The sequence below is a fragment of the Heteronotia binoei genome, chromosome 1, assembly GCF_032191835.1.
Source record: "Heteronotia binoei isolate CCM8104 ecotype False Entrance Well chromosome 1, APGP_CSIRO_Hbin_v1, whole genome shotgun sequence".
NCBI classification, from domain to species: domain Eukaryota; kingdom Metazoa; phylum Chordata; class Lepidosauria; order Squamata; family Gekkonidae; genus Heteronotia; species Heteronotia binoei.
In genome coordinates this window covers 246,840,008-246,911,832 of record NC_083223.1, presented here as the reverse complement: position 1 = coordinate 246,911,832, position 71,825 = coordinate 246,840,008, and the positions used below count along the sequence as shown (strand labels likewise).

General features: G+C 45.4%; 1 protein-coding gene across 1 annotated transcript; it reads right to left on the bottom strand.

Annotated features, from left to right (window-relative positions):
- Window positions 1–11,222: 11,222 nt before the first annotated feature.
- On the bottom strand, window positions 11,223–62,552 carry KIF3C (kinesin family member 3C). The gene is made up of 8 exons (XM_060250734.1): window positions 60,569–62,552; window positions 20,356–20,457; window positions 19,965–20,087; window positions 18,549–18,667; window positions 15,188–15,307; window positions 14,351–14,480; window positions 13,161–13,336; window positions 11,223–12,105 (listed from the first exon to the last, which is right to left on the bottom strand). The coding sequence occupies exons 1-8, from the start codon at window positions 61,979–61,981 to the stop codon at window positions 12,012–12,014; spliced, it is 2,277 nt and encodes a 758-aa protein (XP_060106717.1). The 5' UTR covers window positions 61,982–62,552; the 3' UTR covers window positions 11,223–12,011.
- Window positions 62,553–71,825: the final 9,273 nt, after the last annotated feature.

Here is a 71,825-nt window from a genome sequence, read left to right as displayed (position 1 = left end):
GGAAAATATTCTCCAACCTTCAAGCGCTGGCAAGGGAATATGCATTTTAAATAGTTTTGAGTTAATTTTTGGAGATTGTGTATTTTGTGGGAAGAGGGAATCATTCAGTGCTTTAATTCTTCACACACTCTGCAATAGATTTAATTTGGTAATATGTCCTGCATTGATGCATAATTAGCCCCTCCACAACCACTGCCTAGCCAATTCTTTATTTGAATTACTAGCTAGTTGTCAGCCACAACTTGCATCCTACCTAGCACCCAAAATTCTGGTACAGCAGTAAGGTTGCCAGCTGTGGGTTGGAAAATACCTGGAGATTTCAGAGGTGGAGCCTGAGGAGAGTGGGGTTTGGGGAGGGACTTAAATGGGATATCATGTCATAGAATCCAAAAGGCAGCCATTTTCTCCAAGTTAACTGATTTCTGTCGCCTAGAGATCAGTGGTAATAGCAGGAGATCTCCAACCACCACTGAGATGCTGGCAATCCTATAATAACAAAGACATTATTTGTTTTTCCCCCTTTCTGTGAGACCTCTTGCCCTCTGCCTGGGAGCAGGAGCCCAAGGTAGGTATACTAAAACAATCCCCAAGAAAGCAACCTGATGCTCACCTTGGCACCATCTAGTACTGTGGACAGATCTATCTGGCTGTTCTGCATTATCTGGAAAAACTATGAGTTTGTTCATTTCTGACCCAGTAAAGACACTGGAATGGATTATCAGGGAGAATCTCATTTCCCTACCAGAAAACTTCCCACACTATTCCAGACAGGGTTGCCTTTCAAATTACCATATAAGACACTTAGCAAACTGCCAGCCTGGTAGCAACTGGAACATGAAAGCAATTCTGCCAGTGGTACAAAACAAACACAGAGAGTTAAGTGACAACTGGTCATTGGTTAACTGACTGGATGCACCTAGGCAACATCATAGGTCCTGAACAGATTGGTTTCTCCAAAGGCAAATCTGCTATGGATCACTGCTGCACTCTGGCCTTCCTTGCTGAAAAATATATGCATACCGGGTCAAAAAAATTATACGCTGCCTTCATCGATTTGAAGGGTGCTTTTGATTCAATAGATAGAGCCCAACTATGGATCAAGCTAGGTCACCTGGGAATGGACCCTCGTCTGCTGTTTCTCTTGAGGAAACTTCATTCTAATACCTTTTGCCAAGTGAAATTTTCTTCTAGCGGTGACTTGACTAGTAAAATCCCAGTGTTAAAGGGGGTTAAACAAGGTTGCGTGCTGGCCCCACATCTTTTTAATCTATTTTTAACTGACCTGGCACAATTTTTGAACCCTGTCAACGGTCATCCGCCTAAACTTGCAGGCCGAGCGGTCCCCTTATTACTTTATGCCGATGACACTACCATCCTCTCTTGTACAAGAGTGGGCCTGCAAAGGTATTTGAATGCCTTTTATGACTACTGTAATTGTAATTCACTTACTATCAATTACACCAAATCTAAAGTAGTTGTCTTTTCAAACTGCTGGCGCCCACAGAGATGGTTTATTGGCAATTCAACAATGGAGCAAACAATTTTTTTTAAATACTTGGGGATCACTTTTAACCACAAGTTAAGCTGGGTTTCACATCATAACAACACCGTCAACTTGGCTAAATGTTCAGCTGCTCAAATTAAACAGTTTTTCTTTGCAAGGGGCAACCAATTAGTTCCAGCAGCTATTAAAGTGTTCAAAGCCAAAACGCTTGCCCAAATCCTCTATGGTATCCCTATTTGGATCTCAGCTTTTACCAGGAAAGTGGAGGGCATTCAAGCCTCATTCTTTAGACAAATTCTTGGTTTGCCAAAATGTGTGTCCTACTTTGCTCTCTGCTCTGAAGTGGGTCAGTCTTTGGTGGAGACAAAAGCCTGGATTGCAGTGTTTAAATTCTGGCTCAAAATTCATTTTAGAACAGATCCCAACAGCCTTCTTGATTGTATGAAAAGAGACCCATATATTTCATCCTGGACAGCAGTGCTTCTGTCTAAACTCAATCAATTGGGGTTAGAGGTAGATGATTTTTTCTACCGCTGATGAGTCATATATCTTCAGATGTATTAAACTGAGACTATGGGAATCGGAGGAAACGAAATTACGGCTAACTGACCCTTATATTTGCTCTCCAGCTTCCTTAGGTCTTTATGCTTTTTGTGGCAAAATGCCCAATTATTTATCAGACCTAACCACTCCAAGTCATCGCAGGGCATTTATGTTGGCTAGACTAAACGCGTTTCCCTCCAAAGTTTTACAAGGGAGATATCAGCGAGTCCCTTTAGCCGACAGACTTTGCTCCTGTGGAGCAAATACCCCTGACTCAATCCAGCATATATTGCTTGATTGTTCTTTATACCATAACCTCCGTAAAGATTTATTTGGCAAGCTTTCTTTTTCTCCAGATTTGTCTATTCTGCCACCCTGTTATTATTTATTGAGTGATACTGAGGGGGTGGTTAGTGAGGCTGTGGCAAAATTTCTGGCTGACATCTTTAAATTTAATTCTGACCATGTTTGAATGCATCTGTAAGCTCGGTTTTATTTTGATTTTATCTCCAATGTTTAAATTTTTATATTCTCTGTATTTTTATCTGATTCTATTATGCCATTAAAGGTTTGGTATGGTAACTGGTCATTGGGGATTTATTTAGGTTGAGAAGAGAGGCAAATGAGGAATAGTGCTTACCAAGTGAGAGACCCACAAGGACTTGTGAGGAGCATCTCGTTTTCTCCCCCATGGTTTCTTCTTTTCTTTTCCTGAAAGCATTCATAGCCTCTCCCCTTATCCTGCTTCCTTATCTCCTTCCCACCCATCGGCCAGCTCACCCTGATCTGCCCCCATCTTCAGTTCTCCTTCCTTCCCTGCCAGCCTGCTTCCTGGGAAAGCTTTGGTTGAGTTGTGTAATGCCAGCAGGGCTGGGGAACCCACAAGGACTTATGGGCAGCACCATACTTTTCCCTATATATCCTTGCCTCCCTTCACAATATTCTTTTCTTCCTCCTGGCAGCCCCATATCCTCAAATATTCCTGCTACCTTCTCACCCAGTAACCAATCTACCTGTTATCTTCCCAATTATATTTATTATTTATTTACTCTATTTCTCCACAATGGGGACCCAAAGCAGCTTACATCATTCTCCTCTTCTCCATTTTATCCTCACAACAATCTTACAAGCTAGGTTAGGCTTAGAGTTTGTAGTTGGCCCAAGATCACCCAGCAAGCTTCCATGGCAGGGGGAATCTTCCATATCCTGGAATAGAATATCTAACCCAGGGGTGGCCAAACTATGGCTCTTTTACACATATTGTGTGGCTTTCAAAACCCCCACTACTTTGTGGGCCAGCTTGTAAAAGGCATTTATCTTTTTAAATCACTTCTCCAAGCCAAGCCAGCCAGCAGACTGGAGAATGCATTTAAAGTTAAAATTGCTTTCTTTCTACCTCTCCCTTCCCCATCTATGTCCGTCCTTCCTTCCTTCCTTCCTTCCTTGGCAGCTCTCAAACATCTGATGTTTGTTCTATGTGTTTCTTAAGTTAAGCAAGTTTGGCCACCCCTGATCTAACCACTACACCATGTTGGCTTTCATGAAGTATCTGCTGTTCTGGGTGAATCATGAAGGTCAAGTGGTAGGAAGTCACCTGGTGCTTGCTGCCAGGCCTAGCCACAAGAGTCTTCTTTCAAAGGCCAACACGGCCCTGGAAAGAGCCCTGCCCCCACTCCTTTATTGGCAGAAACCAGGGCTTGAAGGCTGGCAATACTGCAGCAGTTGCTGAGCAATGGCCACTAAGGGCATTTGTTACTTATAGTGACATGTGCTGTTTCTGTCATTTTGTGAGAGCCAGTTTGGTGTAGTGGTTGAGTGCATGGACTTTAATATGGGAGGACCAGGTTTGATTCCCCACTTCTCCACATGCAGCTGCTGGTGTGACCTTGGGTCAGCTACAGTTCTCTCTGAGTTGTTCTCTCAAGAGCAGGTCTCTGAGAGTTCTCTCAGCCTTACTTACCTCACAGGGTGTCTGTTGGGGGGAGAGGAAGAGAAAGGAGATTGTCAGTCGCTCTGAGACTCCAAGTGAAGGGTGGGGTATAAATCCAATATCCTCCCCACCACCACCATGTGTGTGTATTCAGATCCCTGATTTTTTGCAACCCTGGGGCTTGTTTGAGTTTGTAAAGATCTGTTATATCTGTTCATGGGTCCAAACTCCATATTTAAGTATCTGCAGATAGGGCCATGTTGAAAACAATTTATATTGATAGAATAAAGAGAGTCCAGTGGCACCTTTAAGACCAACAATGTTTTATTCATGGCACGAGCTTTTGTGTGCATGCACACTTGATATTGGAAGAAGTGTGTGTACACACAAAAGCTCACACCTTGAATAAAATTTAGTTGGTCTTAAAGGTGCCACTGGTTTAAAGTAGGGTAACTATGCACAAGATGGCACTGTGAATATTTTTTCATTTCCTTTATAAGCCAAGCAAAACCAGACAGGCATCAGGCTTGATGGCAAAGGTTTCATATTTTCCCTAATCTACAACCTGTCAGTCTCTTCTTGCTTTGAATGCTCGTGGGTGACCCCCCCCCCCCACATAAACTCTTTCTTAGGACCTTCCACCGAGACTACCAATCTTTCCTGTTTCTCCTGCTAGAATGTGGAACTCCTGCTTTTTGCCCATTCTCATGAGAATTCCAAGAAACACATTAAAATTTTTGTGTAAAATTTTAGTGAAGGAATGATGGACATTGGCTAGAATGATGCTCTTTTTGGAACTTTGGTCAAGTACTAGTCCTGGGTTCAGTATGAACAGTTTTTATTCCTAGCTAAAACCAATATAAATAAACAGACTGGAGGCTGGTACAAAGAATGCTTGCCCCTTTTTGTGTCTGTAATTTGGAACTGTTTGTTTTATCTGAGAGACTACAGAGAGCTGGAGGTGAGCAGAATGGTTGATGCAGAGCAGGAGAACAACCACAAGGTGTCCTCATAGCACTAACAAAAAGAGAGGAGCCTCTGGCCACATAGTTGCAAGGCACCCCTGAACAGCAGTAGGAGGAAAGAAGCAGCAGGCCTAATGTAGTAGGTTCACACAGGGTGCTTTGGACATTGGCTAGAATGATGCTCTTTTTGGAACTTTGGTCAAGTACTAGTCCTGGGTTCAGTATGAACAGTTTTTATTCCTAGCTAAAACCAATATAAATAAACAGACTGGAGGCTGGTACAAAGAATGCTTGCCCCTTTTTGTGTCTGTAATTTGGAACTGTTTGTTTTATCTGAGAGACTACAGAGAGCTGGAGGTGAGCAGAATGGTTGATGCAGAGCAGGAGAACAACCACAAGGTGTCCTCATAGCACTAACAAAAAGAGAGGAGCCTCTGGCCACATAGTTGCAAGGCACCCCTGAACAGCAGTAGGAGGAAAGAAGCAGCAGGCCTAATGTAGTAGGTTCACACAGGGTGCTTGTTTTGAAAGCCTGCAGGAATGTGGAATAATAACAGAAAAGTTCCCTTGAACACGTGCAAGATGTCTTTTCCTTGCAGCTGAGAAACTGCAGGTCTAAGGTAAGGAATTCCATGTACAAAGGCCTCAGTAACCTCAAGAGATGAAACCACAGACATATTTCCTTATTTGTTTTAGCACTAAATAATCAGATTGGCAGTTCTAGGTAGGCATACCTTGAATGCTGTACAAGTGCTACCTGCAAATTTTCAAACTCTTGTCAAAACCATGACAAGTGAGGCTTTTTTCTTCAAAATGGATGACACACTCCTCACAGTCAGTGGTACCTTCAAGAACAGAATTCAGAACAGAAATCCAGAGTTCCATTTTGTGTTTGAAGTCTGGATTACCACCAATGTTTCCTCTGAACTGCAGAGTCTTGTGAGCAAAAATTCTACTTTGTGAGCTACTCCATAAATTATTGTACTCTGGGGCCATCCTTCCTGAGCTAAGACAAAAATCTGTGAGCTGGAGGCTAAAAATCTGTGAGCTAGCTCACGCTAACTCAGTTTAGAGGGAACTCTGATTACCACCTAAAGTGAGGGGGAGGGAAGCATTAACAATAGAATTACCCAACTGTACCACTGCTCACAGTATCCAAATGATGACTCAGTCTGCAGATTTTTAGACATGACAGATTCATCAGACCGACAGCTCCTCAGCTGAAACCCCTCCACTAGATGTTAAACTGCCATTAGTCCAGGCCCTCCCCCTAAAATGCTGGAATAGAAAGGGATTGAAAAAGCATGAAGGACCAGTCAATAGGTCATGGCAGCAGATTCCTGGCGAGTAGTCACAAGAGCAACTTGTCACCATGCCAAAACCCCAGTTAACTCACAGGCTTCAGCAGGTGAAAAGAATATCAGGAAGCAGCTAGTTCTTTGCTTGATTGTAATGGAACACATTTTAACAAGAGATACCAGGGACTAGGATTGTCAATCCCCAGGTGGGGGCAGGTGATCCCCCGGTTTGGAGGTCCTCCTCCTGCTTCAGGGCTATCAAAAAGTGTATGGGGGGGAAATGTCTGCTGGGCACTCCATTATTCCCTATGGAGACCAATTCCCATAGGGTATAATGGAGAATTGATCCATGGATATCTGGGGATTTTTTTGGGGGGGGGGTTGAGGTAGAGGCAGCAAATTTTCAGCATAGCATCCAGTGCCTCTCCTCAAAACAGCTTCAAAGTTTCAAAAAGATTGGACAAGGGGGTCCAATTCTATGAGCCCCAAAAGAAGGTGCCCCTATTTCCAATGTAGGGAAGGCATTTAAAAGGTGTGTGGCCCCTTTAAATGTGATGGCCAGAACTCCCTTTGGAGTTCAATTATGCTTGTCACCCCATTGCTCCTGGCTCCATCCCCAAAGTCCCCAGATATTTCTTGAATTGGACCTGGCAACCCTACCAGGGATCCATGGCCTACATGACGCTACAACCTGGAGTCCATAGCTTATAATGTGGGAACCCATTGGAGAAGTGTATTTTGGTCACTATGGAGTGATGGAAAGTGCCATCGTGTTGCAGCCAACTTATGGTTGTTTTTGCAGGGTTTCCAAGGCAAAAGGCAAATGGAGCTGGCTTGCCATTGCCCGGCTTTGTGTGGCCACCCTGGATTTCCTTGGTGGTTTACCCATCCAAGTACTAGCCAGGGCCAACCCCGCTTAGCTTCTGAGATTTGACAAGATTGGGCTAGGCTGGGCTACCCAGATCAGGTCACTGTGGGGTATAGTAGAGCAAATACTCTTCCCCTCCAAAAGATGAGAGACTCAAATAAATGACACAGCACTCTTTTCTTGCAACAATGCTCATTCCTTTATTGTCATGATCGAGATTTTTCAAATGGTGCTGCCAGAGCACTGTTTGGGTCAGCACTAAATCAAAGCAACATTACAGAGTACTGAAGAGCTTAACCATCCAGAACCAGAGGGGGTGCGAGACAACGACCTCTGCCAGTAAATTATGTATAATATATCTATGCATAACATGTCCTGTATATTCATATGTATAGAGCGACAAGCATGGGCCACTGTACACCAACTTTTGACTTCCTAAATAAACCACCACAGCAACAGGCACGAAGATTTTGGTCCCAGTTGAGGCCCTCATCTTGCCAACCAATCCCACCCACTTTGTGACCCCCCCCTCTGGAATTTGTCCCCTCTCCAGTCACCCACTTAAACAGTAATTTCATAGTTTTTCCCAAGGTGGACACCCACATTCACCCGCACAACATACGCATCCACCACACACATTCATATGTAAATACAGACTCGCCAACATACAAAGAACAAAGAACATCAGAAATTTACATCTGAGGTTGTCGCAGCAATGCAGTGAGGCCCTGGGAGCACCCTGGCCTGTTTGACAGAGGCAGGAGGGATGCCCCAGCTAAATTAGCCGTTCTTGTCTTAAATAACAGAATTTATTTATCACTGTCCTTGGGTTTTGTGCTAGGCAGTTATCTGAGGTTATTGGCAGCACAGCAGTGGACAGAGAAACAAAATGCGAGAGATCTTCAGACACTATACGTGGCGGGAGTATCAAAGCGGCACTTTGGCGTCAGAAGTAGCTTGTTGTGCCCCTGGCTTGCACGCACAAGGGCATCACCACGGGGGAGAGGCTAGCTGTGGAGAGACTCTGCCAAATTCCTTAAGTCAAAATCCATAGGGCAGGGGATACCATCTGGCCCCAACCCATTTACAGCCACAGTTCAAATCCAGGTTGGATGTAAACAATTCTGTTCCAGTGCATCTTTTATGGCAACAGCCTCTGTTGCAATGGTATAGAAAATGAATCAAGCAAAACAGATGCCTCCAGCTTTTGCTGGGAAGGATGGATGTCTTTTGTCCTGGCTGATCTGCTCAGCTATGTGTCTCCAGATATATCTTTTTATATCCCATGGCAAACAAAGTCCAAAGAGCAGAAAAAGCCCAGTTATTGGCATGTCCGAGAACACAGTAGGGTTGGCAAGACCTTAAAGGTCATGAGCAGTTGGTCTGACGATATGACATTGGCTAGGCCTGAAAAATTTCAAGTCCCCTTGCTGTGCATCACTGTTGTGCTGTATGGTAAACCCAGAAGATCCATCTGGAAGTACTTGTTCCCAGCTCCAGGGCAATGCCCATGTTTAAGAGACTCTGGAAATCAAAGGCAAGGAAGTATTGACTGAGTCAATTCAAATGCCACTGACAGACAGGTGAATAATAATAACAATTTTTAATTTATATCCCGCCCTCCCCGCCGAAGCAGGCTCAGGTGAAGGAGGATGGGAAAGGGACTTTTTCTAACAGCTGTACTATTCTTCAGTAAGTGACCTGAAAGATACATTGGACCCAGTCAAACTGATCCGCCAAGCCTCTTCCCCTTTCCCTTCCACCATCATTGCCTCCCCCTCCCCCCCGCCACAACATTCTCTGCTTCTTGTGGTGTCTGATGGTGCTCCTGTCCTGGCTACCACAATTTCTACATCATGTGCAGTAGTACCAAGAGAAACCAAGGCAAGCATGATTAGAGTGCCAGCAGCTATCACAAGCAGCAAAGTGCACGAGATGAATGAAAACCCCTAGGGAAGCTGTTCAAGGACAAACTGGTACACTGTACAGTGAAACTGCGTAACACTGTATAGTAGGGGGACCAGCACGTTTCTCTTGTCTGCATCATGACCAGAATATTCTAGGAAATGGGCTGTTGTCACTTCCTTGCTGCCAAGCAGGACAACCTCCTCTTCCCTTCCCATCCTCTGAGCCGCTTTGCAGTGGCTTATGGCTTTCAGAACCAGGACCCCTGGTCCACACTAATACATCAGGAATAACGACTACTCCCAGTTCAGTTCCCATTGTCACAAAACAAGGACTCCAATCCTGATTCATCCACAAGCATGCTTTGTAAAAAAATGACAAGGGTGCATTGTTCTACCACCATCTTGGAGTAGAAAGGTAATCAAAGAAAGGCTAATACAGTAATCCATGTCAAACAATCTTGAGCACAATACACAGAGTGTGAACACAAGCTGAGATGTCCACAGAATCTGTGGGAAGGAATATACCAGCAATGCTAGGCAACAGGAAGATGCAAACTGAGGCTTGCTCAGAGTGACTGATTGATAGAACTGGAGGACCTGCCCTCCCTCTAGTATTACATGCCATAGATCTGTGTTCAGACAAACTGGCATCAGCTGTCACTCTGGGGTATGCTTAGCTCAATGTCAGAAGTCCCATTTTCACTAGACATCTCTTTTCCTTCATGGCCTCAGAAAGTGGACAAGCCCCTTCTACAACACAAGCTGCTGTAAGCACTGAACATATCATTTTAGGCCATGAAGGTCTTTGTGCTTTCTCTCTTCTAAACAAGTCCAGCCACATCAGGTCCATCTCTCCTCATGCCAACCATTGCTTCTGTATTATTCTCTGCTGGTCGTGATGGCTGCTAATTGCAAATCTTGGATGTCATGGAGTTCAGGTATGTACAGCATCCCACAGAAACATGGTAGCTGCCTGGGACTGAAGAGTTAGCAGCCACTATGAGAAGCCACGTTCATGGCAAAAGTGGTAGCCACACCTTGCAGCCTGAATAAAAGTAGTTGCAGTTGTCCCCAGCTGGATTCTAGAAATGGGTGATCATGGACTCATAATTAACTTGCAGCCTAAACTAGTGAGAGTTAGATGGAAAATGGAATACAACTATGATTATTCCCTCTAGAGGGCCCATGTTCAGCAGTAACCCGTGGCAACTTACAGGCTCAGCGAATCTACAGCAGCTTTCAGGCTTAAGTGCAAAGGGAATGCACACATGGGTACAGAGCAGTTTAGGATGCTTTCGAGTAGAGTATTTGACCTCACTCTCCCTGATTTCTCCACTTTCCCCTGCTGACCTCAGCTTGACCCAAAAAACTCTTTTAGAGTACTGAACGCAATTGGCTTATCTTGGGAAAATTACACGGGGCTCTGGGAATTCCATGTATGAAGTTTGCAATGGGTTCCCCTTCCCTTTTAAATAGCTGGCATGTAGGACCCCAATTTAGACTGGGACTGGATGAGGTGTTAAGCCTTGACTTGGGAGGAGCTGTGGCACAGTGCCAGAGTATCTGCTGGGCATGCACAAGGTCCCAGGTTCAGTCCCTGGCTAAATCTCCAGTTGAAAGGACCAGAGGCTACAGCAGGCAATGCCTGAGATCATTGCCTGAGATCCTGGAGAGCTGCTGCCTTGCTGAGTAGACAAGAATGATCTTGATGGAGTAGTGGTCTGATTCAGAATAAGGCAGCTTCATTTGTTTATGTGTCCCCTTTATTTGTTCATGTGTCCCCTTCACCATTTTCCTTCCCAAAACAGCTCTGTGGGCTTGCTATTTGGTGCAAACAGACTTGTATATGAAATTGCATTATGTATGTCCAGCAGGACAATTTGCAGACCTGTGATCCTGTTTCAGAGAGGGGAAATGGTGGAAGGGAAAAGGCTTAATACTTTCCTGCTGTATTGAGGTCTCACATACAAGTTGGGGGCCTGCATGCCAGATATTTAAAGGGGGGGGGGGGTTGCTAAGAGCTTCCTTCATTGAATTCCCACTATCTCATCTGGTCTGATCCTCAGCTGCAGGTCATCCATGAGCTTTGGGTTTCCTTCCATTCTGCCAGGGAATTCAATACATTCCTGGTTGGATTTTTATCTAAATTGTCTCTTCCCCAATAAGAATATAGAGGATTTCTGTTTCAAGATGCATTAAGACCTTGATTGAGTTGTTTTTCAAGTCACTGGGTGGATGAGAAAGGCTGCTGTCTGAAGCTGGGGCAAGTGAGAAGGTGTCGTAGAATCATAAAGATGTTTTGGTTTACACCCCTCAAAATGCTGCTTGCATAATCTGTGCCCATTCCCTTTCTGTTCAACAGTGGAGCCAGCTCTGTGAATGACAGCAGTGAGCAGAAAGTTAAGAAGCAACTAGTGCTCTTCTTGCAAGAGCAAAAGCAGGTGCTATGGTTGATGCGATCATATTCCTGCCACCAAGTCCTGCCCAACTGCATAGTGGATACAACAAAGCAGATCACGATTCTGGAATCCTGAAGAACGCGGAAGGAGCTCTACGCTGCTCCCAGTGCAGATTGTTCGGCTTCCTCTCCACTAATAAATGATTTGCCACAGGAGGCTCAGGGGAATATCTATGGAGTGATGGGCAAGTTACAGTCTTCTTCTAGGAACATTGTGCGTTGTGCAGCCACTCCACTGGCAGGGGAGCAATCAGTGCTGTGCTCCCCACGAACCAGAGATGCTGCTCAGTCTGGAACCCCACATTGTCACAAAGACACACCATAAATAAATATGTTAAATAAATAGAATGACAGATCCAGGGAGGATGGAGACATGGACCCCAGGGAAGCCATCATCTCTGAACAGACACGCAAACACACAAGAAGTAGCTAAAGACAAAGAAGAGTTAGTGCAGGGAATGCCCGTCCCTGGGCCACATGTTCTTGGAGGCAGCCAGTGGCAGGAGAAGGAGCACAGTCCTCCATGTGCGAAGGGGTGTTACTTGTGAGCCAGTGTTGTGGAGGGTTTCTGTGAGCTGGAGGCAAGGGATACGTGTGTTGCTGAGGATGGCAGAGAACGAGGACTCTGGCACCTAAGAAGAGCATAAAGAAGAATGAAAATAATGGTCTCAGATTTTCCTTTCCCCTTCCCCACCCTTGCATAAAGCCCTACTTTGTTGAAACTATTTGTGCCCAAATGAGAATTGCCACAGGAAAATCCAATGATCCCATTCAGGATTGACTCAGCCTTTCTCCCCACATGCCACATGGAACTGCAGAGGCAGAAAGTGGTGAAAATGTCTATTCATTCTTGTTATTTCCCCAAATGTATTAGCCAACCTGAATGGCCTAATAATGGCTAAAATCAGACCATTGTTGGCTGCTATTTTTGTAGAACATCTTGGGACCCAAAGGGCTCTTGGCCTGTTCTTCAGACTAGCTAAATCGTTATTTCATTCTTATTTGTTCATGACTATATCAAGTAGTAAAGTCGACAATGCATATCATTTACTAAGGAAACACTTCTTAACAGTTCTACTCAAAAGTAGGTCCCATGTTATTTGGTGGGGCCTACTCCCAGCAAGGGTCTTATTGCAAGATTCCTATTGCAATCTTAAGCAAAGTTGCACCTGTTTAAGTCCAATGAACCCAACAGTGTGTTAACTCTGTGTAGATTGCATGGTAAAGCAGTTAATCCAGGCTGCCCATGTACTGGATAGAGCTGAGCATGCATTAAGAAGGGGAAAACAGAGGGAGACAAGGAGATCAGCCTCTTCAATACTATGACAGCATAAGAGGAGAAATGGGGTTTGGGGGCATTATTATTGTTATTCCCCTGTTATTTCTCATGGGCACCAACTTGTAAATCCGATGCCACCCTTCTGGACCAGACAAAACCAAAGTCTTGAACCTTTTGTTGGTAACTGCAACCACCAGATCTACTCCACTGCATCTCTGTTAGCAGCACTGCTTGGTTTTGGATCCATTACCCACCCTTCACCCTGCTGTCTGCCCTACAAAACTTGTCATATTCTCGAAATATCACCGCCAGAGCTAGGACTTGGGGCCTGAATGAAGAAATATCCACCCATCTGCTTGATTTTCTGTATGCTCTTTCACATCCCCAAACATATATTTGCCCACTCACCAAGACCGTGACTTCCGCACTCGGGATGCAGCAGGTCTCTCCAAAAGACTATCCAGGCGCATGAGCCTCTCCAGGTGAAGTGCTCTTGGATCGTGTTCGCTTTGGTCCTGTGTGATCTCAAACTCAAATACAGCTGGTGGGGAGACATCTAGTTCCAGGAACATGATGTTCTCAGCCTGCAGAAAGGTTGCAAAAAGAAGGTAGGATGGAAAGATATGGTCAAGAATAAAAAATTAGTTTGGCCTGGAGTTGGATCAGGTAATTCAGTACATACGCAAACATGTATTAAGAACCTGGAAATATCTTCTGAATTAGGGGGATGTGGACTGAGCTTGCCTTCTATTAATTCTCCATGAATTGGATTGTGAACCCCTTGGGTTCATAAAAATCTTTGTGTATATTATTTATAAATATTTAATTTGCTTGTTGCCTTGGGATAGGGTGAGCCTAGACATGGGCATGAATTAATAATAATAATAATAATAATACTTTTTATTTATATCCCGCCCTCCCCGCAAAGCAGGCTCAGGGCGGCTCACAACACGTAAATACAATGTACAATAAAACCATATACAATAATTACAATTTCAATTATAAAATCATCCTTAAAATCATTAAAACTTACATTAAGATTAACATTATGGTGCTATAGTTAAGATCTTCCATAAAATCCAGTGACTAAAACATAAAACATATCCAGCAGGACTTTCTTGGCTCGGTATTAAGTGAAGGCTATTTTAAAGAGGTGGGTCTTGCAGGCCCTGCGGAATTGGTCTAAACATCGCAGGGCCCATACCTCCTCCGGGAGTTGGTTCCACAGTAGGGGAGCTGCTATGGAGAAGGCCCGATCCCGGGTGGTCTTCAATCTGGCCTCCCTTGGCCCAGGGATATTCAGCTGGTTCTTTCCAGCTGACCTCAGCGCTCTCTGGGGTTCATACGGGGAAAGACAGTCCCTCAAGTAGACAGGTCCTCAGCCATATAGGGCTTTAAAGGTAATAACCAGCACCTTGTAACGAACTTTCTGCAAATGTGAGACTTTCTGTACCGCCTGACTTGTATCTTTGTGTCCTTCAAAATGGGACACATGGAAAGGGTTTGCCGGGGACTGTGCAAAACTGATTCAGTTGAAAGTGCCTTCTCTCAATCAGATCCTTTTTCTCCGCTTTCTCCCACAAGGCTCTTTGACTCACCCGGTACCGAGGATGGGAGCCCACTGACATGGCTAGGCGAGCGTATTGGCTGATGGGCCTCTTGTAGCCCACTGCAGAGGTTGGCCGCTTCTTCATCTGAGTGTTCCCGCTGCCACTGCTGCTGCTGCCACTGTTGGGAAGTTCAGATTAGTTTTCTCATAAATGAAATACTTTATTTAGTAGAAATCAGCAACAATAAAAGCAGGATCTATAGCTCTGTGTCAAACATCTCTGCCTGTCATTCTGCTTCTGAGCTGGAGGCAATTTCCCTCTGGCTTGTTCCCCAGACACTACAAATTCAGGCTTTCTTTTGTCTGTTCTCATCTTCTTTTGTTGCTCTGAGGTTTTATATTACCTGCCTCATCATCAGGTAATTTGCAGTCAATTTCTTTGCACACATGTTTTTTTACCCAAACCATAGAGTGCTGAGGATTTGTTTCCCACCCACCCTAGCTATCCTTAGATCTGTCTTCTTTTAGAGGGTTTCTACAGTGTCATTTTTAAAGCATTTTGAAGCTTGCTTAGCTATTGTAATTCTTTCTTATAGGCTCAGAGTTACGCCAATCACCACTTTGGGGTCAGGAAGGAATTTTCCTCCAGGCCATATTAACCCAGGGATCCTGGAGGTTTTTTGCTTTCCTCTGGGCATAGAGCAGGGGTCACAGAGACAATGTATATATGTGGGGGGTGTAGGTGTGAACTTCCTGCACTATGCAGGGCACTGGACTAGGTGACCTTGGGGTCCCTTCCAACTCTATGTTTCTGTGTCTTTCAAGTGAAGAACTGGAAGAACTGTAGGTTCTTTAAAGGGGGGTGGGAATTAAGTCAAAGACTCACCCTCCTCCAGTCAGCACTAGGGGTTGGAATTTCCACTGGTCTTCTTCGCAGTCAAAGTAGAGACGGTTCATGATTTTGTTCTTCTCCTCAGGGGGGATGAAGTTTTCAATGATTAGGTACCTGAACATGGAAGGGGAAGAGTCAGGTGCAGGAAGGCTACCATGGCAAAGTCTGCCATCTGGGACCCTAAACAGACGTGAGCCACATGTGACTGGGTAGGAAAAGTGGATGGAAGGCACAGCTTGGGGGGGGGGGGGCAGAATAAAGACAAAGAAATGGCATTGTGTTTATTTTATTTTTTATTTTGAAATGCCCATGTAGGAGTCCATAACAAAGTCAGTGATCAGTTTTAATGTGAAACGTCTCTCCCAAGGAGCTCAGTTCAAATGGGTTGATCATGTCTTGTCTATATCATGGCGGATGCTTGGTCTACTGTGCTTGCCTCATTATCCAGTGTCCCCTCTTCTTTTCTATTTATCAAGATGCCTCCCATACCTCCTCCACTTTCTTCTCACATTCTCTGGCACCAGTTCCTGCTCTTATTTTCTCCCTTCTTTGCCACCTCACTCTCCACTGCCCCTTCACCTCTTGTCACAGTGACACTCTGACATCAGCCTCTCCCATCCAGAAGCAGACCTGCCATGAGGCAAAGCGAGGTGATTCTTCTCAAGCAGCAGATTTGGGTTTTTGTTAAAGATGGCGAAAACAAATATCTGAAGGGCCTAAGGAACAAAATCCCCTGGAAATTCACCTGCACAACCCCTCTTGTACTGGAGCTGTAGAACATCATACTCCTTTCAGCATTTGGATTTCCTGCTTCAGGTACCAAAATAGCTTGGTCCACTCCTGCCTATATCCGTGCCGTAACCATCTGATGTACATTAATTAGTTCAAGGCAGGAAATCTACCAGTTTTGGATTCTGTGCAGCACATGCTTTGAGCACTACACCACTGATGTAAAACAGCAGTGTTAGAAGTAGGGAGCACAGGGAAAACTTGGGGATAAACTACAGATTGGGAGGGAGGAGGGGCTCACTTCTTAAGGCAGAAGGAAATAAACCATGGGTTGATTTCCATAATTCCACATAACAGCATGGCAGCATCAGGGTCGACACGTGAGAGTTGGCGAAGTAGGCGGCCACCAAGCCGCAGGGGCAGGGGTCGGGCGCCCCCTCCCCGCTTACGCCAACCCAAATGTCCTTTGCCTGGCCCTCTCCGACTTCAGAGGGAGCTGGGAGCTGGGAAGAGGCAAGAAAGAAGGAGGCGGCCTCTTTCCAGGTCCCTCTGAAGCAGGAGAGGGCCAGGCAAGGGGCAGGCGCAGGCTGCATGTTCTTTCTTTGAGAACACGTGGCTCAGCCCACCCTGCCCCTTGCCCGTCCCTCTCCTGCTTCAAAAGAAGTGGCCTAGTTTCCGGGTCCCTCTGAAGCTGGAGAGGCTCAAAGAAAGAACGTGCGGCCTGCACCCGCCCCTTGCTTGGCCCTCTCCCATTTCAGAGGGACCTGGAAAGAGGCTACCTTGAGAAGAAAGAAGGATGCGGCCTCTTCCTGCCTCCCTTTGAAGCTGGGGAGGGTCAGGCTGAGCATTTGCGCAAAATGACACAGGGGGGCATGGGGTTCGGCCTGGGGTGCTAGAACCCTAGCATAATCAGACACAGTTTTTTATCTCACCAATTCTGTGTGGCAAGTTATTTCTTGCAGTATCAGGAAGAACAATTGAATACTAACAGGATTCTTGACTTGTCAAGAATCAGCTGTCAGGGTGAAACTGAAGAGATAAAAATAACCTCTGAGGGAATGCTGTTCCTCATAGTCACTATGCTTCAGGTCAACAAAGGAGGTCCTAGTCCAAATTCTCCTGTTTGAGTCAGGTATCATCTATCACAGTTAAGACATTTTTCAGTCATTACCTCAGTACTAAGGAATGATCTCCTCATAGATGCCCAAAGCTGTTAGAAATCAGGGGGATACAGAATTTCCTTCCTTCTGGGAAATCTGTGTGATATGGTGGTTAGAGTGTTGAGTGGGAGACCCAGGTTCAAATCCCCATTCTGTCATGGGAACTTGCTGGGTGACCTTGGGTCACCCAGGATGACTTGGGAGATAGACTAACCTACCTCACGGGGTTGTTGTGAGAATAAAACGAAGGAGAGGAAAACCATGTAAGCCACTTTGGGTCCCCTCTGAAGAGAAAGGTGTAGTAGAAACTTATATCTATCTGCTTATCTGTCTGTCTCTGACCTGTTTTAAATGGGTTTTGTATATATTTTTATATTAATTTCCAGTAGTGTGGTTATTTATAGTTGTTTATTTTTATTGTAGTTTAAATAACTTCATAATAAGCTGCCTTTAGGATCAAACACTGGTTGAGAGTACTGACCCGGATAGGCCAGGCAAGCCTGATCTCATCAGATCTTGGAAGCTAAGTAGGATTGATCTGGTAAGTACTTGGTTAGGAGACTTCTTTAGAATACTAGAAGTCAGGAGGCAGGGGCAGGCTTTATTCAGCCACCTCTCTGAATATCCTCCATGCCCCCAGTAGAGGTCAGTCACCAGAGGTCACCATGACTTCCGGGGGTGTGCACACACACACACACACACACACACAAATACAAAATTATCAAACAAACCAAAACAAAACACCCCACTCGCAGAGAGCGCAGGATTTAAATAATTTAAAAAGATATTACTGGTTTTATTTGCTTGAATGGACTAAAAGCAGCTTACCAGGTTGGATCCTACCAGATTTCCATTGGCCAAAGTAATTATTCCATGTCTTTCCTTTCTCTCAGCAGCCCCCCCTACCACCAAAAAGGCTATGCCAGGAATTAGGGGACCCACACTGATAAAAAGCCAAATAGGATAGGATGGCAGTGAAGGTGGGAATTGGGCAAGATCAACCCTCCTGCCTCTTGTGGCAGTGGAAAGGTGGTAGAACTCAACCCAGTAATCTTGAGAAAAGGCAAACATGTGAATCGGTCTCATCTGGATGTTTAGTGCTATGGGGGAAGGTGTCTCAGATCAGAGATTTTAATAGCAGGACTCTGAAGCCTTATTCTCTGTACTGTTGCAGATATTTGCTACAGGGAGCTGCTGGCCTACTCTCTGCTGCACTTTACAGATGGCCAGAAGGTGATACTGCAGTTACTAGCTCAACAGAGGTGAGGTGACACAAAAGACCAATAGATTTCCATCAGTTCCTATAGTTTTGAACTTTGGGCATTTTGTCACTCAGATATTGGCAGAGCAGCTCATCCCTGCTCCCTAGTGACAAGAAGAACCAGGAACTTCAGCCTTTGCATGGACTTTCCCCAGACTGGGCAGCCATTTCACTGTGTCACACCCCATCACCATAAGGTACCTACTTGAGCTTCAGCTCCCGTGTCTGCTCATTCTGTGCCTCTTCCAGATCTTGTCGCACTCGGATGTATTCATCGTGTTGGTCCTGGATTTCTGCCTTCACAGCCTGGAGCTTGGCGTAGAGCTATCATGGCAAGAAAAAATTGCTTGAATCAGGGAAATGGCCAGTGAAGGGAGGAAAACCAAACGCCAGGGCAAGGTCAGTGGGGGGAGTGGTCAGGCAAGGCATTTCTGGTATACAATTATAAATGCACTAGCAACTTGCCAATCCTTTTCCCTTTCCAATCCTTTTTTCTCTTTTCCCCATGTTTCCAAAGTGTCTGTATGCTCAAGAATAGGTGGGAGAGCTGGATTCTCTGAGGCACTTGCCTACTATAAAAGGCCCTTGTGCATCAATCGTAGTATCTCCAGATGGCAACTCATCCTCTTCATGCTAAACAGCCAAGCAGGTGATTTGTTTTTCTATGATACTGCATAGGTTTGATCTTGGTGGCATAAGAGGGGCCTAAAGAGAATCCTTGTCTGGGGCTCACAGTGACTCTCAATAAACCAACTTATGTCTGGACCCTGATTGATTCCACCCAAAAAGCATAGTGAAACATTTGCTGAGGGTACACACTGAGGATGGAAGAGTCATAGGCTGTTACCACAGGGCTGTGAACAGCCTGTCATCCTGTGCCATTCAGTGGCATAGAGACACTGGGAAGGTAGAAAATAAGATGCCACAAATTCTTTACTTCCTTTTCAGAGCAATCCTAAGCAGACTCACACCCTGCTAAATCCACTGAAGTCAACAGGTTTAAGAGCCCCCTGGTGCAGAGTGGTAAGCTTCAGTATTGCAGTCCAAGCTCTGCTCATGACCGGAGTTTGATCCCAGTGAAAGCTAGGTTCAGGTAGTCGGCTCAAGGTTGACTCAGCCTTCCATCCTTCCAAGGTCGGTAAAATGAGTACCCAGCTTGCTGGGGGTAAAGCGAAGATGACTGGGGAAGGCAATGGCAAACCACCCTGTAAAAAGTCTGCCAAGAAAATGTCATGATGTGACATCACCCCATGGGTAGATAATGATTCGGTGCTTGCACAGGGAACTACAACAGGTTTAGCTGTAACTGCATATATACTTGTTGGGTTTGGCATAACTCTCCATTCCCAGTATCTTAATCTTATAAATTGTCCTGATGGATAGATCTTTCTCTGGTTACTACAAATAGGACTGGTGACACCAGGTGCAGTTCTCTCACGCTGCATGTGTGTTAAGTGCCATCAAGTTGCTTCCAATTTATGGCTATGAATTAACATTCTCCAAAATGTCCTGTCATTAACAGCTTCACTCAGCTCTTGCAAACTGAGGGGCCGTGGCTTCATGCTGGAACCACCCAAAGTCTTCCTGCTCTGCCCTCCCTGTACTCCTGCAGTTCTCTCACCTTTTTCAGCTTCTTGGTTTTGATCTCCACTTCTTGCTGCAAGGAGGTAAATGTCTCTCGGAGCTCCATGGTCTCCTCATCCCGCAACAGCATCTCCTGCTGCATCTCCCGCTCTCGCCGTTTCTGCATCACAGGAGCAAAGCATGCTTAAGCAGTGGAGAGCAACGTGCATAATCTAACTGTTGGTAGCCAAGGAGTGAAGATTGCCTGATCTAGCTTGCCATTCATAGTCTGCTTCTCTGTCCCAAAAGCAGACTGGGGAAAATCGTTAACTGCATTTTCAGGGGGATACCAGCTATAGCTGAGTTAGCAAGGGGAGTATTTCCCTTGGGCTGGCTGGGTAGGGAGCAGCAAGAAGAAGGTGCTGGCCCTGCTCCTGTCCAGGCTTTACCTGCTCTGCAATCTCCTGCCTCTTCAGCTCCAGCATCTTCTGTTGCTCATTCGTGTGGTCCATGATGTTCCTCCCACCAATCAGCAACTTGCTTTCCATTGCCTGCACAAAGGAAGGAGAATGTAGCCAGTTACAGCTGAAAGTCCCATCACTTTTCAAAGGCTGTGTTTGCCCTAACAGTTAGGCAATTTTTAACATGCTAAGAATGAATAAGATTTTTCCCCAGTGGCATACGACGGGGCCAATGCATGATGCATGCCCCATAACCCATATTCGGGGCTGAACTGCAAAAATCTAGCTAGTATAATAAACATTGGCTGTGTTGACCAGTGGCTGTGGAATCCTGTGAACTGCTGAACCTCCTCCCACAACCCTTGCAGCGGCTACTCTTTGTGTTGATTTCTAGGCCTGATGGCTACATACTGAGGAAGGCAGCTCAAATACCAGTACAGTGTGCAGAATTCAATGCAGATTGCTGCTATATGCTCACTTGTGAGAACTTGAAAACATGCAGTGGTACACAGTCTATACTATGGGAACTGCTTTTACAGCATTTTGACATCATGGAAGTCAGTACATGCAGAATCAGCCCTATCAAAGAGGGCTGAGAGGAAAAGCTCATGATTCAACTTGGTCCCCAATAGCTAGTGGCTGGAAAAATACACTGGGGAAACTTGCTAATGTCTGAATCCATGCTGAGAAAAGAGTTGAAGAGAGGAGGGGAAAAGACTCCAAATTCACTACAAAGGAAGGGTAATCTTGTGGATAGGGATTATGAGAGATACCAAGAGGCAGGACATGGTTATTTCAGGCTGCAGATTTGGATGCATCCCAGTATAGACTTACTTTCCACCTCAATGGCCTATCTGGAAAAATAAAGCAATTTGTCTCATGGGCATTTTAGAAGTGGGGAGGCAAAGCAACTAAGGCTTAGAAAATGACATGCAAAGTGTGATCAAAATGAACTGGGACAGAATTGTAGCTCCACCATTTCAACTACCAGTGCAACAAACCCAGCTAGGAACTACATGAACAGATAAAGGCACAGACAGTTGTAAATTGAAAGGAAGCATACTCAAGGCAGGAGTGCACATCACATGTAATTCTGTGGTTATGTTTCAGGGGAGGGGTGATAACTGATTGCAGCTGCTCAGGACAACATACAAGTCCCTTTCAGTGGGACATGGCAATTTTCAGTGGGAAAGAGGCATGGGGGGGGGGGGGGGAATAGTCATTTCTCCCCACCACACCATGTCTTTCCCTCTAAATCACAGCACTTGCAGCTGCCATCTGTAAAAAAAGAGAAACATCTGGGAAAACAATAACAAAACTACACATACAATTCAGCCCTTTGGTTAGACCTCATGAAAATAAGAATCACAGAAAAAACTGTCTAGGGAGGTATTTTTTGGGGAGCTTTTCAAGGAGACCTTTGACCAGCATCTGTCAGAAATGCTAGGATATCCTGCTTAAGGGCAGGGGACCGATTAGAGTGCCTCACGGTGTTTGATTCTTGTGGATGCCAAGTTCCACCTGGCAGCAGTACTGTGAAAAAGAATCAGTAAAACAGGAGAATCCCCTGCTTTGCTTTGGGCATGCCCAGCTGGTTTGCAGACCCTTTGATGCTGAAGGTGTTGCAGACAATGACCTCTTGTGTCTATGTTCCCATGCTATGCAGTTGATGCATCCCAGACGCACTGGCGCAACGCCAAGACCACTTCCTTCCGCACAGCTGCTGGACAGCTGCACTCCCAGCTCCAAAACCATCCTTCCTGTGCGCTTTGCAAACAGACAGCATCTCCCTCCTCAAACCCTGGAATCCCCTACCTGGAAAGGAAGCAGGTAATCTGCAGAGGTTGGAGACTTAACAGGGAAACCCTAAGCAGGCCGACTCACAATCCTACTCAGCTTTATTCAATGGGGTTTACTCCTAAGAAAATATTCTTAGGATTGCATTGTTAGGGAGAAACAAGTAGATGGGTGGAAAGAATACTTCCTCCAGGCTCTTCTACCTGCAAAAAGACTTGTCAGCTTTCACCCTTGCCTGATATTCTGTGCACCACATTTAAAAAGAAAAAAGAAAAAGACAAGAGCAATATAGTATTCAAGCCAATGTGCTCCTTTTATTTAAATTTGATAATGGATGAGCTTTGTAAATTTTGCAGCATTAAAGCAGAGTTGGGACAGACAGGGAAATCTGCCTAGAGCTGCAAAGGCACAGGAACTCTGTCCTGTGTTTGCTGCTTGTCTTTCTATGTATGAGGGATAGGGGTCATGACTCAGTGGTAGAACATCTGCTTGGCTCCCGGCATCTCCAGTTAAAAGATCTGGGACCCTGGAGGGCTGCTGCCAGTCAGAGTAGATAATACTGACTTTGATGGACCAAGGGTCTGATTTCGTACAAAGCAGCTGCGTGTGTTCATGTGCTCAAGTTGCCTTTCTCCTAAGATGATCCCAGGATTCTCTGTATTGGATATGCCATTACATATCAGTGGAGATGTGTGACACAGACAGCTACCTGGCTCTTAATTTAGGGGCCTGGATGTCCTGTTTCAATGCAATGCACACAAGCATTCAGGCTCTGCTGTGGCAGAACTGGGATGAATGCTCTCTCTAAGTTGTGGAGTCTTGTGAGCAAAAATTCTACTTCATGAGCTAGTGGCATTAAAGCTGTGAGCAAGTGATTTGGCTACTGCATAAATTAGTTTGCTCTGGGCCATCCTTCTAAGACAAAAATGCATGAGCCAGAGGCTGAAAAACTGTGAGCTAGCTCTCACTAACTCAGCTTAGAGGGAACACTGATCGGGACCATCCCAACTGCACAAGTACCTCTGCACTGTGCAAATGATTATGGGCCACACCCCTCTGACTCTGTAGTGCTGGTGCAAAGGGGAGCAAAATGACTTAGGCCAGCTTTGCACAAACACACAAAGCTCAAGGGGATCAGCAGGAACTGCCTGTCTCCATCTTTGACTTCCTGCTTTGAAGCAAGAGTATAGGGAGGGGGTCCTCTTTAAACAGCAGCAGCTTTTCCTCCAAGAGCAACCCTACCTTCAGAGCAGGAAACCACCCATCAAAATGGCACAGGCAATGCATACAGGACTTGTGTCTTAGCTCAAGCATATTCGTTGTGCATCCTTCCACTTAAGAGATGAAAATTATTATTTTATTCTTTTTCACATAGCACATGAACACATGGAAACTGCCTTATACTGAATCAGACTGCTGGTGTTAGACTTAGCATCAGCTCTCCAGGGTCTCCTTTCATATCATCTGCTGCCTGGCCCTTTTAACTGGAGATGCTAAGGTTTGAACCTGGCACCTTCTGCATGTGAAGCAGATGCTCTGCCACCGAACCATAGCTCTTCCCTTTCTTAGTGGGACCTAAGAGCCAGTTTGGTGTAGTGGTTAAGTGTGCGGACTCTTATCTGAGAGAACCAGGTTTGATTCCCCATTCCTCCACTTGCACCTGCTGGAATAGCCTTGGGTCAGCCATAGCTCTCACAAGAGTTGTCCTTGAAAGGGCAGCTTCTGGGAGAGCTCTCTCAGCCCCACCCACCTCACAAGGTGTCTGTTGTAGGGGAAGAAGATAAAGGAGATCGCTCTGAGACTGATTCAGAGAGAAGGGCGGGGTTTAAATCTGCGGTCTTCTTCTTCTAAAAGAGATTATGAGTATGATTTTAAAAACCCAGTCACTCAGAAAGTAGACTGCAAAATATGATAACATTTGATGCCTCGTCTCCTGTTGTGAAATTCCTCTGGAAAAGGCTGCTTCTGAAGTCAAGGAGTCAAGTTCAGCAGCCCCCATTGCTTCTCACCCTGCAACAAATGGCTGAAAGATGGGGAAGAAGGGTGGATCTGCCTTTTCTCTCTGCCTGCCTGCAGGATGCTGCTTTGCCTGGCTTTCTTCTCCTCATCCCACCGCTGATCTTGGAGACTGCACCCAAGAGAGGTGTAAAACTGGGGTAGATGGGAATGCAAGCCATAAAGACTTGGCAGGGTGGGGGTGGGGAAAAGCCAGTTACAGCAAGGCATCTGCCTCTACCACTGTCCCCAGGGCCTCATTGGAGGGAGGGAATGTCACAATTCTCTATTTCTCATTCAGTGTTCTTCAACCAATTTCTTTGCATCTGCATGCAATCTTCCCTTTATTAACCAAATCCCTCATCCCAATTCCCCCTCCCACAGCAAAGTTATCAGAACAATGCATTGGTGCTGAAAGAAAACAACCAAGGAAGAAAGCACCGACTATGGCATAAGGAAGAAGAGCTGGTTTTCATACTTCACTTTTCTCTGTCCTAAGAATTCTTAATCACCTTCCTCTCCTCACAACAGACACCTTGTGAGGCAGGTGCTGCTGAGAGAGTTCTGAGAGAAACTGTGACTGGGCCAAGGTCACCCAGCAGGTTTCATGTGGAGGAGTCCATAGTCAAACCCAGCTCTCCAGATTAGAGCCCACAGCTCTTAATCACTACACCAACTGGGTCTGCAGGAAGAACAAGCTGGGGAGGGGCTGTGGCTCAGTGGCAAGGCATCTGCTTGGCATACAGAAGGTGCCAGGTTCAATCCCTGGCATCTCCAGTTAAAAAGGACTAAGAACTAAGTGATGTGAAAGCCCTCTGCATGAGATCTTGCCATTCTGAGTAGACAGTTCTGACCATGATGGTCTGATTCAGTATAAGGAAGCTTCATGTATGGCTGAGCATGAGAAGACTGGAGCTTGAAGTCCAAAGCAGCCTTCTCTCAGAATACACTTTTGTAGGGTCAACAACCTCCAGGTTTGGGCCTGGAGATTCCAGACTATAAAGATCAGTTTCCCTGAAGAAAAGGGTGGATTCTATGGATTTATGGATTCTATGGATGTTCCTCCTCTCCTGAAACATGCGTCTCCAGGCTCCACCCTCAAACCACCAGGAATTTTCCAAACCTGGAGTTAGCAACTCAGAATATTTGGGAGTTACCCATTTCCACCAGACAGAATGCAAAAAGCAGAAATGGGCTAGGCACTGGCACAAGTTGGTTTCTCCTGCTGAGCAACTTAACCCTTAATGCAGTTAGCAGGAACTTAAATGGGGCCCTCCCCAATAAAAGGGAATCATATGAAGTGGCCTTATATTGGGTCAGATCATCTGACTAACAGGAGGTTATTAGGGAGAACCAGGGAACATTTAAGTTTCCACAGCAAGCAAAAAAAAAAAGGTCACCCTGTAGTTTTGAAGGTTGGGAAAACAGTGTGTGGGGAGATGCCTAAGGCTGAATGAAGCCTGAGTGCACCCAAATCAAATTGGGCACGGCTTACAATGGAATTGAGAACACAACATGATTCATGCCTACACAGATCCAACCTGTGTACTCTTTAAGTAGAGATGCTAAACAGTAGAAGGAAATTTCTGCATGCAAAGCAGATACTCTACCACTGAACCATGGCCTCTACAAAAAGCAGTCTGTTTGGCCATAAAACATGTCTACGGGATAACGGGGCTCAGAAAAGAAGCAAGGCTGCAGACTAATTAAACTGCTCACCAGAAAACTGCGGTGGGTTATAAATGCTGAGCACAGAAAGAGCCAGACAGCCCTTCCGGGAGACTCCACCAATCCCCGCTTTAAAATTAATCTTCCAAAGGCAGCAGCAACCAGCCAGGCAGATACAAATGGCAGACGTTAACTGCCTGAGCATCAGAGGCAGTGGAAGGCCGGAGAAGAGAAATATTCTGCAGTGAAAGGTCAACTCACAGTCAAAGTGGGGACAGTTTCTCAAGCCCTGTAAGTTACCATATTTGGAGAGAAGGGAGGCACCATTTAAGAACCATTGCTTGAAATGCCTGTCTTTTACTCTGAAAACCCTCTCACAATCTCAGAATTACGGGATTTCCTTGTGAGGGGGAAAAAAAGCACTCTGAACATGAACAAAGGAGCTCTCTTCTTTCCAACTAGTATAACCCAAAGGGTGGGAGCATGATATGGAAAGAAGGAATCAGGCATAAAACGTAGCTCACATTAGACTAACTCAGGAGTCTCCAACCTTTATCAGCCTGTGGGCACTTTAGGAATCCTGGCAGCAGATGCAAATACAAAATGCCTCCTATAGGAGGCAGAGCCACACATTATTTCAATCTGCATGGCCAATCAGATCTCCAGTGGCCAATCAGAAGTGTTGCTGGGCAAAAGACCCGCCTGGTTCCTCCCACTTTCTGAAAACACTTGGTGGGCATCAGGAAAGGTTTTGGCAGGTGCCATGATGATGCCCCTTTGGGCACCATGTGGAGACCTCTAGATTAACTAATGGATGGAGACCTGGGACCTTGCTGGGTTACAAATGTCTTTAGAGCTTCCCTTCTCCCTTTTGCTGCCTGCTCCTAGTGTGCTTGTGTAGAGAGGAAGCATGGTGTTGCTCTTGCTTCTCCCTGCATACCCTTTGGAGGGTGATCAAGGAAATTACTATTTGCAAAGCATCAGAGTCGAATATTTTCTCATGAGGAACATGTACCTCGCACCATATGCACACATGCAGTGCTGACAATAACAGAGAAGGAAACAGAGCCAAGCCATGCCCTCTGCACCAGAGAGACACACTGCCGACAACAAGGGGCCTTCACATGTTCAAGGATCAGAGACGGTTGTGGCCATCCCAGGTTGCTTGTGAAAACAAATCCTCCTCTGTAGAGGAGCTGTTCCAAGGAAATGTATTTCCTTGTTGATTCCGCACAGGCTTAAGAGTACATACGAAACTGCTTCAGGGAAAGTATACCAAATGCATATAGTTCTGAGAAGTCTGCTGATTAAAAGAGCAAATCAATATCTAAAAGAGGATACTTTTCCGGAAGTACTGAAGAAGAAAAGCAGTAATTGCCCCTTTGAAGAAGAAGGCCTCTTTGCCAAAGGGTTACCATTTCCGGTCAAAGTCCACTGGATTAGAACAGTGGTCCATCTAGTTTCATATCAAGAGAGCACAGAGAGCTATCAATGGAGCATAGATAGCAAGGCCTCTCCTGATGCCACTGTCAAGCATTCATTTTCAGAGGTTTGCTGCCTCTGTATACAGAAGTTCCATTTAGTCACCATGTCTAGTAGCCACTGATGAAGTAGCCTCTCCTTCATAAACCTGTCTAATCCCCCTTTAAAGTTTATGACCATCGTTACATGGGGGGGGGGTGAATTCCACAGTTTAATTACTCATTGAGTAAATAAGTAGGTGACTGAAGGGGTGGTGGCAGAGCAAGGTTTCCTGGATGACACATCTGCCCTTGGCCTTTGATCTGGCGTCAAACCAGGCTTTGAGGCAGTAGCAGCATTTGTGCCACTGGTGGGCAATCTTCATCATCAGGAGGATGGAGGCAAAGCTTCTGTTAAACTTTCTAGCAACTTTTGATATGGTGAATCTTTTTCTTTTGACACACTGAAAGACTGAGACCAATTCCCCACTAGGCTTGTTCCACCGTTGGAGCCCTTCCCCCCCCCCCCCCACACTTCCGTCCAATTTTGCACTAACTGCCTCGGGGTTTAGGGTTATGGAAATTTTGGGGTTGTTTTATAACATTGTTGTAATAACTTTTTAAAAAGTAAACTGCCTTGGGTTCGTGAAGTGAAAAAAGTTGGTACAGAAGAATTTTAGTAAATAAATAAAAATAAACTTTGATAAGATTAATCAAAGTTAATATGCATTGATAATATTTTCTTCTATCTGTACTTTCTGTAACTCTGTAAAAATACTTTCAAGTGGCAGAGCTGCCGCGGAAAAACACACACATGCACACACACAGCCTTTGGTTCATAATTCTCCTCAGTATCAAGCTAGGGGAAGACAGCTTCTGTATATTTGGGACAGGGGCTAACAGTAGGATTGCCAGATCCAGGTAGGATATTTTGTGGGTGGAGTCTAAGGAGGGCAGGCTTTGGGGAGGGGAGGGACTTCACTGCCAAAGGAGGTGGTGGCAGCTACAAGCGTAGCCAGCTTTAAGAGGGGATTGGATAAGCATATGGAACAGAGATTCATCAGTGGCTATTAGCCACAGCGTATTTTTGGAACTCTCTGTCTGGGGCAGTAATGCTCTGTATTCTTGGTGCTTGGGGGAGCACAGTCTGGTGGACCTCCTGATGGCAGTTGGGGGTTTTTGGCCACTGTGTGACACAGAGTGTTGGACTGGTTGGGCCATTGGCCTGATCCAACATTGCTTCTCTTATGTTCTTATGTTATTAATGGCATATAATGGCTTCCAAGCAGCCATTTTCTCCCAATGGACTGATCTCTGTTGTCTGAAGATCAGTTGTAAAAAAGGGAGAGCTTCAGTCAACACCTGGAAGCTGGCAATCCTAGCTGACAGTATACTGTGCTGACTGGCTGAGGGCTTTAGATACCATTATTCAGAACCCCCAGCAAGCAGTTTTTCAACTTAAAACAAAAACGGAGTGAGTGAGTGTGTGTGTATTTTCCAGGTGTCAAACAATTTTAAATTGGATAATCTTGCAAGCAGCATTAAAAGAAAAAAAGGGCAGACAACTTTCGAGAAATAAAGGGCACAGGAAGTGCAAAGTAAGATGATAAGCATTTTGAAGGCAAGAGGCAGCTGGATTTATTCCACAGGGGAACCACTGCATGCAGACTTTCCTTCCCCTGCTGCCAGTAATATGTGCCTTTAGGGCTAGTTCATAAATGCAACAGAATCAGCTGATAATGAAGCTGCAGAAGGGAGTGTACCATTTCAGAAGGCAAGTGGGCTCATGTTTGGAAACATTCCCCTATGATGAAATTTATATGCAGACAGAAAACCAGCACACACCAATTAAAGCAGATTAGACCCTTTCTCTCTGCTGCGTTAATTTTCTATTTAAATGGAATTCTTCATATAAAAAAAAAAAGTTAGAACTAGAAATCTCCCTCTGCTGTTTGAAGTGGTACAGTCCATCCTACTGCCTCCTTTTCCTGCACACGTGAAGCAAGTCTCAGACCATTAGTACATACAGCCTACTCGAACTGCCTGGGGCTGAGAGGTCCAGAAAAACGTGTAGGGGAGGAAGCTGAAGCCCTTTCTCTCTGCATGCTGCAGTCCCAATTTCTGATCATCAGGACCCAGGGCACATCACGACAGGCCATGAGGAAGACAGAATGTGTAGTCAGCCCCTCTCCACCCTCAGGAGGGATGAAACACAACCATTTTGAAAGCAGCCTGACCTTTTACTTCTTGCCATCCCTCTCCGCAAAAGGCCATCCATGTATGTATTATTTACATGAGCTGCCATTAGGTTTGTGCAACGCAACATCTGTATATAAAAGGCCATTTGAAGTAGCAATGAAAGCAGCAGACGTGCTTGGAAAGTCAAAGAGCCCTTTTAAAGCAACGGCTTTTGAGGGCCTGGTTTTGGCCACTACCAGATGGGGAAGAAATGCAGAGGAGACCTCAGGGATGGTTAAGGTGATCAACCTTCAGGTTGTACTTGGAGATCTCCCACTATTAGAATTGATCTCCAGACAACCAAGATTAGTCCCTGTAGAGGAAATGGCTGCTCTGGAAGGAGGACTCTATGGCATGATACCCTGCTGGGGTCCCTCCTGAAATAAAGTGAGTTCGACGAGCTCTGAATCAACCAAGAACACTTTATTGCAAGAAGAAACAGTCACAAACAACCCAGGCAAAACTGCAACTATATACAAGCTGGTCATAGTTGACCATGTCCCCTAGCAGGCAACAGTTACTCCTATTGGCTCTATAATATAGTGGGTTCAATGCATGGAAGAGGCGAGGTGGTAGTGAAACATCCGTTCTTTATTGATTTCAGCATAGTGAGGCATAAGCATAAGTCTGAGGAATAGGCCAACAGGGCCAACCTTATACCCACATCAGGGTTCCCGCGCTAGCGTTCTATTGGTCCATTCAAACCAGCAGGGGGCCCATGATTGGAGCAGGGCAGCAGTGATTCAGATCCTGCTGCCTATTGTTCCCAAGTCCCCAAGCTCTGGTCGTCTGGCTCCAATGAGCCATGCAGGAACACCCAATTCAGTTCTCCCTTGAGTCCACATACATAACAGGCTCACTCCAGAATCCTTCATTTGCATCTCTTTGTTACAAGTTGTTACATGCCTAGCATCCTGATTGGCCAGTTCTTCCAGGCTTCAGGATCCTGGTTTGCAAGAAGTGCCTGTCTTAAGCTCAGGCTACAAGAACCCAGTGAGATGCAATATATAAAACCTCCCCTCCCCAAACCCAACTCCTCCAAGGCTCTACCTCCCAAATCTCCAGGTATTTCCCAACTTAGACCTGGTTACACTAAGGATGGTGAGAGAACCAGAAGGCAAATCTCTTGAGGAAAGGCATCCCTTAACAGTGAGCAAAAGCCAAGCAACTGAGGTGGCCCACCTGCTATCTTAAGAAGTAGGGTTGCCAACACACAGGTGGCACCTGGAGATCTCACACTATTACAGGTGCTCTCCAGTTGATCAAGATCAGTTCCCCTGGACAAAATGGCAGCTTTAGAGGGTAGAGTCTATGGCAGGGGTGGCTAAATGTGCGTAACGTAAGAGCCACAAAGAATAAACATAAGATGTTTGAGAGCTGCAAGACAGGAAGGCAGGCAGGCACATAGATGGGGAGAAAGGGGGAGAGAAAAGTGAAAAGAAAGCAACTTTAAGTGCATTCTCCAAGCTGCTGGCTGACTTGGCTTGGCGAAGTGATGCAAGAGAGAAATGCCTTCTCCAAGCCAATGGGCCAGTGGGAGCTTAGAGCCACACGATATGTGTGAAAGAGCCACATATGGCTCCCGAGCCACAGTTTGACCACCTATGGTCTATGGCATTGTGCCTTGTTGAAGTCCTCTCCAAACCTCACTGTCTCCAGGTTCCACCCCTCAAATCTCCACTTATTTCCCAAGCTAGAACTGACAACCCTACAAGACAGTCGTCTCTGGGCTGCAGGGACAGGTTGTAATAACATTCCAGCTGGATCATAACAAGGGTTTCTCTGGCAGTGGGCAGCCAGATCCATCCAGAAAGTCCATAAACAATGCATGAAGAAAAAAAAACCATTATTGTATGTGTCTGTGGTTTGGTGTAATGATGAAGAGTGTTGGACTAGTACTTGGGACACCCAGGTTCTAATCCCCACTTGTGCCAAGGAAACTTGCTGGGCCTTGGGCCAGTCACACTCTCTCAGCCTAACCTACCTCACAGGGTTGTTGTGAGGATAAAATGGGGGAGAGGTGAATGATGTAAGACGCTTTGGGCCCCCATTGGAGAGAAAGGCAGGGCATTCAGAAATTAAATAATTAAAATAAATAATGAATTGCTATTCAGAGATACACTACTACTGAGTCTGGATTATCTACTGTGCCTACTAGGCATCAACAGTCGCCTCTTATGGACACATGAAACTGCCTTATACTGACAGCAGCTCTCCAGGGCCTCAGGTTGAGGTCTTTTATGTCACCTGTATGGCCCAGCCTAGCCTGATCTCTGAATCTAACAAGAGTTGGCCCTTGTTAATACTTCAGTGGGTGACCATCAAGGAATTAGGCAAGCCACCCCTGTTAGATTCCTGCCTTGGAACCTTACAGGGTCACCATAAATTGGCTGGGACTTGACAGCATTTTCCACCACCACTATCTGATTCTTTTAACTGGAAGTGCTGGGAATTGAACTTGGGACATTTTGCATGTGAAGCAGATGCTGTACCACTGAGCCACAGCTTCTCTTTCCCTCCATAAATTTGCCTAATCCCTTTTGAAAACTATCTAAACCAGTGACAATTGAGGCAGCAAATTCCATGCATTAACTATGCATTGTGTGAAAACTGCCTTCTTTGGTCACCTCTTCTGAATCTACTGCTCTTCAACTTCATTGGGTGTTCCTACATTCTGATGTTAGAATACAGGGAAAACATTTTCCTTTGATCACGGGATGTGGTGGAGGGGGTGGGATTCACCTGCTCCTCTGGTTATTCATTCAGAAAAACCTCTTGTTGTCCAGATGCACAATCCACTTAAACCAAGCACTTGGAAGTAAATCAGTCTCTGTCAAATTGTATTCTATGGGATTATACCTATTTAAAGCCAACTCCTGTAAGAGCATTTCCACAGCACAATAAACGGTTAGGAAGATTGTTTAATTTGGAGTAATGGCCCTTGTTGGGAATGCTGAAGCTGTCTGGTATTCATCTGACAAGGCAAGGACATATTAAGGCTGGACTAGGAAACCCAGCAGGAGAGATAAGCTTTACCAAAGGGCAAATTCCAGAGGAATCACCATTGCCTACTTCCATTGTTGCCAAGTGTTATTTTGACCTCTGTACAGCATGGCAGGTGCAGAGTGAGTGTCAATTCCAATAGATTTGCTTCACTGCAGTATGAAAGTATTTAAGGCTAGCGCTATTTACCAGTGGTGGGAGGGATCTAAAGTTCCTGGTGTGTGACTGCCCTGGAGAATAAACCAAGATCCACCTGAGCTGAGCTGGCAGTGCCACAGGAACTGCTCACCTTGGATCCACCCAGCAACAATTATGGGCATTGCCTTCCCCACACAGGTTGAGGCAAGGAGTAAGCCTAGTACCATGGCCACTGGATGAGTCTGATTACTGAATCAAATGGCCACTGTGACACTGCCAGCCAGGCCTTCTCCTAGGTCATTTTAGCTTCCCTGTCCACCTTTATTCCATTCCCTCCAATATTTGGGACAAGACACAGAGTCTGGATCCGACCAGCTTTTCCACTCAGTCTCACCCAACTTAATGGCTTGTGTGTTATACTGCAGTTTTTAATTATAAGGCACCTTGAGCAGGACACTGAAGAGGCAGTACAGAAATATTCTAAATGCATTAATAAAATAATACTTGCCCATGGTTCTTGTCCATGCAAGTTCATAATCTGCAGCATAACCTTTTTCTGTGTGCTCAAAGGAACCCTTCCTCCTTTTTTCATTGGCAGAAAAGCTGGCAGGATCCACTCCAGTAGGACTTTCTTGCTTTGTGAAAGGAGCAAGCAAAGGATTTCCAGCAGGGGCAACTGCCTGCATTACCAAAGAATCCTTGAAGCACAGTCAAACAGAACATTTCTGGACAAACTGGAAAGTGAGCTTTCACAGTTTGGTGTCATATATGTGGGCATTTTGGTTAAGGGATACAAAACTAAACTTATTGAAGCCCAAAATACACTTTCACATTTCAAAATTCAGTATGTTCAGGCTAAATGGTGAAATCCCGTTTCCTAAGTAAGGCAGTTTTGTGGCTGCTCGGCAGGTGCAGATGGCAGGCATGAAGCCTGTGTGTGCAGGACTGCAGAAAGCAAGGCAACAGAGCAGCCTGGAAGGTCTGACTGATGGCCATGAGCCACCACTCATTTCTGTGTGGCAGTGAGGGGGGGAGGGGGGAGCAGACAGCCGCTTCCTTCCCAGCACTGAGACATTCTGTCCGCCTTTGCCTGCCTTAATGGCTCAGTATAGGGGGCCCACTGCTCCACATACCCCGCATACATTATATTATATAGGTCACCGCAAGAAGCCGATTGGCTTCACTTAGTGTGGCAGTAACTACGCTCATGGGAGAGTGCACACACATACACACTGCAGATTGTAACCTCTCTCTCTACCTTCTTTTTCTAGCTTCAGGCTTTCTTGGTGGGTGGTGGTGGGTGAATGCTGCTGGGTGATGTGGGGGGGGGAGGTTAGCTTTAAAGCCTGGATGCTTGATTCTTTTCACAGCCCAAGTTGTGTTTTTGCAACATATGGCTCTAGGGAGGCCCCTTCATCTGACAGCCACTAAATGGATTAAAGAGCAAAATTGGAAACAGATACACCCCGCCAGCCATAAATACACCTCTGCCAATTATGCATGCACATTTAGGACACCATCACACTCTCTGTGGGACGCACACACCATTCACAGCTCCACGCAAGCGCCAGTCAACTCTGTGCCAGACACTAGAGCTCCCTGTATTTGTTTGTTTTATTTATTTAAATCACCTGGCACCTTTCAAATGATTTTGCTGCCCTAAGAGGGCTTACCAAGCAGGGTGAGATACAGCAAGACACATCAATACTTATTTATTTAAATGTGTTTCCCTGCAGTGGACTCAAAGTGACCTGCAAAGTAAAATATACAAACAATGCACCCAACCCAACTGCTCCCCCCCCCCCCACAATCTTAAAATGTGATGGAATATATTGGGATGATGCTGTGCCCGCCTGCATGGTTTCCTACGGGCTGCAAACCACACACTTAAGAGCCAGTTGGCAAGCCCAGGCTACATTATCTCCAAAAAGAGGAGAGGCAGATAATCAACCCAGACCTTATTCAGATGGCTCAGATGTTCCCAGTTCCCTCCTCTCCGCTTTTATTGGTTAACACATCCAATAATACAGAACAGCACATCATGAAAATGGTAAGCACTCTCCCTTCCAAAACTTAAGTTCAGACCAAAAAAAAGATTGCTTTGACCTGGTAACTAGAACATAATACAGAAGAAGTCATGCAAAATTCTTTGGGAAGGGCATTTTATAGCTAAGGTGCCACCACTGAAAGACCCTTTATCTGGTGTTCACCCCTCTTAACTTCTCAATTGAGAAAATGTCCTCTGAAGATCATCTTAAAAACTGGGCAAGCAACAAGTGTAATCTTACAGCAATGTAGTAATCTACTCTGGATGTTACTAGGTCATGGATAACTATGACAAGACTATCTTTGTCCCAGACGGTTTGCAGCTGGCACAGCAACCTAAGCTGGTGAAAGGTGTTTTGTGCCACTGACTAAGATTGTGCTCCAGAAAACGGCCATTATCTTTAAGGGTACCGAGGCTGACTGTGAAGAGCTTCAGAGGAGCTCCACAAATTGGGTGAATAGGCAACAATGTGGCAAATGATTTTCAATGCTGGTAATTGGGTAAGGTGAGGCACACTGGGACAAAAAATCCTGATTTCAAGTATACCTTCATGGAGTCTGAACTTGCTGAAACTGAACTGCTCCCCATATGTACTGAAGAGCATTACCAGGGCTTTTTTTTGTAGCAAGAATCCCTTTGCATATTAGGCCACACCTCCTGATGTAGCCAATCCTCCAATAGCTTACAGTAGACCCTGTACTAAGAGCCCTGTAAGCTCCTGGAGGATTGGCTACATCAGGGTTGTGTGGCCTAATATGCAAAGGAGTTCCTGCTACAAAAAAAAAAAAACCCTGGGCATTACGATTGGCTGACCAACATCTACTAGTAATCCCCAGCCCAAAACACATCTGTCTAGCTTCAACCAATGTTTCCTGTTGCCTACTTGCTTCTTCTGGATAAAATGCAAATGGTCTTGAGTTGAAAAGGAAAAGCAAGAGTTTTGGGTTCCTTGCTGATTGACAAGTAGAGCCCTGAGCTCATCTTGGAGAGATGTGTCACAGCCATGGACCCAAGGTTTGACTATAGACACAGACTTCCATTTGTCTCTGGGTAGAGAAATCTTCTCCCTGTGGCTGCGCAGAAAGAAACTCTCCCTCTTCTTTGGAAACTGAATCCAAATAGCACCTCTTCCTAAAGCAAAGAACAGATCCTGGCTTTCCTCTGCCTCCTTAGTCCAGGAGGCATTACCTCTGCATCTCATGAACTGTCCCTTCTGGAAGAAGCTGTTTCTGCCTTAGGAGGCTACTTTACTTTGAACTTCCCGACATTTTGAGACTGGCCTATTTGTGGTGGTGCACACCATCCTTTTTAAAAATCCCTAAAGTGCCCAAAGACTCAAGAAGGTTCCTGGGGACTCCTAAAAAGCAGAGCAACAGTCCCACAGCATCACCTTATAAAACCGCCCCACAAGATTGGAACAGAATGAGAAGTGGTGCCTCCACTTTCCATCTTTGACAGCCAGTCCAGATGGCTACCATGATCAGAAGTTCAAGATAACTCCCTGATGCCCTTCTCTGTCCTGCTCCCATTGTAGGTCAGCAGCCAGAATGACAAGAGCAGTTTCATTGCTACTGAGACAGAAACCATTGTGAAATGGATCGAAAGCATTAGCACCGATTTTATGTATTTTATCTATTTTAAATAATCACTATGTAATTGATATATTTAAAATTGTTTATATTGTTTTAGATGAATCATGGGATCCCCATGTCTGTTAGCTGCCCTGAGCCCGCCTTGGCGGGGGAGGGCGGGATATAAAAATAAAGTTTATTATTATTATTATTATTATTATTATTATTATTATTATTATTATTATCATGGTGCAGTGGGTAAGAGCAGCGGACTCTAATCTGGAGAACCAAGTTTGATTCCCCACTCCTCCAAATGAAGCCTGCTGAGTAACCTTGGGCCGGTCACAGTTTTCTCTCAGTCCCACCTGCCTCACAAGGTGCCTGTTGTGGGGAGAGGAAGGGCAGGCGATTGTAAACCACTTTCAGATTTCTTAGGGTAGAGTAAAGCAGGTACGTAATAAGAACCAACTCTTCTTCAATCCTCTAGGAACTGAAACTGATCTCCTATCACCCATTCAAGCATCTTTCTGAACAAGGGGAGGTCTGTGACCAGCTAATAATTAACACAACCTTTAGAGTCCAAGGACAGCTGCTTTAGGAGTACTACTATGGAGGCAGCCAAGACCATTCCTCTCTTAAGGAGTCATTGAGCATCCTTTAGATTCCCCCTTGTGTCCCCTCCTTTACATACGCCTCCTCTGCACAGAGTAATAAAGCATGAAAGGTAAGGGCCACTTCTCACCAAGTACACTGGCCACATCTTGGAGTCTATACAAATTCATCCACAAGAACTAATACACGCAGCTATTTTAGACAACAATTAGCTTCACAAGCATGCACTAAAAGGGAAAAATCCACTCTCGCCACCCAGTAGCAGCACAATAAGGCAATTACAATACTAAGGAATTGCCATTATGTACTACTACTGAATGATGCAAGAGCACCTCTTAATCCCTAAGGCAGTATGTTGTAAAGTTTGTGAATGTGGCTAATGCGTAACTGAGAACATTTTTGTAAGCCAAAAAAGGAATCCCTGAAAACTGTGGAGAAGGGCGTTTTGACTCTTAAAAACTTATAACCCTTGGAAATCTTGTTGATCTTTAAGGTAACACTGGACTCAAATCTAGCTCCTGAAAAATCTGGCTCTTTAATTAAGATGATCTGATAGAAGTTAATAGCAGTTTATATATTAAAATATACACAGTGTGGAGAGAATGGACAGGGAGAAACAGCATGGATCTTTTTGAAACATACTTTTGCAGCAATATGAATGCAGATTTGGGCTTGCAACCCCATGCCTGCTTACTTGGCAGTAAGCATCACCGAACACAGGAGATGTATTTCCAAGAATGTAGGGACAGGCATGTGCTGCAAAGGATGTAAACAATGCATTTTGTACATTTTTGATGAAATGCAATACACCCTGTGAACATGTGGATGTTTACACTGAGATGATGAAGAGTCTCCCTTTGGGGATGTGATGACGCCTTCCATTACTCAAAAAGGCTTTCCATCCACCAAGCAGGGACCAATAAACTATGATCTTTTGTACTTCATATTGGCCTTCTTGCAATTCCCATCTTTCTCTCCCCTTTCTTTCTCTCTCTCTCTCTCTGGAATATGCTGAAAGCATCCTTATCACAAGAACACTGAGTTACTCCATTCCAGCTCAGCAATCTGTCATTAAATCAGCCTGATGCCCTTGGGAAGTTTGCAAACAAAGCATGTTGGAAGGCAGCCATGCCCGGCTTCTCCCCAGCATCCTGAAGTCCAAGGCATATCCTGTCTCTGACTCTGGCAGCTGCATACTTGCTTTTCATGGCTTGTCACCACCAACAGACTGATCCTCCTCCATATATTCATCCGGTTCTTTTAAAAATCACTTTATACCAGTAGCTATTGCAACATTCTGTCATGATGAATTCCGTAGGCTGTGTGAAGAAGGGCTTTCCTTTCTGATAATCCTTTGGATAATTTGCAGCCATCCATCCATGAGATCAGTTTTGGAAGGTTCTGCCGGATGTTCTATGCTGCTTTTATTTAGACCAGTGATTTCCCTGCAATGTGGCACCTGTGGCCACCAAGACACCCTCCCACTTGCTTTTTCAAATGACATCCACTTGTTTCTTCCACAAAGCATCTCTCCTCCAAAGCCAAGACCCAATCCTGGCTTTCCTTGACCTCGCCAAAGCTTGAAGTGCTTCAGAAGAACTCAGGAAGTGTTGCTTTTGTTTCTACAGAGAGCATCCATACAAAAATGGCTGCTTCCATGTTGAGAGGTTGCTTGGCTTGCCATTATAGAACAGTGCTGCCAGGTCCAGTGGAAGACCTCCCACCCACCAGCTTCTGTCATACACCACTGCTTGATAGGGAAACAGAGGGGAATAAGGTGTGGGGGGCATAAACACCGTTTTGAGGTCACTCCTGACATGAACCCAGAAGTGAGATCATTGCAATGACATGACACTCTATGAAAGCACTGAAACTCTTATGGTATAACTATAGAGTTGAAGGGAATCCTAGAGCTCACCTCAATGTGACAGTCACTTCCAGTTTTCACCAGAAGTAATGTCACAGAGTCAGCAAGACAGCAATTTACATGTCCTCACTCCTCAGAAGCTGGCAATCCTACCCCAGCACCACTTCATGACTGCTCCCATGGCAGTCATTTTGTGGTGGTGCCCACTACCCAGAATTCCAAAAAAAGTGCCCTTCGGCTCGACAAGACTGAAGACTCCCGATCTTGACCTTCCGGCAATAATTCAGGAGCCATGTATTGGGCTTGTTAAAGTGGAAAAGCATACCATCCCAGGTGCAATTTCAGTTGCAATTCAACACATCATTGCCAGCAGATGTGGTCATAATGATTCTGGGGCCCTGGGCAAAAGTTCATCTTCTGGCCGTGGAGCAAGTGTCACTAGTATTGGGGGGGGGGAGGTATTTGTGAGTTTCCTGCATTGGGCAGCGGGTTGGACTAGATGATCCTGGAGGTTCCTTCAATTCTATGTGGCCCAGAATGGCTGCCACTCCCCACTGGGGCCTTCTACTGGCCACCCCTGACAGGGCCAAGAAAGGGGCAGCTCTCATCCTGAGCAAGTCAGACAGGAGCCACTGCTGGAAGCCAGCTGCCTGAGTACCAAACACAGCAAGCATGAGCGGCATTTGCTGCGCATGGACAGCCTGAGCTCTGGACAAGCAAGCAGCAGTGGCAGGAGCCCGCATTTTTCTTCTTTCGCCCTATTGTTAGGTGGCAAGGGGTTGTGAGTGGTCAGGACCTTCTGGGGCAGGGCCCCGGACAGCTTCCCTTGCTATCAATTGGCTAAGACCACCCCTGACTGCTGGCCCAAATCAATTTCCCTACATGATCTGAGAGGTGCACCATTGAAAGGGATCCAGAACAGTCTGACATGTAGCTGCTTTACCCAAAGGCTATTCCGAGTGACTTGAAGTGCTTCTATGGCCTGGCCAGCCCTGTTTGCATGTATGTAATATATGAACATAGAAAAACAATGAATCTTAAAACTGCAAAGGAAAGAGCACCTAAAAACAGTCTGATCTTTAAGATATTTTCCCCCAGTCAATTGTTTCCCAAAATCAAGAAGAAAGGAGACTGCGCAACACTCCTAAGCAACAGAGAACCAAACCACCCGATGACGCTGAAGTTCCTTGATTGGAATTCCAGGCACATAATGTAGCCCAAAAAAGCAGCAGGAAGGAAAGGAGAAACTGATCTGGGGGAGGGAGGGGTTAGCTTGCCCCCACACTGTTTCCCCACTTGGAAATGACCTCAACCTAAGGTTTCCATCAACTCCAAGTTGAGAAACTCCTGGAGATTTGGGAGCTGAAGCCTAAGGGGAAGGGCTTGGGGTAGAAAGGAACCCCAGGACAATACAATGCCATAGAGTCTACCCTCCAAAGCGGCCATTTTCTCCAGGGGAACTGATCTTTGTAATCTAGAGATCAAATGAATTCCAGGGGTTCTCAAGCCCCCACCTGGAGACTGGCAACTCACCCCCTACTAGCTGTTTTAAGGTGAAGGGAGTTAAGTATAATACATTATTTTCTAATTGGAGAAATGGGACAGAGGAGAGGAAGAGTTAATCCCATTCTTCCCCAACAACACAGTCCTGAACCAGATTGTCCCCCTCACTATAATTATTTTTTTTTCTGGGCCAAATCAGGGAACAGAATACTCATTTGACCTTTATTCAATGACTGCACTTGTCATATAGTTGGGGCAATTGCTACTATGCCTGTGTGGAACAGAAACAGGGACATACACGAACACACTCACATCAGCATTTCTTCACCACATGCAGCACAAAATTAATTTTCCAGATATTACCGACTCACAGGTATCTCACTGTGCCTCCTCTGCTGCATGTCCACTGTCTACTATGTTAGTTCCTTGTGCATTTCATGCTGATAACATTATGGAAAATTACTTTTGGTCTTTAAAAGCGCACACTCTGCTTTCAGCCAAAAATGAGCACACACACACCACACTTTAAACGAATCAATGGCTATGCTACGAGAACAAGAAACCCAAACAGCTCCTGGCATTTTCTTGCAGCTTGGGCTCCTTGAGCTCTCACTTCACTGGCATAATCTCCCCAGATCTGTGGAGGACGGGCAACCAACACCAGGGCAAAGGAGTTGGGGTAGAGTTGCTAGCCTGGAGATCTCCCGCTTTTAGAACTGGTCTCCAGCAGGCAGAGATCAGCTCCCCTGGAGAAAATGGCTGCTTTGAAGGGTGAAATCTATGGCATTATACTCTACTAAGGCCCCCTCCCCTACCCAAACCCCACCCTCTCCCAGATCCACCCCCAAAGTTTCCAGGTATTTCCAGATACTTCAGACTGCAGCTGCCTGCAGCTTCTAACCTTCCCATCCCATTTTCCCCAACTCTCCTGCTCATCCTTTCTCCAAGAAGCACCCAACTGCTGCAGGACTCATCTTTGAACTGATTCAACCTTGATTACCATCTGATTTCTGACACCAATCCTGAGGAGATCTGCAAGCAAAGCACTGACCAGACCCAGATCTATTTGTTTCAGGGTTTTTTTTAATCACCTATTTTTCATCCCTTCTTTCCCAACCCTACACCAGCTGTCAAGGGCTGTGATCGCTGCATCATAGACTTTTAAACCATACTTAGCATCTGATCCACACTTGTCTGCCTGCCCCCATACAACCCTGACACTGGGTTGATATTTGTAGCAATACTGGAGAAGGACATCTATAGCCCTGGGCCAAGCTTGACGTTCATGCTGAAAAGCAGAAGCTAGGACTTCTGCCAGGGATGGTTCCCTGTGTTTGCAGATTAGGGACAGTACGCTTGCCCCAGCAGTTTTTTGCAGGATCTGCCACTGGGCTTTGTGCAAGGAATGTACACAGTTAGCCCCACACCCCAGGCACTGCCCCTATATGAACACTTTGTGCGAAGTCATGCTTCTGATTAAACAGGGACAAGCATTTCGTTCTATTGGTATGAGTACCACTGCATATCACCCTGGCCATTCCCACTCATTCTCCTTTACAGTCAAAGACTTTCTTTCTGTGAACATATGCAACTATGCACATTAGTGCATTTGTGCAAACATACCTGTTTTCAGTTATACCACCTCCTCCCCATAAGTCCCTCCCTCAAAAAAAACTTGCACATGTAATTCTGGAAGTGGGGGGGAATCTCTCGTCAAAGTGGGATGCAGCAGTGGAATGATCATTAAAACAAGAAGCATGTTGGTGAGAACCAGGGCTGGCTCTGTCACTAGGCGATTGCCTAGGGTGCCGGCCTTCTAGGGGTGCCAAATTTGGTGCCTCATGTGACTTGGGGATGTTATCAGTGCAAGGAGGACACCAGAACTTAGCCTTACCTAGGGTGCCGGACAGTCTAGGGCCAGCCCTGGTGAGAACACACCGCAGAAGTCCCTTCAAACTCTATGATTTTCTCACAAACATTCTTCAGAGTGGAGAAGACTCACTTTTGCCTTAGACCTGTGAGCCCCAAAGATACTGTGGAAATAACAACAGCAGTGTTATTTTCCACTAGCAATATGACTACAAATAGAACGCTTTTATACTGTCAAGTCCCCATGAAGGCTGTTAAATCCAGTGACCTCTTACCGCCTTCTGTGGTATCCCTGTCAATGGGGTTCTGGCTGCAATGTGTCGGAGACATAGAGGCTCTAATCACAAATTGGGCCTTAAAAAGGGAACTCTATTCTTCCCCATAGTGGAGCTAAATATATTTCCTGCCACTAGTCATCCAGGATCACATACACATGATAATGTGATGCTGCCTGCTACAGAATCACACCTATGGTCCATCAGGGTCCGTATTCTCTACTCTGAGTGGCAGTAGCTCTTTAAGATCTCAGGTCTTTCACATCACCTGATCCTTTTAGCTGGAGATGCCTAGAATTGAAGCCGAGGCCTTCTGAATGCCAAGCAGATGATCTACCACTCAGATAAGCCCCCTCCCCAACTCTACTTCTGCCCATATAGCCGTCTTCTGGGTTCTGGTCTTCGTTCACATTAGAACTGATAAAAGGAAGTACTTCTTCACCCAAAGGGTGATTAATACATGGAATTCACTGCCACAGAAGGTGGTGGCAGTTGCAAGCATAGACAGCTTCAAGAGGGGATTAGATAAAAATATGGAGCAGAGGTCCATCAGTAGCTATTAGCCACAGCGTATTGTTGGAACTCTCTGTCTGGGGCAGTGATGCTCTGTATTCTTGGTGCTGGGAGGGGCACAGTGGGAGGGTTTCTAGTGTCCTGGCCCCACTGATGGACCTCATGATGGCACCTGATTTTTTTGGGCCACTTTGTGACACAGAGTGTTGGACTGGATGGGCCACTGGCCTGATCCAACATGGCTTCTCTTATGTTCTTATGGAATGGAATAAATAATAACAACAAAATTATAATGCTAATAATGATTACCCCACATTACAGAGTTCAGGGTCTTTGCCCTGAGCAGCATAACTTGTAAGATATGCTAGGGCTTCTGGGAATTCTAAATATAGATCAATCCTAAGGTCAAATGGCACAAGGATGCTTGGCATAAAATATCATAAGATGCAACAAATAATTCTGAGCAGGGCGATAGTGGAGAATGGTTTTTAAAAATTACAAAGAAACAGACAATGAATCCCCCTAATAATGCATGAAAACCCACAAAAATTGCCAGAAAGCTTTTGGAATGGTGAGGAGGGTGGGGAAAGGATGGAGCTAGGCTTGCCAACAGGCCTGGAGAAAAATGTCTTACCACTTTAAAAGAGGACTAATGTATGGAAATGGGCACCCAAAGCTTTTCACAAGGTGGAGCTAAATAATATCACCTGGTAAATATCTCATTAAGCCTCTGCTTAAAGGACTGGGCATTTTTGCCTCCAGGTAGTTGGCAACCCTAGATGGAGCCCAATCACCTGAACCAAGGATGGCACCTGAACCAGCAAGTGGAGATTTTTTGAGTAAAAACACTTCTCTGGTTTGGAGGGTAAATCTATGCAGGTAAATCTATGCACCATGGAAAGGAGGGTGAAGGACAGCTTCTGAATGTTCTGCTCACTTTGCTGTGAGAGAATTCCCTGTGATGCAAGGCAGAATTGGTTGCCCAGCAACAGGTCCTCCCATCATTTCCCATAGGAGAGTCACTTATTTCTGTGTGTGTTTTCCTTCTTTGCTTTCAAGCCTCAAGATTCTCCTTCCTTGATTTTAATACCTGTATCTCAGAGGTGCCGTTGCCTTGGACTGATGGTGTTTCCCAAAGTGGGGCTGTTGCAAGCCTACTGGGTACAAGGATCTCCAAGGGGTGGGGTGGAACTTTCTGCTCCCTCTGCTTCACAAGCATCCACACCAACACATTTGCAGTGTATGACAGACTCATTCCAGAGCCATGCAAGCAAGGTCCATGTGACCGGAGTGGCAGAGCTAGCATCAGCATACCCTGAGGAAAGCCAGCTGTCAGGACTCACTGCTGCTAACTCCCTCCTCATGCATCTCCTCTGATGTTACATCCTTCCATTGCCTGCTTTTTAGTGTTCGGCCACCTGTGCTCCCAGCTGCATATGCTGCCTAACATTAAAGGGCAGGCAGGTGGTGCACAAAGCACCAGCCTTCCAAGTGGCCGTGACAGTGGCACCCCTAGCTGCACCTACCACCCAGCACCTTCAGGGAAAGGACATGCAGGCAGTGTGGGGAGCTGGAAGTGAAGGTAGGAGAGCTTGCAAGTGGGCAGAGGAAGGATACACAGGCAGGTGGGGGCATGCGTGTGGCTGGGCAAGAAAAGGGACCTAATAATGGGTATAGGGGGGGGCCTGGGCATTCTCTGCCAGGGCCAACCAAAAACTGGAACCAGCCCTGAGCAGTGGTCATCTGCCCTGCAAAAGACCCTGACCGATTTCCCACTCACCTTACGCCACTCTCATGTTCTTCTTCTCAGCGGGGCTTCCTTCTGATTTCACACTATCTGCTCCAGGGCTGCAGCAAGTATCGGCGTTTTTGTGCAGCAAACAGAAACTGGTTTTTAGAGGTTTCTGTTTGCCGTGCGAAAACGCTGATGCTTGCTGCAGCCCCGAGGCAGTGTGAAATTGGAAGGAAGCCCCGCTGAGAAGACAAACGTGAGAGCAGCTTAAGGTGAGTGGGAAATTAGACCAGATATGCCCACTGTAGGCCTCCTTCTGGAGAATGTTTGCACCAGTCCTCTCTACTTTTCTTGCTCAATGTACATACTGACTCCTGGCCTATGATTGTTTTCTATTGTGTTAAGTTTTCTCTTGGTTGCCCCTTGATTGTAAGGGAGATGATAGATAGATAGATAGATAGATAGATGATAGATAGATAGATAGATAGATAGATAGATAGATAGATAGATAGATAGATAGATAGATAGATAGATAGATAGATAGATAGATAGATAGACGGTTGTCCTCAGAGGAAAGGTATATCTCTACAATGAAAAAGGCCTGAGACTTGTTTAAAAACAAAACAAATCCCTGAAAGTTGGGGATTTGGAATTCGGAAGATAGAGGGTTATAATGCTATTATGCAGATCCAGGTGGGCAGCCGTGTGGGTCTGAAGCAACAGAACTAAGTTGGAGTCCCGTAGCACCTTTAAGGCCAACAAAGTATTATTCAGAATGTAAACTTTCGTGTGCATGCACACTTCATCAGCATGCACACAAAGGATTACATTCTGAAAAAAACTTTGTTGGTCTTAAAGGTGCTGCTAGGCTCCAGCTTTGTTTTAATGTTGTTATGCTACAGTGATATGTCAATCACTGATTTTTTAAAAAAGCCTGAAAAAGCCCTCTGATGCAAGGTATTCCTGGGGGTTTCAGGAAGAAAAAAAATGTGCTGATCCAGGTGGGGCCTACAGAAATATGCACCCTCATATTCACATAGCATTCAGACAACCCTTTGACTGCAGCTTTTCCAACAAGATCATACAAAGCCAGGTTTGGGAAAGATCATAGACAAGTGGGAGAACATGTGGAAAGTGAAAGGTTAGGATTGGATGGATGATCCAGAAAAAACACCTCCAGTTTGGATGCCAATCCAAAACAAAAACCCCTTGTGTGCCAGGAGCCTCCAGCTTCCTTCTTTCAGGCTTTGGACCAGGTGATGGACAGTGCAGTCCTAAACAGGGTTCCACCATTCTTAAGCCCATTGACTTTCATGTGCTAAAAATGTGTAACTTTGCTTACAGTTGGACTGTAAAAAAAACAGCTGTACTGATCAGGGACATGTAGATGTGTGCCTTTCCAAGCATTAATATCTCTGTTCTTCTTAGCAAAACATGAACAAGGTGGGTCGCACTATAAACTCTGTTACGTTGTGGCCATGCTTGTCCACCCTCTGACAATTGCAAGTGGTGGCTACTATCATCCCATTCAACACTGCACTGTTAATCCTCTGGCATACTGTATGCATGCGCAATATGATGAGGAACTATAGTGTCCGAGAGTCAAATGATGGCAGCCACCATGACCATCAGTAAAAAGATTAAGACATGGGAGAAGAGGAAACGAGAGCATAGCAGGTCAGGCCTGGAGGAGTGGCTCACTAGGCCTTGTGTAGATCTCAGACTGCCTGTTGTACAGGGATAAAATGTTCAGTTCTTTTTAGAGATGCAGTATGCTGCAACTGTTAGAGTATCAGAGCCAGTGATTAAGAGCAGCACACTCCAATCCAGGGGAACGAGGTTTGATTCCCCACTCTTCCTCCACATTCACCTGCTGGTGTGACCTTAGGTCAGTCTCAAGTTCTCTCAGAGCTGTTCCTCTCAAAAACAGTTATCTCAGCTCCACCTACCTCGCAGGCAGTCTTCCCTCTAAGCTGAGTTAGTGTGAACTAGCTCCCAGTTTTTTAGCCTCTGGCTCATACATTTTTGTCTTAGCTCAGAAAAAAATGGCCCAGAGCAAACAAATTTATGCAGTGCTCAAAACTTTAATGCCAGTAGCTCACAAAGTATAATTTTTGCTCACAAGACTCCACAGCTTAGAGGGAGTATTGCTCACAGGGTGTCTGTTGTGAGGAGAGGAAGGGAAGAAGATTATAAGCCACTCTGAGACTTCGAGTGAAGGGCAGGGTATAAATCCAACTCTTCTTCAAGGACCGGAGAGCCCTGGGTTCCTATCACCATTCAACCGTGAAATCACTAAGTGACCTTGGACAAGTCGCTCGCTCTCAGCCCAGCCTTCCTTACATGACTGTTGTGAGGATAAACAAAATGGAAATGGGGAGAATCATGCACCCTGAACTTCTTGGCAGCACGAACATTTGATAAAACAAAAAGAAATCCTGTCAGTAGGTGATACAAATTCTGCAAATAGAAGAAATCTACCTGATTTCTCCTATGTAGCATGATTTATTAAATGTGATACTGTTTTGCATATTCTGGTTTTGCCTGTTACGCAGAGCAGAAATTGGCTTTGTGTGGCCCTCAGATTCTGAAAATCTTTTTCACTTCTCCACATCTTGGGATTCCCAAACTCCACCAGGCACTGCCCTTAAACCAGGGTTCCCCAACATGATGCCTATGGACACCATAGCACCCATCAGTACTTCTCTTGGTGCCCATTAAGATTTTCAGAATGTGGGCAGGGACCTTGTAAGACAGCGGTTGTTATTGGCTGCTCTTATCCAAATGAAAAGATTTTCCCCTGGAGATTCTGGAGGACTGGCAAGTACCTGGGCTTTCTCAGTCAGTGTGTGGTTCCATTCCCCACTCACTCTGTCATTTTCCCAAGGAAGTGTGAGGTGTGAGGTTTCCATTTGCCTCTACCTCCTATGGCAGCCATTTTGGGGTTGACGCTGCCTCCTGTGGTAGTCATTCTGGGACACCACTCACCACCACCTCTCAAAATTCCAAAAGTTTTTGAAAGCTCAAAAAGGTTGAAGACCCCTGACTTAACCTTTCATGTATCTTTCACCCCCATGAAGGACATTCACTCTTGGCCTGTAGAATCCTAGCATACACACAGCCCTGGTGTTGTACAATGAGAGTGTACAGGGCTTTTTTTTTGAGGAGGAGGAGGAGGAACGCACAGGAACACAGTTCCAGCTGGATTGGTGTCTGGAGGTATGGCCTAATGTGCAAATGAGTTCCTGCTAGATTTTTTCTACAAAACAGCCATGTGTGAAACAATGGCGATCTCAGGGGGTGTGGCCTAATAGGCAAATGAATTCCTGCTGGGCTTTTTCTACAAAAAAAAGCCCTGGGGGTGTCCCATTTATGAGGTCAGTTTGAAAGCTCTCCGATAATAAATGTGACAAATGAGGAGCTGGGTTTTGCTACCCCAGCAATATCCTTACAACGTTATTAGCAGACCGCTGCTGCTTTTTCCAACAGACCGTTCTGCCAGTAAGAATCACATCTGTGAAGCCTCAACCTCACACACTCCCAGAGGAAGCCCAGCCTAGTGCTGCATTTACTCTTCCTAGTCCTATGACTCGCAGTTCGGTTGCTATCAAAATTAGGTCAGTCTTCCCTTGCAATTGTGTTTTGAAAGACTGCTGCTCAAAATCAAGGCTTCCACACACAGTGATAAAAGCAGATTCATTGTCTGCCCTCCACAACCAGCAGGTGCTTTGGTTTGTTTTTATTCTGAAGATGTCAATACAAAAAACCTTGCAAATTAAAATGCAAAGGTACACAAAACATGGTTCTCAGATGTCCTCTGTTTAGAGGACATGCCCTCTTTTTTTTGGTGTCTGTCTTTTTTGGGATCTTTTTTAAAAAAATGATGAAAATGTTCTTTTTTGAGATTGGAAGGTTAGGAATATTCCTAGTTAGCAGCAATTATTGCAGCTTAAATAGTAGGCGTACTTAAAATGAGATTTGTCATAGTGATCAGTTGCTTGAAGTAGTCAGCTGTGAAATTTGTCCTATTTTTTGCTTTTCAAAATATGGTAACACTAAAAGGCTTGGAGTACACTGTGCTGTTTCTCAAACCCTTGCTTGGTCTAAGTACTTTCTGAACCAAAAAGGCAGTGGATCAGCGGACCAGCACATACAGGGATAAACCAGACAAGATGAAGGGAGTTCCATGAATATAGTTTCTAAAACATTTCACTGCCCACAAAATGGAGCTGCACAAATAGACACACTGGGTGGCAGGTTTCCTTACTATATTGTAGTATTTGCTAGGGTGCAACATAGCCTTGCAAGCTGTCACTCACTTTGCCATTAGAACAAAAAGGGGGCTCAGCTGCGTCAACCGAATGTTTGCCCAAGTCATCCAGCATCCAACAGTGATCAGCCACTTGCTCCCAGGAATGGCACACAAACAGGGCATGAAAACTTTGGCCGTCCCTCATTTGAAATTGCCTTAGACTATGCCAGAACATTGGTCCATCTAATTCAGTACTGTTTTTTTCTAACTGCATGCCAAGCAAATGCTCTACCCCTTAGTCTCCTTAGGTATATGTGGGGGAAAGTGGGAATACAAATGTTTTAGTAAATAAAATAATAATAATAAAGGCCAGTGAGACAGGACTTCCCTTTGCAGAAGTCATGCTGATCCTTCTTCAGCAAGGCCTGTTGTTCCGTTTGTGTTTAACAATTCTACTCTCATCAACACTTTTAATCAGTTTTCACAAAAAAAGAGTTTAGGCATTGAATTTTCTGGCCTCCATTCCTCTGAATACTCGCTAAAAGGTCTGTTATATTGTTTGCAATAACTCTAGCAAAGAGACCAGTTCTACTGAAAAATGGACTCAGTTAATGTTTTAATTTTTCAGTCTTCCTTAGAATTTCCTCTCTCTTGTCTCTTTATTTGATTCAATTCTTCAGATGCCCTCTAGATGCCTTGCTTGAGATGAGCAGCAGTCCCCCCCTTGGGGGAGACTGCTTAGCTTCAAGTACTCAAGTCTGCAGTCTTTCCTTGTTGTCACTCAGGGCCAAACTAAATGTTACATCTTTAATGAGCGGAGCTAGAGGAACCCTTCAGGAATTCTCTTCAGTCAGATGGCAGCTGCTGTGAACAAATTCCCCAAGTGCCAGGAGGGCCTGATTCAGGTCAGTTCCTGTAGCCCCTGGCAAATTAAGTACCTGCAGCTGTCATCTGATTAGGGTTGCCAACTGTGGTTTGGGAAACTCCTGGAGATTTGGTGTGGAGCTGAGGGAGGATAGGGTTTGGAGGTAAGGAGACCTCAGCAAGGTATAATGCCATATAGTCAACTCTCCAAAACAGTCATTTCCTCCAGATTTCTGTAGTGAGCAGATCAGTGGTGATTCTGGGAGATCTACAGGCCCCAGCTGGAGGTTGGCCACCATACATCTGTCTGAGAGGAATGAAAGAGGAACTCATTAAAAATGTCACATCCAGTTTGGCCCTTATCCATTCACACACTACTTCCATCAGAAAACCAACGGTTGGCTGTTTGCTTTCCTCCCTCTATCACATGTGATGGCAACGACAGAAAAGATCTGAAGATACCTTATAGTGAGTCAAGCCATTGGCCAATCTAGCTCAACAGGGTCTGATTTGAGTGGTATGGGTCTGGGCAGAAAATCTGCATCTACCTTGAGATGCTGGGAACTACCAGGGATTGAGTCCAAGACTTTTTTTTTTTAATGCGAAGTACATTCTGTACCATAAGAGATAAAAGTTCTCCACAGGTGGAAAAAATGGGAGCGAGCAGCTGTGTCTTTTGTACTTATTTCAATGATACAAAAACAGATCTTGTCTCCCTTACTGTTTCTCCTTCTTGTTATGCATTTGGTAATTTTTGGATCTGGGAGACAAACTGGCAGTATATAGAACTGGGGGTGGCAAGGAGAAAAGGATATTGTTAAGAACAGAGACAAGAAGGGAAACTCAAACCTTTCCCAAGGAACATCCTTTATGAACAATAGAATGACACAGGAAGGAGTCAAAGAAAACAGTAGATGAAAATAGCAAATAATCTGGTAATATCCTTAGAGCTCTGAGGAAAGAGGTTGTATATTTGGAGGGGTATGAGTGTGTGCAAACGACTGTTTGGGGTCAGAAGTAAGGACTGCAATAAGATATCTGGAGCATTTTGTAATTACAAATAGCAAACTTTACTAGCAACTCTGTTCCAGGTTTAAAATAGTGATGAAAAACTAATGCCTAACCTGTGACACTAGTTGTGCTTGGCTTTCAGTAACAGTGTGTCCACCCTCAGTAAGTGATACAGCATCACTATCTGAGTCATAAACCACTATATAGCTGGGTTGTGTGTTTTTTGGAAGTTTTGGGAATGACCTTTGTAGTGCACACAAACCAAGGGTACTATCAGAGCTCTCTTTGCTTAGCCAATTAAGTTCTGTTCACATGTTAGAGTGAACACGCATACATCCTTCTTGTATATGCACACATCTATTTGTAAGAAAGAGCCAACATGCATTCACATTACAAACAAAACTGGGGATCAGTTGTGTTCAATCACATGTTCAGCTGTTTATGTGAAGGGGCAGCCCCTGAATAATTAATTAATACCCCCAATAATAATAATATTTGTCATATTGAGTAAAAATATAATAATAATAATAAGTTTTTATTTATATCCCGCCCTCCCCACCGGGGCAGGCTCAGGGCGGCTTACAAAAACATGATGTGGTATCATGATATAACAATACAGGTAAAATCAATTCACAGTATAAATACAAATACAAATATAAATATAAATTAATGTTAAAAAGCTAAAACAATACGGTGGTGCTACAGTCTCTATTTATCCAGGCAGCGTAATATTCAATCTGGTCACGTCTTGAAGGCTTCTTGGAAGAGGGCAGTTTTGCAGGCCCTGCGGAACTGGTTGAGGTCCTGCAGGGCCCACACCTCTTCTGGCAGCTGATTCCACCATTGGGGCGCTTTTATAGAGAAGGCCAGCTCCCTAGTTGTTTTAAGTTTGGCCTCCTTAGGCCCAGGGATTTCCAAAAGATTTTGTGAACTGGAACGCAGTGCTCTCTGGGGAACATATGGAGAGAGGTGGTCCCCGAGGTAGGCAGGTCCTTGGCCATATAGGGCTTTATAGGTGATAACCAGCACCTTGTAACGAACCCTTTGTCTTCAAACTAAGGGGTCTGTTGTAAAACTGCCGTTAGAAACTGACTCTACCGCCCAGCAGGTGTGAGCTCCAGCTATAAGATAAGATAAGGGAACAGCCTCCTACAGGCGACTTGCTGTATATAGATAAGAAAGAAAACTTAGTCATGGAATTTTATCAGGGGGAATTTAGTGGAGGTGGGACCCTTTAAAATCAGATAAGCCTGTATGCCTGCCTGCTTGTTTTCTGTATTAATAAAATGGTCTGTATGTAGAATGATTTTAACTCAGTCATTTTGGAGGCCCATGCCCGACTGGGTTCTGCTTATGGTACCATAAAGTAAACCTCACTTCAAACCAATAAGTCTGTGCGGACCTCGTTATTTCTCTGCTTCATATGCACTGAATGTAACATGAGAATAACTTAACACAAGTATAAAGAAAAACCAAGTGTACACTGTACACATACTTGCATTCACTATAACTTGTGAACAGGGTTTGTGAAGAGCAGTGGCAAAGCAAGGTGAGATTACTCATTCATAGTGTGGATTTCTTTTCAGGATAGGCAGGTTCGGGGGGGTGGTACCCAGGGCTTTTTCTGAGCAGTAACACAGTTCTGGATGGCTTGGTGTCTGAGGGTGTGGCCTAACTAGGGAGGGACGGTGGCTCAGTGGTAGAGCATCTGCTTGGTAAGCAGAAGGTCCCAGGTTCAATCCCCGGCATCTCCAACTAAAAAGGGTCCAGGCAAATAGGCGTGAAAAACCTCAGCTTGAGACCCTGGAGAGCCACTGCCAGTCTGAGTAGACAATACTGACTTTGATGGACCGAGGGTCTGATTCGGTATAAGGCAGTTTTATATGTTCATATGTTCAATAGGCAAATGAGTTCCTGCCGGGCTTTTTCTACAAAAAAAGCCCTGTGTGAACCAATAGTGACATGGGGGGGGGGGTATGGCCTAATATGCAAATGAGTTCCTGCTAGGCTTTTTGTACCAAAAAAAGCCCTGCTGGTACCTCCTCTTTCTATCATGTGACTATGATGTCTTATGACTTCCTGCTATATGATAAGTGGGCTCCATACCACTGTTTGGGGATTAAAATTGGGTTTCTAAATGGAGGGGTGGTGGCTGCTGACTAGATTGGCATAGTTGTATAGCAATATACCCACTACATTTGTGTGTGTGTGTGTGTTTTAAGTTAGCTAAACAGGCTTCTACATGTGTTGGCAGAGAAAGGTGGGCACAAGGGAACAGGAAGAGAAAATGGTGCTTGATGCAAGGAGAGATGTTTGGAAATCCACACATTCCTAATCCTATCTCTCTTCCAAAGAATTCAGAGTAACATACATATTTCTCCATTTCATCCTCACAACAATCCTATGGGATGAGTTAGGCCAAAATAAATTGGGGGGAAAATTAGTTGCCCAGGGTCACTCACTAACTTCATGGTTGAGGATTTGAATCCAGGCCTCACTATGTGTGTTGGGGGTAGAGCAATCTGTCTGTATGGAAGTAGCCAATGTTCCCAAGTGCTAACCAGGGGACTGCAACCCATCACGTTTAAGTGTTTGGAGATGTGTATCCATGACCCCTCCCCACTTGTCTCCTATTCTCCCTGGTGCTTGTTGTAGTAAGAAAGATGGCAGCTACGCCCCACAGCAAACACAACAGGAGAAATGGACATCTCAGCTATCTAAGGGCCAAACTAGAAGTGATGGTATCCTCAGGTCTACCACAGGGATACTCCTGCCACTTTAAAGTGAGTTAAAAATGAGGTAAGGACACAAACTTGATTGGCCCTAAACAGTGCAACAGGCTGAGTTGCTCTCATTTTCCCTCCCCTGTACCTTTTCAAGTGCTGAAACAGCTGTGGGTTTTGTGTGTGGCCATTTCAGCACTTAAAATGTGCAGAAAGGAGGACAAGAGTATCTCAGCATGAAGTGGCATTTTTAAACCACTTTTAAATGACAGCAGTGTCCCTGTGGATGCCATCACATCTAGTTTGGCCCTAAGAGGCATGTAAATTCTTTAGGTTTAAACCTGGCTTTCCCCACACAATGTTAGAAATGTGGCTTCCTTTGGAGGCTGGCAGGGCAATGTAAAATCATTACCTGGGACATCTTTTTCTCCCCTCACCTCCTATTCAAATCTTTTATTTTGTAATATTCAGCCAGTTCTGGTGAACTGGAAAGCTTGTGCATTGTTTTGTGTCACGGATGCTGATGCTAATAAAAGGTATTATGTGGATTGTGGTTTGCCTTTGGATTTTAACAACTGAGAGATGAAGGCAGAAGAGTGGAGGGGAAGTGAACGCCAATTGCCTGACCTACATGTACAGGAGAAAGGGCAAATTGCTTCCAGGACTTCAGTTCTGGTTGCTCATTTAATGGTCAGACTTTGTTTGCTATTAATGCCATACTCCTTAAGGCCAGATTTTTAAAAGACAAACCTACTGCACATGCATGTGTTGTGGGAGGGAGGCAGGAAATTCCCTGTGTAACCCTCTTTCCTAGCCATCCATTTGTGGAGCTGGTTCTCTCCAGAACACAACAGCCCCCTTTATTCTCAAGGCCTCCACTGGCCCAGGCTTCATGGGGTGGGATACTTGCTAATAGCATTATGCTTATTCAATAAGAAGGCAGCTATGCCAGACAGAGGGCTCCATTCATGCAACCACCCCCTGTCCCCTTGCTGCCCCAGCTCTGCTCTGCATCCATCCACAACTGTGAGGACTACCAGGAGTTGTAGCGACCCTAGGAGTGGAGTAACCACTCCCCATAGTGCCTGGATAAAGCATGAAGGTACCAAAGCACACAGACTATTCCCTGTAGGGCTGACTCCAGAAAAGTGTGCCATAATGGGAGAGGAGAATGCCTCTGAGAATATGCAGAGTGTCTTTTCCTCCTTACTGAACAGCCAATTCTATAAGACAGAATGGATTCCAAACTGACTCTCCACAGCAGTGTTTCCTCTAAGCTGAGTTAGTGTGCTACATATTCCACTAGAACATCAAACATCACACTCTTGTTCTACCCAGACCTGCTTCAATTTCACACACACACCCCACTCCCAATGTCAAGACAGTGTGCAATTGCAATGAAAAGGGCCAACGCCAAGCTGGGAATTGTTAGGAAGGGAATTGAAAACAAATCAGCCAGTATCATAATGCCCCTGTATAAATCGATGGTGTGGCCTCATTTGGAGTACTGTGTACAATTTTGGTCACCACATCTCAAAAAAGGATATTATAGCATTGGAAAAAATGCAGAAAAGGGCAACTAAGGGTTGGAATGCTTTCCCTATGAAGAAAGGTTAAAATGCTTGGGGCTCTTTAACTCGGAGAAACGTTGACTGCAGGGTGACATGATAGAGGTTTACAAGATTATGCATGGGGTAGAGAAGGTAGAGAAAGAATTACTTTTCTCACTTTCTCACAATATAAGAACTCGTGGGCATTCAATGAAATTGTTGAGCAGGGATTAGAATGGATACAAGGAAGTACTTATTCACCCAAAGAGTGATTAACATGTGGAATTCACTGCCACGGGAGGTGGTGGCAGCTACAAGCATAGACAGCTTCAAGAGGGGAATGGATAAGCATATGGAGCAGAGGTCCATCAGTGGCTATTAGTCACAGCTTATTGTTGAAACTCTCTGTCTGGGGCAGTGATGCTCTGTATTCTTGTGCTGGGGTGGGGGCACAGTGGAAGGGCTTCTATCCCCACTGGTGGACCTCTTGACAGAACTTGGGTTTTTTGGCCACTGTGTGACACAGAGTGTTGGACTGGATGGGCCATTGGCCTGATCCAACATGGCTTCTCTTGTGTTCTTATGTTCCCCGCCCCTCAAATCACGGAAATAGCTGTTACCTGTCAAGATGCAGAGGCAACCAAATCATTTCTGACTCTAACCCCTGCCCAAAAATCTCCTGTACATGGTCTTCCACCCCAAACATCCACCACCCCAACAGGAGATACCCCCTAATCACTGAAACTTATTATTTTCCACTAATGAAGTTGAATGACACTGTGCATTTTTCAAGAACATCTCTCCAAGGATCTCCAGAGCAAGGCCTTCCCATCAGCACTAATACTGAAGATCCTTTTAGCTGGGGATGCTACCAAGGACTGAACTTGGGTCCATCTGCGTGGAGGAGAGCTGCTCTGTTGTTAAGTCATGGGCCTTTCCCAACATAGTATCTGTGACCAAGCATATAAATGTAATGTCATATCATATAAATGAGTGCTATGGTTGCCAGTTCTGGGACAGGAAATTCCCAGAGATTTGCAGAGTAGATCCTGGAAGGACAGATTCCACATTAGCCTTTGCCCCAGTCTCAGCTCTTGAGTTTGCATGGGCAGGGAGCAAGCAGGGAATGCACAGCCCTATTCCAGAGATGCCAGTGCAGAATCTGGGAAAAAGAGCTAACATGAGGAGCCTCGCATAGAAGGGAGGCAAGACAAGTGCTAAGTGTTGAATCAGCGAGAGTTTAGAGAGCGGATGGTGCTCACTGTGGCCTTAGAGTCCTCCCTCCAAATCTACCATTTGTTCCGGAACTGATCTTGTAGTTTGAAGATCAGTCATAATTCTGGGAGAACTCCAAGCCCCACCTGGAGGTTAGCAACCCCAGATGTGATTACTATGTAGAGATAGATCCAAGTGGGCAGCTGTTTACTATGCTGTTAATTTTACTATTCTGTCATTGGATCTTAAATTTGTGCCATTTTGCATTCTAAACCACTGCCTACCAGCTATGCCGTGTTTCCCCGAAAATAAGACACTGTCTTATATTTATTTTTTCTCAAGAAGACACACTAGGGCTTATTTTCAGGGGATGTCTTATTTTTGTTAAGTATAATACAACAATCTACATTTATTCAAATACAGTGGGGCTGGTGCTAGTGATGCGTGAACTCCTTTCCCCTAGCCGTTCGCATGTGCACAATAGGATGCCTGCGACCGCGGTTACCACATGCGCACCCGCGCACGTGCGAATGGCTAGGAGAAAGGAGTGATGTGGTTGCCACTCGCGCACCCGCACAAGTGCGAACGGCTGGGAGAAAGGAGTTGTAGCAGATAAAAGGTATTTCAGTCTTCCTTACCGCTCTGCGCCGAAATGCATGGTGTGGCTATGCAGATACGCTGCAGAGCTACGCCCATCACTAGGTCTTATTATTGGGGTAGGTAGGGCTTATATTTAACAAATGCATAGAAATCCTGCTAGGGCTTATTTTTTGGGTAGGTCTTATTTTTGGGGAAACAGGGTATGTAGCTCTGCTCACTGTACCTGATTCCTCATCTGTGCTTGAAGCACACAAAAGCTTACATTCTGATAAAACTTTGTTGGTCTTAGAGGTGAAACTTGTCTCCTACTTTGTGTAGAGATAGGGAAAAGGAAAAAGCCTGTGTGGCATAGAGGTTAGAGTGCGGGACTAGGCTTTGGGAGAGCCAGGTTTGAATCCTGCCTCTGCCATGAATTTGGGCCAGTCACTCCTTCTCAGTCTAATCTACCTCACAGGGTGGTTGTTGTGAGGGTAAAATGGAAGAGGGGAAAACAATGTAAACTGCTCAGAGTCCCAAATGAGAAGAAAAACAAGTTATAAATACATAAAAACATCAGGCTTGCTTTCCCTTCATGCATTCGCTTACATGGTTTCTGACTCCGTGAAGCATAAAACCCTTGTTTATCATTGTTAATTTACAAAAGCTAGTTGTGGTTACTAAGGAAAGAGAGAAGGATACTTTTCACATGCTCAGATGCATATTTCTTCCTCAAGAAGAAGAATTGCAGATTTATACCCCGCCTTTTCCCTGAATCAGACACTCAGAGCGGCTTACAACCTTCCATATCTTCTCTCCCTACAACAGACACCCTGTGAGGTGGGTGGAGCTAAGAGGGCTCTCACAGCGGCTGCTCTTTCAAGGACAACCTCTGCCAGAGCTATGGCTAACCCAAGGCCATTCCAGCAGGTGCAAGTGGAGAAGTGGGAATCAAACCCGGTTCTCCCAGATAAGAAGAAGAACTGCAGATTTATACCCCGCCCTTCTCTCTGAATCAGAGACTCAGCGCGGCTTACAATCTCTTATATCTTCTCCCCCCACAACAGACACCATGTGAGGTGGGTAGGGCTGAGAGTGCTCTTACAACAGCTGCCCTTTCAAGGACAACTCCTACGAGAGCTATGGCTGACCCAAGGCCATTCCAGCAGCTGCAAGTGGAGGAGTGGGGAATCAAACCCGGTTCTCCCAGATAAGAGTCCATGCATTTAACCACTATACCAAACTGGCTCTCACATTGTCCATGATTACTAATATGCTTTGAGTTTTGAAACTGGGTTATGGTGCCGAGTCCCTGTGTTCTCTGGTTCAATTTAAGCCTCAGACCAGAGCCCCCTTCCCAATAAGTTAAGGCGTAAGGCCTGGCCTAATAGGACAGGTGTATGCATTCTGAGAAGTCCCACAAACCCTTGCAACATCACAACTGTGTGAGCTGCTAGGAGCTGTAGTGACCCTCCTGGAGCTCATTCCTCATAGTGCCTGGATAAAGCATGAAGTTACCAAAGCACACAGCCTATACAGGGCTCACTCCTGGAAAGTGTTTTTGAAACAGCAAAATGAAATGGGCCAGCCTGTTTGGGAGCAGCCTAGCATTATCCCACTGAGTCTAGCGAGGTGAAGCTGGGATTTTGTACATTAATTAACTTTTCAAACAATGAGTACTGAGTCTTAGACCTGCCCAGGCCCTACACTCTCTGCCCTTCTCCCAGTCCCAGATGTGTGTGGGCTTTTCTACACACAGCTAAAGGGAGTTATCCAGTGATGAAAAGAAGCACTCTGAACTAAATAAGAGAAAGCCTGGGGGTGGTAGAACAGGAAAAATACGCACGTCCTGATAGTGGTGGTGTTTGTTTTGTTTTTTCCATTATCTTCTGGCCCTTCACATCTTTACTGTGAACATGCTTAAAGAAACCTTCTTTACTGTTACCTCACACACTCAAAGTACGGCCGGGTTCTTCACTAAGCGTATGAGGGAAACAGACTGGGGGAGGGGAAGCAGGATTTCTGGGAAGGCGTGTGATCCATTTTAATGCCTTATGTTGTTATGCTGCCTGCCCTCCAAGGAGCTCATACATGTCTCCCTTCTGCCCTCATAACAAACCTCCTGAGGCAGGTTAGGCTGAGAGAAAGCACCTGCCCCAAGGTCAGCCAATGAGTTTCACATAGGCATTGGAACCCTCACTCTCCTTGGTGAACTGACATAAAGAGTGTGAGGTGGCCTGGGAGTGGCATTCCCTGGAATCGGCATGGAAATAATTAGAAAATTAGGGTAGCCATCTGAACTGAATCCAAAGTGCTTGGAGAGGAGTGGGATCCAGTGGAAAGGAGCAAGGATCTCTGGGACTGGGGCACTGGGTGACAGAACTTCAGAGCTTCCCTTTGACCTTGGCCTTGTGCCACCTAAAGGTGACAGCTTGTGGGAACGCTACAGTTGCCAACTGCCTGGGAAAAATACATTCTGTCCCTTTAATAGAGGCTTAATGACATATTATTTACCAAGAGATGTTATTTCCCTCCTGTCATGAAAAGCTTCCATTGCTCATTTCCACACATTATGCTTCTGTTAGAGGCAAGGCCTTTTTCTCCAGACCTGTTAGCAACCTTAGGCTAACACACTAGGTGTTCCTCACAAAACTCCATGGAAGCCCTCAGAAGGGGCTAGGGTAAAGCCAGTGGCTCATACTTCAAGTCATCAGCCACACCCAGTTCTATGGGAAGGAGGCACAACCTTGCCACATTTCCTGCTCCCACTGTGGGACACCCCGGAGTATAACTATAGACAGCCTGAGAGGCCACTGAGCCTCATTCAAGATAATATAGTTGGAAGAAGCTCTCTGCAGCTCTCCCAGTCTTCTAGGCACAAGGAGAACTAACATAAAAGGTTAAAGCGGGGGTCCTTGGCTGGAACTTGAAAGCCCCCCAAGATGCTGCAGGCACTTTGGCCTGGCAGGCAGCCTCTCTTGGCAACACCCACTTACAGAGACAAAAGGAAACCCCATTGTGATAGCAAGACTGGATTGGCCAGCCTCCCAGCTCTGCTGGCCAATGCGTATGTGGGAGGTCACCTCCACACAGTGATGGAGATGACATTTTCTTTGCTGCTTTTGTTATGTGACAGGCAAGTGCCCAAGCTGCTGCCATTGAACACCAAATACACACACACACACACCAGCTTTGTTGGCCTACAGTTCAGCCACTCCCACCCTACAGCCAAGGGAACAGTGCCTGTCAGCCCGTGCAAAGGAATCCATCTAACACATGACAGCACATAAACACAGGCAGAAGGTCCAATCTCTAAGGCCAGAGCAGGCCTATAATTGCCACAAAGATCCAGGATGGTTCAGCAGATAGAATATGGCCCAGCTCTCTTAAACTACATATGTAGTGAATGCACAATAGCCACCACGTCCTGTCTAGAGACCCTCAGTTCGTAGCATGAATGAGAACCCTCTCTTCCACCCATGGTCAAAGAGTGAGGAGGAAGTCCATTCTTTAGACCACCTGATTGGCTAAAGAATGAACATGAACATGTAAATGTAAATGTCATGCATGATGTTAGGAACCCCCTTCCCTCAATTTCCATCTGTATAGTATGATTATAATGCCCCACCTCACAGGGCTGTTGTGGGAATATACAAGACTTTGTCAAACCCCAGCCACAAATGAAAAATAATCAAGAAAATAGCCCCACAAATTAAGCTTACCTTGTATTTTGTGGCTAGTAGTTCAGTGGCCTCTTGCTCTTTCCTCAGTTCCTCGATCATCTTTTCCTTCTCTTCCAATAGCTTTTGTTTGTCCTCATTCACAAGGCTGTGGTCATCCTGGATAGCCGCTTTCTCCTCCTCCAACCTTTCTTTTTGCTCCTTCAAGTAATTTTTCATGTTTTTCTCCAAACCCCCATCCTCGTTGTCCTCCATTTCATCAGTCTCAGGGGTTCCTTCCCCATCTAATGTCTTCTTCCTCCGGCTGTTTCTCCTCCTCTTCTTGCTCAGCATTCCCCGTTTTTCCAGCTGGGCCTTCAAGCGTGTGATCTCCTCTTGGAACTCCCGCAGAAGGGTATCTTTGGGGTCCTCATTGACCCGGGGTTTGTTCTTGATATTTTTGGCCCTGTTGGCAAATCGAAGAGTAGACAAGCTCTCATCATAGCTATGGGAGGCTGGTCCCAATGTGGCCACCATGATGGTTTTGGCATTGCCACCAAGGGAATCCTGAAGAAGGCGGGTGAGCTTGGAGTCTCTGTAGGGGATATGGGTGCTCTTGCCATCCACCAGGGCTGAAATGACATTGCCCAAAGCAGAGAGGGAGAGGTTGATCTTGGATGCTTCCTTTGGCCTTTCCCCCTGGGTGCCCATCTTGCTTTGCCGCTCACTCCCAGCCAAGTCCACCAGATTGAGTTTTCCTACCCGAATATGATCTTCCCCATCTGGGCCAATCTCGCTGCACTCTACCGTGATGACAAAGATGGCATGGGAGCGAGAACTGTATTCGTTCATGTTGGTGCTTCCCACTGACCGGTTCTGGTTTCCCAAGTTCATGACGTGCTCAATTTCTTTCACATTTTTTGTCACAAATGATGAAAGATCCTTGATGTAAACACCAGTTTCTGGGTTCTCTTTGAGCTCCATCTTCTTACTCTGGTCTTTGGCCAAGAGATCTCTGATCTCCTCTTGATAGATCTCCAAGTAGGAAGCTCTGACCAAATACTGCTGGTTCTGTGAGCGAGAGATATGGGTGAAAATGTGCTCAAAAGAGTTGGGGATGACACCTCTCTTCTCAGAGTCGGCCCAGACTCCTTGCATAGTGTAGGTCTTCCCAGTGCCAGTCTGACCATAGGCAAACATAGTGCCATTGAACCCTTGTAGAACTGAATCTATCAAGGGACGGACAGTCTCATCATATAGGTCTGCCTGCTTGGAGTTGGCGTCATAAACAGCATCAAAGGTGAATGTTTTTGCCAGCTCCCCTGGCGTGGCTTTGGGGTTCCGGATAGTCACCTGGCCCAGCTTCACATCCATATCCAAGATTCTCTCATAGCCAGCAGCTTCCTCTTTCCTGTTCATTGGGCGGCAGCGGACCACCACTTTCAGTGCCTCGCTAATTTTGGGCCTATTAGCCATCTTGAACCAGTTGCTCCTGCCCAGCTTTGACTATCAGGTATAGGTGGTGGGTTTGACAGGCATGAGGGCTTTTTCCTTCCTGGGATAACGTTGCTGCTGCAGCAGCGCTCACAGAGTGGAGGCTGCGGTGATTTGTATCTTCTCTTTCGCACAATGGATGCAGTTAGGCATGATCCATTCAAGGCATCCCATCCCGGATTGCAGACCACCCATCCTGACTCATCCCAGAGGGAGAGGAAGGGGAGGCTGTCGGATTTCAGTACTCTCTCCTGGTTTTTTTGCTTGTTTTTCTGGCGACGAAGAGCGGAGCTTTCCTTTCTTGCTTCCCGTCTAATCCTTGAATCTTCCTAGTGGATCCATCGGCAGCTCTGGGCGATAGTGCCGGGAAGGGCTAGCATGCTCCTGCGCTGGATGCTCATTCATTGCAGCTCAGCAGCAGCAGCTGCCCTCTGTGTATGTGAGAGAATGAGGGAGGAAAACAGAAGGGGAGTGGAGAGGGATAGGGAGGGGGAGAAGGAGAAGGAGGGAACGAGCGCCTGGGGGATGCTGCTGCTGATCTGATGCGGGGGGAGGGGGGGCTGCAGAGCGCCTGGTTTGCTGGCATGGAATGGGAAGCCAAGCGCAAAAGCAAGCGCCTTCTCGTCCTCAGACCCTGCCCACCGGACTGCGAACATCAAGGCCCCCTCGGCCGCCACTCCCATTGGATACATAGCATGCTGGGGGATGTAGTCCTGCCTTTGTTGCACCCTGCGTACACCGAAAGGATGCTGACGGGAGCCCCGGATGGCAGAAGGGATGGCAAAGGGGATGCTTCTTAAAGGGACAGGGAGCTGGTACCCAGAGCTGTCCAGGAACACGGAGCCACCACCCTGACCTCTTACAACAAGGCACCACAGACAAACAGGGAATGTGCAAACCCCGCCCCCCAAACCCCCCCTCCTTTGCTACAGGCCGAGGCACGTTCAGACATTTGGCATTTTTTTAATAGTTTGGTCGTGCAGAGTTTCTGTAGCCCGCAGCTCATCTCAGTTTTCTCTCCGTTGTGCTTGTTGTGACAAGCATGTGAGTGACTCCAGACTATCACACTAACATAATTTGGACGCATCAGTTCCTCCTGGTGCACCGTTTTAAAGGACAAGCAGGGTGTGTGGCTCTTAGCGTATGTCGCTGGGGATTGTGCAGACACAGGGGTGAGCGTTGAGCCAAGATTCTGGTCTCTGCAGATGCAACTATATAGCCTGAGGCAAGGGCTGACTTTTTCAGTGGGGCTTCTGCAGAACAACTTTCCAAGAGATTGTGCCTAATGTTAATGAAAGAGCTGATAAACAGGATATGTTTGGAAGGCACCTGGTTGAAGCTAAATAAATCTAGGTCTGGTCACTGTCCAGATGGGAAGCCTCATGGGCATGCCACCAAACAGACAAATAAAGGAAGGGTGGTGCCATTTGGCTTTTCCATTTTTTAAACCATCCCTGGGACTACTGTGTGGTTGCAAAGATTTGTAGTTGGCACACAGTTCATTTGATCTAAAAAGAGAAATGTCACAGACAGAATTTGTTGTATTTCATAGCCTTTTGACAGCACTGTTCACATCAGTTCCTTGCCTGTCTGTTTACATTTGCCAACAAAGGATGGACTACCAGCCCTAATAGGTGAGCCAAAACTATGATCTCATGAGAGCTTAAATTCAGGTAGGTAGCCATGTTGGTCTGAAGCAGCAGAACAAATTTTGAGTCCAGTGGCACTTTTAAGACCAACAAAGTTTTATTCAATATGAGCTTTTGTGTGCATGCACACCTCTTCAAATACAGTGAAACAAAACTTCTTCAACTATTACATATAATCAAAGAGAGGGTGGAGGGAGGAGTTAGTTGCCAGGAAGGGCTAGTTAGAGTCAAGATGCAAGAGTAACTGGGCAATTATAGCTGAGATTGGATTAAGGAGGTTGATAAGATCTGCAAATAGCAGTGAATTAGCATATAAATGCAAAGGTTAACAAATGGATATGAAAACTGAATTTGAGTCCTGTGGCACGTCCAAGACCAACAAAGCTCAGTTCTGGGTAAAAGTGAGAGACTTCATGTGTATGAACATATGAAGCTGCCTTATACTGAATCAGACCCTTGGTCCATCAAAGTCAGTATTGTCTTCTCAGACTGGCAGCGGCTCTCCAGGGTCTCAAGCTGAGGTTTTTCACACCATTTTGCCTGGACCCTTTTTTGGAGATGCCGGGGACTGAACCTGGGACCTTCTGCTTACCAAGCAGATGCTCTACCACTGAGCCACCGTCCCTCCCCTAATAGATGCATACTCCTTGAGATACATGTAAACAGATTTCCTCAAACTTTACATATAGGTAGATGGGGTTAGCTGCTAATTAGGGTCAAGATGCATAAGCAACTAAGCAATAAATAGAACTAAGATTGGAATAACACATTTGGTAAGACCTGTGGGTAGCAGCAAATTGACATACAGATGATAAAAGAGTTGACAACAGATGTGAGAACTAAGTTTGAGTCCAGTGGTACCATTAAGTGCAGTAAAGTTTAATTCTGTGTACAAGTGAGAACTGAATGACTTAGTATGTGTAGTGAAATAGGAACCCGATATCTCTGTTAAACCCTGTGGTTCCATTGTCCTTAGTGTTGTAATAACTTGTAATTCAGCAATCTCTGGTTCAAGTCTGTTTCTAAAATTATTTCGCAATAAAACAGCTACTTTGAGGCCCCCCACTGAATGCCCTGGGAGATTGAAATGTTCTCCTACAGGTTTCTCAGTTTTGTTATTTTTGAAGACAGATTTGTGTCCATTTATCCTTTGGTGTAGGGTTTGACCTGTTTGCCCTATGTAGAGAACTGAAGGGCATTGTTGCAATTTAATGATATATACAACATTAGAAGATGAGCACATGACTGAGATGGTGCAAGTTATATTGTTAGGTCCAGTGATTTTGCTGTTTAGGTGTATCTGGCAGCAAAATTGGCATCTGGATCTATTGCAAGGTTTGGTACCCTGCTCAGATTAGATGTTGTATTATTATGGATGAGGAGCTGTTTTAGACTGGGGGGCTGTCTGTGTGCAGGAAAAGGTTTGCCCCCTCTACTTGTGAAAGAGATGTCATTATCCAGTAGAGGTTGTAAGTCGCTGATGATGCTGTTCAGTTCTCCCAGTTACTTATGCATCTTGACTCTAACTAGCCTTTACTGGCAACTAACTCCTCACCCTTTCTCTGCCTATATATAATGGCTGAAGAAGTTTTGTTTCACTGTATCTGAAGAAGCGTGCATGCACACAAAAAGCTTACCTCTTGAATAAAACTTTGTTGGTCTTAAAGGTGCCACTGGACTCAGACTTTGTTCTCATGAGAGCTTGGAAGCTAAGAGGAGTAGGTACTTAGAGGAGAAACCACTGAGGAACACTGGGGCTGCTATATAAAGGAAGGAGATGTCAATCCACCTCTGCTCATCTCTTACCTTGAACTCTCAGTGAGTTGGAATGACATGGCGTGGCAATTAATTGGTTGCAAATGTGAGTTGATTTAGAATAGCCAGCTCCAGGTTTGGAAATTCCTAGAGATTTGGGGGGTGGAACTTTGGGAAGGAAAGGATCTCAGAAGCCTATAATGCCATAGAGCCCACCCTCCAAGCGGCCATTTTCTCCAAGGGAATGCATCTCTGTATTCTGGAGATCAGTTGAAATACCAGGAGATCTCCAGGCCCTACCTAAAAACTGGCAACCCTAATTCAGTTTTTAAGGATGGACTTCCTGCATCTGATGAAATGGACTGTAGTTCACAAAAATGTAATATCCCAATCTAAATGTATCAATGTTAAAGGTGTTGTGGAACTTTTTTTCCAACAGCTTGTGAAATTCTGCACCAAATATTAAGGGTCTGAAATAAGGGTATAATTGTAAGCAGAGGGGAAGAACGAAAGGAAAAACTGCCAACACGTGCCAGATTGATTTGGGAGAAAATTTTTTCCTAAAGCCCCTGCCCCAAATGACAAGGACATTCAGCCTTGGTTCTTCAATCCTGTCTGCCTCCTAAAGAGTGGCACCACTCTGGTGTTAGTATCAAACTACAGAGGCCTGAATTAAAATCCTTGGCATGAAGCTCAGTGGGTGACCCTGGGCAACTTGTTTCTTTTGGCCTGACCTACCTCACAGGGTTGTTATGATGATAAAGAGAACTGTGCATGTCACCCTGTGCTCTTTGGAAGAGAGATAGAATAAAAACATGATAGATGGACTCTTTAATTTCAAGAGCTCATCTCTTTGATTTTCAAAGCAAAAAACAAAAAACCCTTACCTTTTTGTATTTGTGCAGATTGAATTTTCTCTGTCTCTATCTGCATAAATAACCTTGGAGGGGGGGAGAGCTAGCTGCCACTGTAAAAGCAGGCAGTACTGTTTATAGGCAACTGTGCAATAACATTAAACTACGATAGTAATAGCAATAAAAAGGTATTCCAATCAGAGATGCTGATGGTGACCTGAATTACAGACGCAAAGGGCAGGGAAAGAGTGGTGGGAGGACCCCCCTCCCGCTTCCACAATGTCCTGGCAACTTTGCCATGCACAGTTAAGCCAGTGAGATGAAGTATTTTTCCCAGCTGAGTCAGCATTTTGGGAAATAGAGCAAGGGTGCAGTGCCTCCTGCCTCCTTGCTAAGTGGAACAAAAGATAGAGGGCTGTACAAGGCCTCTACTGCCAGTCAACTTCCCATGGGCATGAAACAAAAGCTATTTCTAGAAACTAGGGAGCTCTGGATGATGCATGCCTTAGCTGCACACCCACCCATGCCTGGTCAGATTACTTGCTCCCACTCTGTGCTGAGACCGGTTTCTAACCCCCTCCATCTGTCTTGCCAGCATTCATACAAGTAGTAAGAGGTTCTAGGTGCATTCATGCAAGCACTCTTTAATGCTGCCTGCTGCTTAAGGAGAGAGAGGTGACTGGAAGGCTAGAGAGCAATTCCTGCTCCCCCACACCTCTGGATAAACTTACCATCTGAGTCCTACCACAGTCCTTGATGTTGAGGGCCCTCCCCCATCCATTACAATAGACTACTAGATAGCAAAAAAACCCCAAACAAACAAAAAACTCCCAGCATAGGCTGCTTCTAATGGAGATTAATTTGCAGATAAAACTTTTGAACATTCAAATCTGCCTTGGTGTATAAAGGTCAGTAACAGTCTTCTCTGCCTGATAGTGGCCTAGATCTCTAGACATATAACTGAACTGCAAAAAGTATCCAAGGAGGTTTATGAGAGCCAGTTTGGTGTAGTGGTTAAGTGCACGGACTCTTATCTGGGAGAACCAGGTTTGATTCCCCACTCCTCCACTTGCAGCTGCTGGAATGGCCTTGGGTCAGCCATAGCTCTTGCAGGAGTTGTCCTTGAAAGGGCAGCTGCTGTGAGAGTTCTCTCAGCCTCACCTACCTCACAGGGTGTTTGTTGCGGGGGAGGAAGATAAAGGAGATGGTGAGCCACTCTGAGACTCTGGGTGGAAGGCGGAATATAAATCCAGTGTCGTTGTCTTCTTCTTTATGGATGGAGTGCACAACACGGCAAGAGGTGGTCCAATACAAGTACCTGTTTATTGCACACTTGGGGCTTTAAGGCAGCTGGAGAGGAGATAATTCCAAACTGGTGAACAGCCACCTAAAGCCCTGGCCCATATTGCCTCCATTGCTGTTTTGCAACTTAAATTATACATCTGGTGGTCTGAATGCAGATCCCAGTATCATATGTGGTTTGACTGTAAAATTTCTGCCATGGAAGCTTTCTGGTTAACCTTTGACCAGTCACTCTCTCTTAGCCTAACTTACCTCACAGGGTTGTTGTGAGGATAAAATATGGGAGAACAATATTATAATCTGCTTTGGGATCCCACAGAGGAGAAAAGCAGAATAAAATAAAATAAAATCATGATGGATTTGTATACATGCGTATGTATGTGCAGAATTAAAGAGCAAATAGGTACAGGAGCTGGTGATGCTGAACTTCTCCCGAGCACTCCTTTGCCCTTTAAATCAGGCTCCTTTCCTCACTTTCTACATCATAGGATTTAAAAACCCTAATCTACCACTGTCAAAAAGTCTGCTGCCCACCAGATGCTTCTGCCGGACAGAGTATCCTCTTACTCTGCTAAAACTGGCTGTATAGGTAGGACCACCAAAGAAGCTAACTATTAAAACAATATAATAAAATACATCATGAAACCAATTAGAAAACATAGCTAACACACACACAACCACGAAACAAAGGATAGCAAATTTAAACTACAAAACAGAAACGAGGAATAAGTGAGGGAATGCCAAAGGAAACAAAGAAGTCTTTGCCTGCTGGCAGAGGAAAGTGATAGATGAGGCCAAATTAATATCTTTAAGAAGGGAGTTCCATAATTTTGGTGCCATGACTGAGAGAAGGCCCTCTCTCAGGTTGTCTCATGATGGTTTTTGATAGCTGCTGACTGCTGCTCAGGTGGGCTGAAGGAAGGAAGTGGGATTTAGGAACGGACAGGGCTATGTTTGCAGGAAAAGCCCAGCAGGAACTCATTTGCATATTAGGCAACAGTCCTGACATCACCATTGTTTCATATAGGGTTTTTTTGTAGAAAAAGTCCAGCAGGAATTTATTTGCATAGTATGCCACACCCCCTGATGCCTAGCCAGTCGGGGCTGTGTTCCTGTGCGTTCCTCCCCCCTCCCCCCCAAAAAAAGCCCTGGGAATGGAGCCATTTACAAATGAAGCCTGAGTGTGTGTGTGTGTGAGAGAGAGAGGAGAGGAGAGGAGAGGAGAGGAGAGGAGAGGGAGAGGGCGAGCGGGAGAGAGAGAGAGAGAGAGAGAGTGTGAGAGTGAGTGTGTTTCCCGTTTTATTAGTCCCCAGCATTGGTATTTAGAGGTATGCTGCCCTGAACATAGAAGGTCCATTTAGCCATCATGGATAATAGGTATTTGATGGACCTGTTCTCAAATATGTCTAATCCTCTTACAAGAACATAAAAGGGAAACTGACCCGACAAAGCCTGACCCTTGGAAGTCCCTAACACTCAGGAAAATGGGAAGAACAAGGCGGCGTTTTATATTTTTCTACATCTGCAACCACCGCACTTATTTAGTTTTGTCTGAAAATGCAAAGCCATTGTCTGAAAATGCAAAGTGCTTTTTAAAAAGGCCTGTGGCATTAAGATAGCAAATGTTTTTCTCTGGAAAATTCCATGCAATTTGATCACTGCAGGAAACCTGTCCAGGCAACCCAGTTCCTCTGAAGAGTACTCACATCTTTCCCTCCCTTCTCTCAGAGTGGATTCCATATGGTAGTTGTACTAATGCTATGTTTATTTGTGATGCTGGACAGGCACATTCATCCACAGTGCCCTTAAGGATCATGGCCTCTGTAACTGGGTGCAGCAGGGGAACAGAATGGCCAGATGCCATTTGACATGGTGATCAGTCTCCATGTGGAGTTTGGAGATCTCCTGGAGTTAAAACTGATCCCTAGGCTTCAGAGATCAGTTTTGAAGGGAGGATTCAGTTGCATTTATATCCTTGTTGAGCTCCATCCTCTTCCTGAACTCCGGGAGAGGGTGGGGTTTGAGGTGGGGAGGGGCCTCAGCATGGTACAATGCCATAGACTGAGTCCACTCTTCAAAGCTGAGTCAACTCTTCAAAGCTTTTGTCCAGGGAAGCTGATCTCTGTCAGCTGGAGATCTTTAAGGATGGAGTGCACAACACTGCAAGAGGTGGTCCAATGCAAGTACCTGTTTATTACACATCTGGGGCTTTAAGGCAGCTGGAGAGGAAATAAAAGTAGGAGATCTCCAGGCTCCACCTGGAGGCTGACAAACCCCACCACAAATCCACTGACTTGAGTAACACTCTGGTAGACTGCACCCCACACCCACTCGGCCTCAGGGTTTCATAGCCTTGTTATTCTAATTCCCACATTTGGCCTTGATCCCAGAAGGGAGGGTCAGCTCAGGACACATTGCCCCCCTCCTGGGTGGTTTTTACCCATCAGCAACCAGGCATCCCCATTGCCGTCTCTGTTGTGCTGCCTCTAGACATAGCAGTGTAGTCTGGGATAAATCCACAGCCAAAACAAATAAGCAAATACCTTCCCTGGTTAATTAATTAATTGGCAGCAGGATAATCTCATCTTCTGAGGAAGCAGGCAGGGTGCTGAGACTTGATTAACCACAAGAAGGTTAATCCACCTCCAAAGCTGTTTACTGGGCACCCTCTCCACTGCAGAACTGACTGCTAGCTTTCAGCACAGCAGCGAGTTTAGATAATGGACTCATTCCGAAGCCCCAGTACAATTCTGGCAGTTCAGCCATGCATAAGGGTTGGTGCAATGCCAGTCTCTCTCCCCTGTTTTGCTCCCATTGCTTCACCAAGCAGCAGTGGGATTGGCAGGGCTCAGAGTGGGAGCGCACCCTCGCTGATGTACATATTTGTCCCATTCTCGCTTTACATTTTTTATGGGTACACTTAGGAAGGCCTAGTTGTACACTTAAAACATGTGACACGTGAAGGACAAGAATCTAAATTAAAGGATGTTCGCTCTGATGTTCTGTAAGCCTAATTCTTCTAATGAAAAGTACAAAGAGGACAAACACAGCAAAGAGAGAGAAAAACAGCCTGTAACAAACCAGGATGTCAGATGCTTCCCTTCATCTGCTTTGGCAACGCTGCTAGTCCATCTGACAGCACCCGCCATTCAAGATTTCATTCACTTCCACATCAAATGTCATCACCTGCCAGCAACACTCGTTGGCAGTTTACTTCAGTCAAGCAGAACAATCTCTATGTATGCAAAAAGACAACAGCATACGGAGTTAGAGGAACAATTACCTACAAACCCCTCCAAAACTAAGGGTACAATCCAGGCAAAGCAAAGTGTTCTCAAATTCCCACTTGTTTCAGTGGGAGATTGAAATAGTCCAACTAAAATTGGTGATGGAAAGTGTAATCAAATCACAACCAGCTCATGCAGACAGGATTTTCAAGGCAAGAGACGCCTTGCTATTGCTGACCTTTGTGTAGCGTTCCTGGTAGTTTCCCATCCAAGTGAGGTTATCTTGTCATTAACATTACAAAGATTTAATTATAGATGGTGACTATCTAAATCTATTGCACCAAAAAAAAGAAAAAAGGAATGACAGAATCCCTTGTGGGATAAAGTCTACTTTACCAGATCATGACATTTTACCTTAGATACATATACAGAAAAAGAGAAAACAATTGTAAACAGTGAGGTCACAAACCAATGAAATGCAAGTGGAACAGACTGACATTTCTGTGTTTACTTCCAATCCGTACAATCTCAGGAGAGTGAGCCATTCACAGCAGCAGTAGTAAGGAATGGCATGAACTTGCCAGACTTTAAGATTGCCAACCTCCAGGTGGGGCCTGGCAATCTCCTAGAATTACAATGGATATTAATACTGCTGAGATCAGGGTGGACTGTTATACCTCCAAAATCTGCCCTCCCTCCCCTGGCTCCCCCCTCAAATCTCCAGACATTTCCCTATCCTGAGTTGGCGACTGCTAGACTTGCTGCCTCATTTCATACCGATTTTGTGACAGGGACCCATAATTGCTATTGAGTCATAAGTGAACAGTGTCAAACTTTATTTTAAAAAAACCCCCTAATTCAGCAATTTCATGCTAGTGTCTCGCCTGAAGTTCTTTTGTTGAAGAATTATGAATCTGGGGTAGCAGAGGAGTGTTGGAGGGAAAATTAAAAATTCTCTCACTGATTTCGGTCTGTCCTATGTAGATGGCAGAAGGGCACTGGTGACAGCTGATGGCATAGAATATATGCCATAGATAAT

What these genes read in the sequence shown, in the direction of transcription:
- KIF3C (XM_060250734.1), bottom strand. Translation starts at nt 61,981, where the DNA reads ATGGCTAATAGGCCCAAAATTAGCGAGGCACTGAAAGTGGTGGTCCGC. An exon ending in GGCAGGAGATTGCAGAGCAG is followed by an intron (nt 20,088 to 20,355) that starts GTAAAGCCTGGA and finishes CCTGTGATGCAG; the next exon opens with AAACGGCGAGAGCGGGAGAT. An exon ending in GTGCGGAAGTCACGGTCTTG is followed by an intron (nt 12,106 to 13,160) that starts GTGAGTGGGCAA and finishes TGCTCTTCTTAG; the next exon opens with GTGCCAGAGTCCTCGTTCTC.